The 72,089-nt window shown below is 40.6% G+C and overlaps 1 protein-coding gene across 1 annotated transcript; it reads left to right on the top strand.

Annotated features, from left to right (window-relative positions):
• The first annotated feature begins 23,237 nt into the window (after positions 1-23,237).
• lim2.1 (lens intrinsic membrane protein 2.1) lies at positions 23,238-71,002 on the top strand. The gene is made up of 5 exons (XM_034177468.1): positions 23,238-23,310; positions 35,727-35,908; positions 38,262-38,411; positions 39,694-39,828; positions 70,781-71,002. Exons 2-5 carry the CDS (start codon positions 35,734-35,736, stop codon positions 70,840-70,842), a joined length of 522 nt encoding a protein of 173 aa, XP_034033359.1. The 5' UTR covers positions 23,238-23,310; positions 35,727-35,733; the 3' UTR covers positions 70,843-71,002.
• Positions 71,003-72,089: the final 1,087 nt, after the last annotated feature.

The raw sequence follows: 72,089 nt of genomic DNA, 5'->3' as shown, positions 1-72,089 counted from the left end.
GTGTCGATTACAACCCTTTTATGATGTCAATTGATTCTTTTCAACTTGCTTCTGCACAGGAGCTTGATCTAAAAGTGTTTGATTCTGAACATAAATCTCATAGCATTGATTACAATATAGATCCTGATTGTTTTTTTCTTAAAAATACTCACCACTGCAATTACTTTACGAGGAACAACTTAAGGACTGTTCCATGATAAACGGTTCTTTCTCCATTATACATTTTAATAGTAGAAGTCTTCCTATGAATTTGCCCAAAATTCAGGATTGTTTAAAAAGTGTCAATAATCCCTTTTCTGTCATTGCGGTTACAGAGACATGGTTGAGGGATGAGCACATGGACACAGTCCGGCTCGATGGTTATGATCTTTTTTTATAAATAGGATGAATAAAAGGGGCGGTGGCGTGGCACTTTATGTCAGTTCTAGTTATCAGTGTGAAATTGTCAATAATATGTTTTTCTTTTGATAATGTTATGGAATGTGTCTCGGTGGAAATTAAATGTGAAAAATCAAAAACATAATCATAAGTTGTATTTACAGAGCTCCTGGATCAAACACAAATATTTTTGTGGAATTGACAGATATGTATAACACCTATAAAAATAATAAGCTTTTGTTTATCTGTGGAGACTTCAATATGGATTTCCTCAATCCTCATTGTCAATCACACATAGATGAATTTATTAATTCCGTATTTAGTATGGGATTGTATCCAGTAATTACTCATCAACTAGGATAACTAGGAATTCATCAACACTTTTCAAATATTGACAAACATTACTATGGAAACATAATGGGAGGACTTCTCATTAGTGATATCAGTGACCATCTGCCTGTTTTGTTGTTTTCAATTCATTAGTTGATAAAATTGACCATATTAATATTACAAACTTCACTAGGAAAATAACAAAGGAAACTATGGAAAAGCTTAGGACGGATTTAAGACAGCAAAATTGGAGTGATATTTACTTTGAGGATGTTGATCAATCTTACAAATTATTCATTTCTATTATTTCCAATTTATATGATAGACATTGCCCTTGTGTGTTAAAAAATGGAAAAAAGCTAACCAAAGATAAACCTTGGATCACTAAGGGACTTCAGAATGCATGCAAAAAGAAAACTTTTTTGTATAAGCAGTTTTTAAAATCTAGAACAATTGAAGCTGAGATAAGATATAAGTCATATAAAACAAACATACATTATGCGATCGTGTAAAAGACAGTATTATAGTGATTTATTGGAAAAAATAAAACGAATATAAAGGGTACTTGGAGGTTCTTAAATGAAATCATAAATAAGAAAAAAGATGTCAAAGAATATCCTTCCTATTTTTATACAAATACTGACACAATTGTTAAAGAAAACAAAGCTATTGCAGATCATTTTAATGGTTATTTTGTTAATGTGGGTAAAAACTTAGCAAATTCAATTGTTCCTTCCAAAACATGCTCCTTGAATCACAGCAAAACAATAGAAACAGTTCGTGATTCAATGTTTATTAGAGGAACGGATGAAAAAGAAATTATTGATATAGTTCACAAACTTAAAGGGAAAAAATCAACTGATTGTGACTGTTTTGATATGTTTTTGGAAAAATATTATTGATTGTATTGTTAAGCCTTTAACATATATCTGTAATTTGTCGTTAATGACTGGGAAATTTCCTTTCAAAATGAAAATAGCTAAAGTGATCCCATTGTTCAAATCTGGTGACAAGCATGTCTTTTGCAATTTTATATATATATATATATATATATATATATATTTATATATATGTATGTGTGTATATATATATGTGTAGGTGTGTATGTATATGTATGTATGTGTATATGTATATATACATTCTTTATTTTTAATGGTATAAGGGGAGGGTGCTTATAAGCTTTGCTTCTGCCTTCACCCTTTCGGCCACACAGGTTTTTCGTACATTGTTTCTTTTATGTTTTGTTATTGCCTTTGTTGTTGCTCAGCTGTGTGCCGGATAAATAAATAGATAATTTAAAAATGCCAGTTTGTGATGGCATTACGAACACTGATTTAATCTATTAGTTTGTGATACCATCACGAAATGTGTTATGTTTTTGTGAAGATATCATGAAACCATTTTGTGACAGTTTCACAAAATTTGGGGTGAGGTAGCGAAGGAGGAGGATGTTGGGGTTATGGTGAGATTTATGCTTATGGTTAGTGTTCTAAAAATGGGTTGGGGTTAAAAATAGTGAACTAAACTTGACCGCTTCATGAAAATGTGACACATTTCGTCACGGAATCACAAAAAAAGTGTGAGACTGTGTGTGACGGTATTAATGGTTTCTGCATATTAGACACAAACTCACATTTAGAGTGAATACTGCATTTCCATTTGCTTTGCGTCAAAGGTTTAGATGGATGTGAAAGTGTTTTGATTTATGTTGAGACAGCTGCTGGAGCCACAGAGGATGCTCATGTCAAAATATGATCCAGCAAAAACACTCTCCAATGAATCCGCAGAGCTCTTCAACAAGCTTCCTGTTCCCGCTGAGAATAACAAAATAGATCCATCTATTATCTATCACCCCCTCCCCCCAAAATATATTGACAGCTCTTCACGAGGAGGGGTGGCTGCAGCATATTGCATCCAGGTGGAAAAATGAACAATAGATGTATCAAATATCAAAGCATCAGGTGTGTGTGTGTGTGTGTGTTGTGGTGTGTGGGTGTGTGTGTGTGGTGTGTGTGTGTGTGTGTGTGGTGTGTGTTGTGTGTGTGTGTGGGTGTGTGTGTGGTGTGTGTGTGTGTGTGTGTGTTTTGGTTGGTGCGCACATGTAAAGCCCATCTTCAAGGACTAAGAACAAAGTGGGCAGTACACGCACAGCCAACCCCACAGCTCAATCCTGTGGAAATAATGTGTTCATTACAACGCAATTACTGACACTTAGACCCTCTCTCCCTGAAGTGTGCGGGGCAAAGGGGAGCTGGCGGGGGGGGGGGGGGGGGGGTGCCTTATGTTCATATGTTCTTATGTTCTTATGTTATGTTATGGTCACTTATGTTCCCCAGGAACATAAGTGACCTTATGTTCCTGTGTGCATGTGCAGGTGCAGGATGTACAGCTTTATGGGCGGAGGGCTGTTCTGTGCCAGCGTGGGGAACATCCACCTGATCGTTTCCACAGCAACTGACTACTGGATGCAGTATCGACAGACCAGCAACTACATGCACCAGGGTCTGTGGCGCTACTGCACGCAGGGGAAATGTTTCCCTCACAATGACAGTATCGGTAAGTGTCAACACAGCTGAGCAACTATGATCCAGAATGCGGATTTTGGGCCAGATCTGCCTCCGAACTGTTGTATTCCTGACACAAGCTGGACACAAACTGTGTGTCCTCAGGACATGCCGGTGTCACCCGGTTTTTGCTATCAATCAACTGAAATATGGGCCACAATAGTATCATCTAGAGACTCTACGTCTGAGTCATTTTCTGCAAGACAATCGTGGTAGCCAACCAGAACACATGTTGCTGCTGAGTATGCATTTTTGGAGTGCTGTTGCTTGCAAGAGTATACCGAAGATTTGATGGAACCGCCATCACAGCATGTAAAATACAACGTGTGAGCTGCAAGAACAGCACGTGGAGAGTATACATATTACAAAGTGAGCAAAAAAGAGAGGCTGCAGCGGGTGAAACCTCACAGAAAAGTGTGACTTTCATCAACTTCAACAAAACTGTCAATAAGTCAAACAAACATTCTTTTGTGATTGTTTCACAGTGCTAAAAACAAGTAATTACGGACATGTGGCAGCAAAAGATTATTTTTTTGTCTTTCAGTGATTGCGGGTCTGCCCAGTGTGGGGTCCCACATTCCTTTGTTTTGGTCCACTTTGGCAGTTGAGAAGTTCTCTAGAATTAAAGTCCTGTTAAGCAAATAAAAGAGAAGTACTTTTATTATCCTGAAACTTCACAATAGATGTAAAATGTTAATTTTCTATATAATATAATGCATTCATTCATCTATTCATTAATTTTCTATACCCACTTATTCCAATTAAGGGTCCAATTACGGGGCTGGAGTCTATCCCAGCGGTAACTGGGCATGAGGCAGTGTACAGCCTGGACAGGATGCCAGTCTGTTGCAGAAACATCCATCTTCTGCAAACTGCAGTTAAGGGTGCCAGTTAATAGGGTTGCGGGGAGCTGACAGTCAAAAGAACAAAATTCACATACTATTCAGATCTCAGAAACCACTGAGGCTCCATTAAAATGTCATGAACCAATTCAATATTTTTCTTTAAAATAATCAGAAAAGTCTGTTTTGATCTTTGACTCCAATAATTTACACTTTGCTGCATCTTAGTAACCACCCATGCAGGAAAACCAATTTTGGCTTTAAATTACTCTGAGACACTGACTTTGTATTTGCTCAAATTGAACATTTTTCAGAGTGGAAATCCCTATTTTGACCTTTGACCCCGATTAAATGTTTTGTTTCCAGACAGCATACGTCTTCTATTAGCAAGATAAAATTAATGGGGGGATTCAGTTGAAAACATACTTTTAAAAGCTATACTGTGTAGGGCTTTCTGCCATCTAGTGGTTTCAGACTGCATTATGCCATTTCCAGTCATGAGTTTCCCCCTCACATTTTTGTTTCTTTTGCAATGGGGATTCATGCACACTCAACTACTCTTGTGGTAAGCAATATCTGTGATCCTCCATTTCACAAAAAATAGAGTTCTCAAACTTGTTAGCTTGTACTAACAGCCACTGTTTCCTCTTTTTTTTCTTCAGTTTTCTGTACACACTACAAAATGCTAAAGAAGGAGTAAGTATGTCATTTTTGGGTGACTGTTAAGAACTGTCTTGACTTGACCCCAAAATGCAGACAGTCGCACACTGATAAGGGAAAAAAGTGAACTGTCCAAAAGAAGGAGCAGTCAAACAGTCAGAGGCATGGGAAGAGAATCCGTGGAGGAATGTGGAGTAGGGGAGAAGATGAGGAAATATACAAGAACACAGGACATTGAAATGAACAGCAGAACACATGAGATAACCACATTAATACAGCAAGCAACTGGAGAACAATGATTAACTTAAATAGTGATACATGACGAGGAGACAAGTGACAGGTGCTGTGATTGTGATGTAGAACAGCTGTGAGGAACACAGAGTAATGAGGCCACACAAATCAAATCAAATTCAAATGTATTAATTTATATAGCGCCAAATCACAACTAGTCACCTCAAGGCGCTTCACAAACATCATTAAAAAGCAACATAAAATGAATTAAGATCAAAACACAATAAAAAAATTAAAACATAAATAAATAAAAGTAATAAAATAAATAAATAAGAAATAAAAGAAGCACCTACACAGACTGATAAAGTGAATCATCAAACTACAAGGAACCCAAAGTGAGTGCCACTCACTTACAACATACTCAAAGACCAGTGCATAAAACTAAACCAAAACCAAAAAAATGTCAATTAAACAAGGAACAGTGACCACAAAACCCCAATCATCAGCAAACAGGACACAAGGCAGGCACAAGTGAAATATTGTAAGTTACTGTACCAGCATGGCACCGCAACAGGGCAAACTCCATAAGGAGTATTGCTTTCATGCAGATATGAAGGGCTTATTCTAAGGTTCTGAAAACACATTGATTAATTGTTGCAAGTAATTATCCCCTAAAGAACCAGTTCTTATGAATACTATTCTATTTCTGCAAAAAATAAATAAATAATAATAAAAACGAGCGAAGCATCGTACAGTGGCACAAAGCTCGCTCATGGTACAGGGAGTCTCAAACAGGAAGTGCCAAATTTTGAGTCCAAGAAGACCCCATAGTTCAGTAACACTTTGACAAAGTACATCTGAGATGCAAACCTAGAGTTGATATTTTGGTGAGAGAAACTTTTGTGTTTCTTCATAATTGATGTCCACATATTCAGTGACTTGGAAATGTTCATGTTTCCATCCCCTGACTTGTCTGAAGAAATGTGGCAATAAAACCGATTATTATTTACAGGTATTATCAAGTTTTAGAGATTTGAAAAGCACTCATAACGCTGTCCTCAAAAACAGTCACAGTTCAACACAGGCTTAACACCGGTTGCTTCAGGGGTCCAGAAATACTAGGTCTGTTAGAAAAGTATTTGACTTTTGGCCGGGGAAAAAAACTGGCATACCTGGAACACTGGAAACCTAATCACCCTCAAAGTAGTCTCCTTGGGACTACTAAATTTGTGCTTTCTACCTTTAAGGTGGCTTAAAGGTACAACAGATTTATCAGTTAACATGTCTTTGTTCACAGGAGGATTTTTATTTATTTTTTGGTAGTGGGGGGGGGTTAAGGCCAACCAAAACTTTGCAATGTGGGCCAACTTCTATGGACTTTTAAGCACCCTGCTGTCAGTCATGATTAGCCGTAATGATGGGGCCATTTTGACACTTCAGAATCAAGTCTCGGCAAATAGCCCCAGGAAGAGGAGCCGCATGCTACGAGATGGCTTTTCCCTGATATTTTGTGACTGCAAATTACAAAGCATAGACAGAAATAATGTATAAAGTCAAGTTTGGTGAGGGAGAAAATGGAAAAATTTAGGACTGTGTGCCTCTCTAATGGATATCCTTGTGGCTGAGAGAAAATGGGGCTCAATAATGTGTCCTTAATGTCTGCCAGCGCTGGTTCAGGAAATGTATCAAGAAATGTCCCCTGCCATTTCTGCAAGCAATCACTTAATGGGACGGACAAATCTCAACAAAATGGATGTACTGATCTTTTTCTAGGCTTGACAGATGGAATGAACCTGTGGCTAGGTAGGTAGAAGGTGAAGAAAAGAGCAGGCTACAAACAAGGAAAAGATAAAAACAAGCCTTTCACAATTCATTCGCCCCCTGCAGCACGGCTGCGATGTTTGTGTGCGGCTTAAGTGCAGACCCTGACAGGAATTTCAATTATTTAATTAGGGAGGGAAAATGAAAAGACTTAAGTGTCGTGATTTCTGCAGTCTTTTATAGATCAATCTAATGTGCGCTCACACTGGAAATCAACCGAGATGGAAGAGGGGCAAGTGAAGTAGCGTCTTCCTAAATCAAGCAATTAAAATGGCAAATTAGTTTCTTGATATATTCATTTAAGTGGTTAAGTGGAAAGGTTTCTCTCCCCCGTCCACACGGCTGTCTGGCGGGCGTTTGTACGCAGACAGCACTATCCACATGCTCTTATGATTAGAGCTGCCGTTCATTTGCCGAGAAAATGCTGAAAGCACTTGCTGCACAAATTAGCCATTTGAAGGCTTGAAAATTCAATTCTGAGCAGCTGATTTAAGCATTTAGGCGAAGCGCGGCTGGAACGTAAAGATTCAGAAGCATTCTGCCGTTAATGTCAATAACTTTCAGGAACGATTATAGGTTTTTGTGGCCTTGTGCATGCCTGGAAAAGGCCAAAATGTTGCACTTTTTTGGTGCATTTTGACCACCTCTGCACATACGATATTAAATATGCATCAGCTTTTAGTTAGTATGATATTCTTATGATTGGAATGTTTAGTCCGAAAATGTAGTTCCAGTAAAGTAAATAGAGACTGAAGCTGCAAATTGGAAACCTATCTCTTGAAACATTACAGAAGTGCATGTAAAGACATACAAAGTACTGAAAAAATAAATGGATAGGCAATGTAAATCTAAAGGACTGCCCATATTCAATAATTTAGCATACTTCATTATTTAATATGTGGTTATAATGCAAACGTAGCTCAAGGAATATGGGGTTGGGCTACCAATTAGTGATGCACAGGTCAGGGTTTTTTAACACCTGCACGACTGGACCCATCATGAGAGCCAATCCGCACCTCCCAACCTGTAAAAATGCACTGTTTAAATACCCAAATTAGTCTCAACCCATAATTTCAAAAAACTAAAAGAGACAAAGAACAAAACAAAATGGCTCTATGTTGCAATGGAATCTATACCATTGAGGTAGGATCCTTTCTCTTATTTATTCCACATTTTAAAAAGAATAACACTGGTACAAATAACAAGGACTTGCACCATGACTGTAGGTTACACTACTTATGCTGTGTTCACATGTTGGCTGTAAGCAGCAGATCCTAAACCGGGTGTTGTTTTATCTTTAATGAGAAGGAACGAATTGAACTGTCTTTAACTGCAGTCACCCAGGTTATTGAGGTAAACAGGAATTCTGCTATGACAACTGGTATGACAGTTTTTCAAGAGCCAATGTCAATGCAGCATGAATGCAAACAATCAAGATGCACAGCGTGCACCCTCTAGTGTGTTTGTGTGAGAGGAAGAGGAAAAGTAATGACATCTTATTACTTGGTGCGAACTCTGCTTTGTCACTTTTTAACCCAACCTGCCTGCACCCACTATATTTTATGACCAAGCTTATCTACACCTACCCAACTTATAGGTCAACCTGCAGATCTCTGAAGGTTACGGACTGAAGAAGGTTACCATGCATCACGACGGCCAATATGTAGACCCGGCAGCCTTTGTAAGTGAGGAAAGGTTCACTGACTTTGAGTTTGTGGATGATGCTCTTGTCTTTGTAGAATCAACAGATGCCTTGATTGTGGCACTCAGAAAGTTGAGTGAGTTGCCAGACATTCTGGGTTTGCAGTCGCCCTGGATCAAGACTAAGATCCAGGTCTTCAATGACATCTTGAACTCAGCTGTCAGACGTGTATCTATTTGTAATGAAAGTGTTGAACATTTTGACAGCTTCAAGTAGCTCATTATTGACACTCATATTTGTGGAAACTTCAGCCTTTTAGATTAATGCCCCGTTTACGCCAGACTGAGACCTGTATAAGCCCAACAAGATCATGACATTTTGTCAACTCTCACAAGTCTTGGCTGGTCTCCGCTGCAAATCTGTTATTTGTTTTTAACCAAGCTTGCATTGCGACTGAATTGTGCGATGAAAAATATGTTCATATCCACGACCATTGATGCAACCCCATGCAGAGTCAATTGAGAGTCTACTACAACAAATAGGATCAAGTTGAGAGTAAGTTGAGACATGTGGGAGTTTATCAAGACCAATTATGAGAACATGTATCTGTTAACTCGTCCACACAACTTGTACGAGTGTTTTAAACAGTTCAATATACTCGCACACCTGTTGGAAACCAATGGAGAGTGATGGCGACCAAAAGGGATCTTTTTTTCCGACCACGGAGACTCCAGTGTGACCAGCCTGCAACCCCAGTGGAAGTCAGCGAGAGTGACGGCAAACAGAGTCCATTTTTTGATTGCAACTCGGTCGTGAACCTGGTGAAACAGGGTGTAAGAGACATCTGGAAAAAAGCATATGAGTCATGAGGTCATTAGTGTTTGGTGATGCTGATGTCTTTAATGATACAGAGGTTCCAGTGTGTTAGGGTCCTGGGTCTTCCTGTCTTACTGTATGGTTGTGAGACCTGGTTGCTTACCAGTGGTCTAAGTTGATAACTGGATGTCTTTGGAGCTCAGGATCTTCGGATGATCCATGGGTACAGTTGTAAAGGATTTGTGCCAAATGAACAGTTACTTAGGACAGACAGAAATTAGGGAAACTCCTCACATTATGAAGAAATATCAGCAATGACACTGAGCAAGCATTCAGCATAGAGATTCTACAATGTTGAGGGCCCAAGCAGCTAAAAATGGCCAAGGGGAAGCCTACATATCACCTGACCATGGCAGATAGATGGCTACTTGCACATGTGGGGGTTGAACAGATGTTTGCCTGGTGTGGTGCCAATCAGGTCTTTGGATGGTTCTGTAATGGGGTGTAATGCATGCTCCCAGGCCTGGCCTGTCTAGTCAAAAATGTTCAAATGCGGCCTGAGTGGTTGTGGCTCATCAACTGGCCTGACAGGCCAGCTCATTTGCAGTATGTGTGGTAGGCCTTGCAAGTCTAATTTCAGTGATTTCACACTTTAAATAAAACCAGGCCTGGCTGTGACAGATCACTTGTAATTACTCTGTGGTTGCATTACCTCACTGACTACTGCAAGAGCTCCTTCTCCACTACTGCATAAATGCAAACTTTCCATAACAAAATTAATCTCTCAAAAGCAGGATGGATTAAAGAAAACATGGATTTGCTCTTCTGTCACAGAGGCATATTGTCCACTTTGATGGCACATGAGAGGATATCAAATGCCCTCCTGGCAGTCACACTCCAGATGGAAGAAAATAGGCTATGGTCTATAAAAATGAAGTTAGACGTAAGTACAGCACTCAAATCTCTGGGAGGAAAAAAATGCTTTTTCTGGGGCATTTTTGGTGTTGTGAATTGGTCTGAGCAACTTGCCATAATGCAGGTAATGGAGCTACTATTCTCCTTTCATCTTCAGGGTTTGTGCGTGTCAAAGCACAGGGAGGCCCGGCTGGATGTGGCAAAGAGCCACAACAAGAGCAAATACAGCCAGATGATGGTCAGAATGATGAAACATCAAGTTAGAGCAGACCGACGGGGCTTGTTCCAGTGTGAGCTGCTTCTTCAATCACCGACTGGCTCCATTTACCTTCAGTAACCACCATTCAAAAACGACATCTCCCCACTTGCAAAACAATGCACTTTCTTTGTCTATTTGTAGACTTGATTATATTTGGATGAGATAAAGTAAACACAGTATTGATACAGACAAACTCAATGCTGATTTATCCTTAAGAAGACGGAAAAGCGACGAGAAGACACTCATTTTTTTAATCAAGTAACATACCTGCATTTAAAATTAAGCTGTATACCATATATCACCTCATTATCCACCGTTTCTATGTTGTAGATGGTAAAAGATTTCAAACATATGCTGATTTTTCTGCTATCAACATGTTAATACATCAGGAATTGCATAATGCACTCCAAACTCAGCCAAGCTCACCGGTGTTTCAGAAAGAACGTGTATAATTTTCCTTAATAATTACAAACTGCTGGTAAGTGAAGGGGAGGTTTTATCCTTCATCTCTGTGCACTATTTCTGCAACCCAGAACTGCACAAACATTTTATATTTTCGCCACTAAAAATTTTGTAAACATGAAACAAAACAGAAAACTGCCAGCTTTACAGTAAGCACTCTTGCTTTATGAAAATTCAGGAAGGTAATTCTTCTATTATACATTCCAAATCTAAGATGGAACTCAACTAGTGTATACTAAGGTACTCTTAAATAGTTTAAAAGATGAGAGAGAGAGAGAGATAGAGGAGAGAGAGAGAGATGACGAGAGGAGAGAGACGAGAGCGGAGAGAGGAGAGATGAGAGAGAGAGAGAGAATGAAGAAGGGACAGAGTCACCTAGGTGCTGGTCTGGAGAACCAGGGATGGTAGGTTTAAAGTTTTTTTTTATCCCATGGGAAGTACCCACCCCAAGTGGCTCAAAAATATGGACAGCACATACATAAGTGACACTGACACAAACAGAGCAGTAAACAACATATACAAGAAATATAATAACTCCATAATATTATAGGAGTTAGTACCTGAAACCTATATGTTCCTACGAAAAAGATTAAAATAAACTACCTACCTACTCTACCTAGTCTGTAGACTTGTTGTAAAACAAAGTTATGGCTAGTAGGCTAAGATATAAATCTGGTTATGTTATTATAGAAACAAAAACTATGACATAATATGATTATTAGGATCCTACCGAAAGTTCACCCTGCTAGTTAAGTTATGGATAGTTACTATCGAAAGACAAATATCTATCAGTCCATATTCTACATGCTTTCTAATGGAAACCCCAAAGTTAGATACTGTCTATTGATATCTTTTAAAGAACCGTTTTTTTTAAACTAAAGAACCATTAAAAATCTACATCATGTAAAGAGTATAAATCCCGAAAGGGGTTTAAACTCTTGGGATGGGAAAATTGTGGGAAAACCCCAGAAGCCTCTGGCCCACATTTACACTGACAGGATGAGGAGGAAAGCTCAGAGAGTCCTGGCAGACAGCTCTCATCCTCTGTCCTGTCAGTTTGAGCTCTTGAAGTCTGGGAGGCGCATTAGAGCTCCTCTGGCCAAAGGTCTTTGTAAAAAAATATTTTATACCAAATGCCGTAGCCATTATGAACTCAACAAAGTGAGCAATCCACAGATAAACCTGAACTGCTTTACTTCTATTTTATTTATTTTACTAGATCTTATTTTACATTTTTATTTATCTTAGTGGGTCTTATTCTACTTTTTCCTCTATCCTATGATTTTATTACATTTTATCTTTGTTTTATTGTGTTTATTATATGTTTTTATGTATGACAATATTTTATTTTAGTGTTGTCTTTTTTATATTTACTACATGTATTTTATTCTGCCAATCAATGCATTAATGGATGTATTTCGGTTTATTTAAGCCACAGGGTTCAAAGTGTGTGAAAAAAGCGGCATCATTTAGTTCATAAATGACGGTCTATCTAATTACCGAGACAAAACTTTTACTTTTGGGGGTTTTTTTATTCATTCATTTTTCATGCATTCTTGTGTGTTGTGATCCTTGGATTTACCCAGCAGCCCCTTGCGGTGCTTAAAGTGAAACTGTTTATCATATGCCGTCAGTGTAATCTGATGTGGCTGTGTCCAAATCAATACTAATAGTTATCGATCAGTTATCTGTAATAAAGATAATTTTTTAGCAGTTATTGTCATAAAAGATATCTTTTTTTACTAGTGTGTTTGTGTGTGCACACGTGTGAACTTGTCCATCATCTTGTCATTTTAGCTTATCCAACGTTAAAATGAAAGAAAACATTGCCAGACTGTTAATTGTTTATCACTGTGTATTTTAGTAAATTATTCATGATAGTTGTTAATGTTATTGATAATTTGAGGACCAGTTTATTAATTTACCAGAATGAATGGTGTTTTTCATATGTGATAAGGGTAATATCTATCAGTCCATATCTTATATATAAGATATCTTTAATATAATTTTTTTTTTTGTATGTAAGAGGTCTGTGAGAAAAGTATCGTACCTTTTTATTTTTTTCAAAAACTATATGGATTTGATTCATATGTTTTTACGTCAGCAAGCTTTCAACCTTCGTGCGCATGCATGAGTTTTTCCACGCCTGTCGGTTGCGTCATTCGCCTATGAGCACGCCTTGTGGGAGGAGTGGTCCACCCCTCTCATCGTTGTTTCATTGCGAGGAAATGGGGAATGATTTGGGCTTTTTTTTCCATCAGAATTTTTCAGAAACTGTTAGAGACAAGCAGCTGGAAACCCAATTCAAAAAATTTATCGGGCTTGCGGTTGAAAATTTTATGGGCTTCACGAGAATAAGGAATGTTACTACAGCTTTTAAGGACGCCCCACAATGGCGCACGGCGCGCCGTGCTGCTCCGAGCCGCCATCGAGAGGCAGAAAACAACACATCATTTCTAAACGGATGGCTGTGTGGAGCCGGGACCGTCGTGTCTGGTTATCACAAGAGTGGGACATCAGCCCATTTTCTGGCAGATTTCACTTTTAACAAGAGATTTTTTCATGGAAAAGCCGCGCGGAGGTTTCGCGCACTCACGACCGATTCGCTGATCGAGCAAGGACAAAGGAACACCTCCGTTTGGAGTGCCAGGGGACAAGTTGGGGACCTGCCCAGCTCCTCCACCAATTTCTCTTATACCTCACTGGGTGGTAAGCATGAAAGCGAGATAGGCATGTCCCAACTTGTCTTTAACACTCGGAACGGTAGGGTTCCTTTTGTCTCGCTCGATCAGCGAATCGGTCGTGACGCTGCGAAGCCTCCGCGCGGCTTTCCATGACAAATCTCTTGTTAAAGTGAAATCTGCCGGGAAAATGGCTGATGTCCAGCTCTTGTGATAACAGAGGAAATTGCACTCGACGGTCCCCGGCTCCACACAGCCATCCGTTTAGAAATTATATGGTGTTTTCTGCCTCTTGATGGCGGCTTGGACCGCGGCGCGCCGTGCGCCATTGTGGGGCATCCTTAAAGCTGTGTAACAGTCATTATTCTCTGTGAAGCCTGTAAAATTTTCACCGAAAGCCAGATAATTTTTTGAATGGTTTCCAGCTGCTTGTCTCTAACAGTTTCTGAAAAAATTCTGATGGAAAAAAAGCCCAAATCATTCTGCCATTTCCTCGCAATGAAACAACGACGAGAGGGGTGGACCACAACTCCCACAAGGCATGCTCACAGGCGAATGACGCAACTGACAGGCGTGGAAAAACTCACGCATGTGCACGAAGGTTCAAGCTTGGCTGACATAAAATATATGAATCAAATCCATATAGTTTTTGAAAAAATAAAAAGGTACGATACTTTTCTCACAGACCTCGTATGTAGCTAAAATAGTTTCTCCACTGGTGCATATGCTGGTATTATGTGCATCCCTGGCAAACATCTTGATGGACGTGTGTGGTGGTTGTATTGCCACAGTCACCAGATAGCCGGTGTCGCAGACCGAACTAAAAATTGGTCCACTGCCTCCACTACGCATGCATCATTTCGGAGCTCAGCAGCTTGTCTGACACAGAGTTTCTTCACCCAAAGCGATCAAATAGATTAATAGGATTATTAACCATCAGATGACAAGGCTCTTAAATCATTCTAAAGTCAGTTTTAAGCAGAAACAAGGCCATTTTAAGCATAAATGAGGCGATACTCCATGACGCTTTGAAATGACTGACGCAATGTAGCTGCGGCGCTCTGATCGCTTGCTCTGTCTTTTATGATGAAATAATGCTGAATTTATGTGGAAATGATTGTTGTACAAAGCTTCAGATCTGTCGCTGAGACAGATGATGACTGGAGTGCAGTTTTAACAGAAACAACGTGATAATCGGGTGAACCTGGCTAATGACGTATGCGCAGAGAAGGCAGGGTGGACTGATTTCTAGGGGGTACCGTTCAGTATGATTGGGCAAGTACTGAGTTGTGGACCTCTGTGTTACTGTCAGCACAGCGATAGAACACAAACATGTGGCAATCCCTCTCCCGAAATGGCAGGCAAAAATATTGTGGAAAGGAGCTTGATGTCCCCTCTAGTGTTTATTCATCTCTGGTTCCCATTGTATTCTATTCACTACATGTTCAATCAATCAATCAATCAATTTTTTTTATATAGCACCAAATCACAACAAACAGTTGCCCCAAGGCACTTTATATTGCAAGGCAAGGCCATACAATAATTATGTAAAACCCCAACGGTCAAACGACCCCCTGTGAGCAAGCACGTGGCTACAGTGGGCAGGAAAAACGCCCTTTTAACAGGAAGAAACCTCCAGCAGAACCAGGCTCAGGGAGGGCAGTCTTCTGCTGGGACTGGTTGGGGCTGAGGGAGAGAACCAGGAAAAAAGACATGCTGTGGAGGGGAGCAGAGATCGGTCACTAATGATTAATGCAGAGTGGTGCATACAGAGCAAAAAGAGAAAGAAACAGTGCATCATGGGAACCCCCAGCAGTCTACGTCTATAGCAGCATAACTAAGGGATGGTTCAGGGTCACCTGATCCAGCCCTAACTATAAGCTTTAGCAAAAAGGAAGTTTTTAAGCCTAATCTTAAAGAGTAGAGAGGGTTGTCTGGTCTCCCTGATCTGAATTGGGAGCTGGTTCCACAGGAGAGGAGCCTGAAAGCTGAAGGCTCTGCCTCACATTCTACTCTTACAAACCCTAGGAACACAAGTAAGCCTGCAGTCTGAGAGCGAAGCACTCTATTGGGTGTATGGTACTCGAGGTCCCTAAGATAAGATGGGAACTGATTATTCAAAACCTATAAGTAAGAAGACGAATTTTAAATTCTATTCTAGAATTAACAGGAAGCCAATGAAGAGAGGCCAATATGGGTGAGATATGCTCTCTCCTTCTAGTCCCCGTCAGTACTCTAGCTGCAGCATTTTGAATTAACTGAAGGCTTTTTAGGGAACTTTTAGGACAACCTGATAATAATGAATTACAATAGTCCAGCCTAGAGGAAATAAATGCATGAATAGTTTTTCAGCATCACTCTGAGTACAAGACCTTTCTGATTTTAGAGATATTGCGTAAATGCAAAAAAGCAGTTCCTACATATTTGTTTAATATGCGCTTTTGAATGACATATCCTGATCAAAAATGACTCCAAGATTTCTCACAGAATATGATTCAAACCACCGAGCAGCCGCAGTGCCTTTAATACCTATGGCATGCTCTAATCTCTGTAATAAAATTTTATGGTCAACTGTATCAAAAGCAGCACTGAGGTCTAACAGAACAAGCACAGAGATGAGTCCACTGTCCGAGGCCATAAGAAGATCATTTGTAACCTTCACTAATGCTGTTTCTGTACTATGATGAATTCTAAAACCTGACTGAAACTCTTCAAATAGACCATTCCTCTGCAGATGATCAGTTAGCTGTTTTACACTACCCTTTCAAGAATTTTTGAGAGACAAGGAAGGTTGGAGATTGGCCTATAATTAGCTAGATAGCTGGGTCAAGTGATGGCTTTTTAAGTAATGGTTTAATTACTGCCACCTTAAAAGCCTGTGGTACATAGCCAACTAACAAAGATAGATTGATCATATTTAAGATCGAAGCATTAAATAATGGTAGGGCTTCCTTGAGCAGCCTGGTAGGAATGGGGTCTAATAAACATGTTGATGGTTTGGATGAAGTAACTAATGAAAATAACTCAGACAGAACAATCGGAGAGAAAGAGTCTAACCAAATACCACCATCACTGAAAGCAGCCAAGATAACGATACGTCTTTGGGATGGTTAATGAGTAATTTTTTCTCTAATAGTTAAAATTTTGTTAGCAAAGAAAGTCATGAAGTCATTACTAGTTAAAGTTAATGGAATACTCAGCTCAATAGAGCTCTGACTCTTGTCAGCCTGGCTACAGTGCTGAAAAGAAACCTGGGGTGTTCTTATTTTCTTCAATTAGTGATGAGTAGAAGATGTCCTAGCTTTACGGAGCGCCTTTTTTATAGAGCAATAGACTCTTTTTTCCTGGCTAAGTGAAGATCTTCTAAATTAGTGAGACGCCATTTCCTCTCCAACTTACTGGTTATCTGCTTTAAGCTACGAGTTTGTGAGTTATACCACGGAGTCAGGCACTTCTGATTTAAAGCTCTCTTTTTTAGAGGAACTACAGCATCCAAAGTTGTCTTCAATGAGGATGTAAAACTACTGACGAGATACTCTATCTCACTTACAGAGTTTAGGTAGCTACTCTGCACTGTGTTGGTATATGGCATTAGAGAACATAAAGAAGGAATCATATCCTTAAACCTAGTTACAGCGCTTTCTGAAAGACTTCTAGTGTAATGAAACTTATTCCCCACTGCTGGGTAGTCCATCAGAGTAAATGTAAATGTTATTAAGAAATGATCAGACAGAAGGGAGTTTTCAGGGAATACTGTTAAGTCTTCTATTTCCATACCATAAGTCAGAACAAGATCTAAGATATGATTAAAGTGGTGGGTGGACTCATTACTTTTTGAGCAAAGCCAATAGAGTCTAATAATAGATTAAATGCAGGGTTGAGGCTGTCATTCTCAGCATCTGTGTGGATGTTAAAATCGCCCACTATAATTATCTTATCTGAGCTAAGCACTAAGTCAGACAAAAGGTCTGAAAATTCACAGAGAAACTCACAGTAACGACCAGGTGGACGATAGATAATAACAATAAAACTGGTTTTTGGGACTTCCAATTTGGATGGACAAGACTAAGAGTCAAGCTTTCAAATGAATTAAAGCTCTGTCTGGGTTTTTGATTAATTAATAAGCTGGAATGGAAGATTGCTGCTAATCCTCCGCCCCGGCCCGTGCTACGAGCATTCTGACAGTTAGTGTGACTCGGGGGTGTTGACTCATTTAAACTAACATATTCATCCTGCTGTAACCAGGTTTCTGTAAGGCAGAATAAATCAATATGTTGATCAATTATTATATCATTTACCAACAGAGACTTAGAAGAGAGAGACCTAATGTTTAATAGACCACATTTAACTGTTTTAGTCTGTGGTGCAGTTGAAGGTGCTATATTATTTTTTCTTTTTGAATTTTTATGCTTAAATAGATTTTTGCTGGTTATTGGTAGTCTGGGAGCAGGCACCGTCTCTACGGGGATGGGGTAATGAGGGGATGGCAGGGGGAGAGAAGCTGCAGAGAGGTGTGTAAGACTACAACTCTGCTTCCTGGTCCCAACCCTGGATAGTCACGGTTTGGAGGATTTAAGAAAATTGGCCAGATTTCTAGAAATGAGAGCTGCTCCATCCAAGTGGGATGGATGCCGTCTCTCCTAACAAGACCAGGTTTTCCCCAGAAGCTTTGCCAATTATCTATGAAGCCCACCTCATTTTTTGGACACCACTCAGACAGCCAGCAATTCAAGGAGAACATGCGGCTAAACATGTCACTCGCGGTCTGATTGGGGAGGGGCCCAGAGAAAACTACAGAGTCCGACATTGTTTTTGCAAAGTTACACACCGATTTAATGTTAATTTTAGTGACCTCCGATTGGCGTAACCGGGTGTCATTACTGCCGATGTGAATTACAATCTTACCAAATTTACGCTTAGCCTTAGCCAGCAGTTTCAAATTTCCTTCAATGTCGCCTGCTCTGGCCCCCGGAAGACAATTGACTATGGTTGCTGGTGTCGCTAACTTCACATTTCGCAAAACAGAGTCGCCAATAACCAGAGTTTGATCCTCGGCGGGTGTGTCGTCGAGTGGGGAAAACGGTTAGAGATGTGAACGGGTTGGCGGTGTACACGGGGCTTCTGTTTAGGGCTACGCTTCCTCCTCACAGTCACCCAGTCGGCCTGCTTTCCCGGCTGCTCGGGATCTGCCAGGGGGTAACTAACGGCGGCTAAGCTACCTTGGTCCGCACCGACTACAGGGGCCTGGCTAGCTGTAGAATTTTCCGCGGTGCGGAGCCGAGTCTCCAATTCGCCCAGCCTGGCCTCCAAAGCTACGAATAAGCTACACTTATTACAAGTACCGTTACTGCTAAAGGAGGCCGAGGAATAACTAAACATTTCACACCCAGAGCAGAAAAGTGCGGGAGAGACAGGAGAAGCCGCCATGCTAAATCGGCTAAGAGCTAGTAGCTATGCTAAGCTAGCGGATTCCTAAAAACACGCAAAGTGAATAATGTGTAAATAATTTAGAGGTGATTCAGCAGAAGGAGTGCTTTAGTTAAGGCACGTAAAGATTACACTGGGAAACAAATCGTAATCTAGATAACTAGATCAATCTAACTGCGCAGATTAAACAGCTAACAGATACAGAAAAACACCGCTGTGCTCCGGAACAGGAAGTGATACAATACCGCAGTGAGAGCCAACCACCATCATTTAGGTTTATGTCCTGTTGGCTTTATATTCAGGTAGTTTCATGTTCACTGTTGGCTTTTTTTTAGTTTGTATACAAGTACATCACTTCCAGTGAAGTTGCAAATGCAAAGGCGAGAATTCGTACTTCTGCAACTGGCCGCCCGATGAAAACAAGCTCGGGCTGTATTGCTTTCTATTGAAATCAGCTAGTTTTGCTGGGTAAAATATACTCTTCCAGAATAACATTTGGTCCCACTATAAATCGAGAGTGAAGAGGTAGAGTGAAATCAGCTCTACCGTCTTGCCAAGTCAAGTGTTTCTACTCCAATAAGAGTTGATTTTACACTGTGATAGAGATGATTTAGCACTGTGATAGAGTATATTTAACTCTGCTTGGACTGGGACCAAGTGTTATCCCAGCAGAGTAAATGTTACTCTGAATGAACATTAAATTGATTCTATTGATGAGTCTGACCGATTTGAAAAGTGAGCAAATTACATGTATTTGTACTGAGCTTGGCGATGTTCTCATCGGCCAAAAATGGGCACCAGAGGGCACTCGTGTAAAGTCTGCGCCAACCCATATCTTCAGTTAGCTTTACATTCTGGCACCTTTAGGTAGTTCAGTTAGTTTTATGTTCAACTAGCTTTATTATTTAGATAGTTTTATGTTTACTTGGCTTTATCTTCATTATGTTTTTAAATCTGCATTCAGTAATCTTTATATTCGATGAGTTGTGTGTTCAGTTAGCATTATTCTCAGCCAGTGGTGGGCACAGTTCAGCTAATCCGCTAGCAGATAATTATCAAAGCTAATGTTGTGTTTTTTTTTGCTATCAGATTAGCTTTTCAGATAAATTTTATAGCCATCATCAGACCAATTACCTTCCAATAAATTTAGTTCCGATAACTTTCAGTCCGATATTTTTTTGCTGGTAAAGTTTAACAGATAAAAACGTTGGTAAACCCTAAAATCAAACATTTTACTGAGCAGATTGGCTGCCTGTCACTTGCTGATGACATCATCATTAAGTGTAAAACGTGATTGGCCAGTTGATGCAGGGGGCATTGTGGGTAGTGTAGTTCAGGTTCACTTTGGACGTTACAGTCTATATTTCCATGGTTACAGTGACTTGTCCACTCGACATAAAAATAAAACAGACTAATTTTAACATTATTTTATTTTATTTCTTTGTGGATGTAATTTAATCGCCAAAACTCAGTGGGGGAGAGGCGCTCTCATGGTGCAGCTCGGTCTACAGAGGGAGGGACTATTCTTCACGTTTAGACATTGTTTTGCATTTTAAAAAGCATGCTTTATGTGGAATATTTATTCAGGTGAATCCCACTAAAACTAACAGGTAAGAATTTATATTTACTACATGTATTTTACTCTGCCAATCAATGCATTGATGGACGTATTTCGGTTGTTTAAGCTACAGGGTTCAAAGCGTGTGGAAAAAAGCGGCAGCTTTTTAGTTCGTAAATGATGGTGTATCTAATACCGAGATAAACTGTGACTTCTAATACTGTGTTTTACTGATTTTGAAAGATGATGACAGCGTTTGGGGTTTTATTATTATTTTTGTTTATTCATTCATTTTTCGTGTGTTCTTTGTGTTTGTGATCCTTGAATTTACCCAGCAGTCCCTGCCACGCTTAAAGTGAAACTGGTTTATCTGAAGCAGTCAATGTAATCTGATTGTGGCCGCGTCCACATCAGTACTAATGGTTATGGATTATCTGTAATAAAGATAACTTTTTTAGCAGTTTATCGGTTTATCGTTATAAAAGATAACTTTTCAGTTATCTGATTAATGGTTATCGAAGCTAAATTTTGGTTAGCTGTGCCCACCACTTTTCTCAGCTAGCTATGGTTAGCACTTTTTTGCCTTGTAGCAGGGAGGTCATGGGTTTGCTTTCCCCAAAGCCCAGTGACCTTTTTGTGTGGAATTTGCATGATGTCATTGTGTGTGCTTTGTAGGTGTAGCTGGTTTCTTCCCACCATCAAGACATGCCTTTACGTTCATGTGACCAAACCCATGACCTTCTTGGTGTGAGGGTGAAATGCTAACCACTGTGTCACTGCACTGCCCACCAAATGAATATAAAGCTGAGAGAAAACTTAAAGGAAACTGTTAATTTTACCCGGTTCTTATTGTAATACTGTCCCTTACAAAGTACAGAGTTAGACTATTTCTCAACTTAAATTTATTCAAAGTCACAATGAAAAACAGGCCTGGATTCTGAAGAACTTCTCTCTCGCAGCAGATCCATCCATTCAGAACCTCGAACAGAGGACTAAAATGGGACTAAAACAACATGGACGTGATGAAGGCGGATCCTATTTCACATATTATATTATTATATTGGCATTTATATAATGGCTGAGTGAATCCTTGTCATTTGATTGGTGCTTTATGTGTCATGTGACATGGATTATTCATCCCATTTGTGTTGCATTGCATTTAGATTGCAATCAATTTGATTCCATTTTGAGTGCAAATTTGGTTCCATACGTTTGGTACATCGTCACTGCAAACCCCGCCCACTGGTGCGGGCAGTGTTTAGCTAAACATACAGAGATTGTTTTGCTGACGTATGATGATTTGAAGGAGCTAACTGACAGTGCTAATTCTTCTAACACCCACACACACACACAAAACAAATCCACTGCACTGTAAGCCTTCTGGAGGCATGAAGAGCTGTTAGGAGGAAGTTAGAATGAAAAGCTGGACTCATTTATGATTTTTTTCGCTGCACTGAGGAAGTACACAGTCGTTTTGTTGTTTTAAGTACACAAAGTCCATCCGGTCTGCGACACCAGTTCTGCCCAGTTCTAAAAAACACAATTAGGGAAATAACAGACTAAAAATATATCAAACTAAGAATATAACCATTAAAGTAAAGTAATTACCAAAACAAATGACAAAGAATACAAAATAATAAAATGATATATAAACACAAATATATCTAACAAAACTAACTGAATCCAAAGCTACTTCCTCCTGAGCACACCGTATAAGGGTGATTCTTTAACTACGGGCACTATTGGCCTTGTAAATGTAATTTCCACCACACCATTGCCTTACAATATAAGCGCCTTGGGGCAACTGTTTGTTGTGATTTGGTGCTATATACATGTGCTCTGATGTTACTGTTTATCTCCATAGAAACTACCCAAACAATCTTTCATACAAACTTTTTAAAGGGACATTATTGTTGTGGGGGAAATTACGGCAATAGTGTGGGACAACTACATTTCGTTTAAAAAAAATCACAACAGTTGTATGACATTGAATACCCCAATTATGTTTTGATTATTTTACTGATATTTTATAACATTAGAAAAAACATTTGTTGACTATTCATTTTTATCATTGAAGATCATAAGTCTGAGTGTGGGACAAGCACAAAACGGCAATATTTGCATATAATGATGCTGAAAAAAGGTGAAAAAGTCATCATAGACTACTAGGACAAATTTCTTAAAACACTTTCATTGTAAAGATAACTATAAAAGTGTGAAATTTCCACTTTTTTCTTTTTTTTTCATAAAATATGATCAAGGGACATAACAGTGACCGTAGTCTAAGAATCACTCATAATTATAATTTGAACAATAGTGACATTTAATCCCAAACCTTTCACTCTTGTAGTGTTTTTGTTTGTTTTTTTAGTGACAACAAAAATCTGAAGCTGTGGTGCTAACAGTTCCGTTCCTAGTTTGCCCTCCAGTAACGCTAGTTCAACCGTCTACTTTGAATCAAAACCATGCAGTCATCACTGTCACTTTGGTCCTTTCTGTTTTTTCAGCAGATTCCCAAATGACAAAAGTGGTGGGCACTGATTGACCAGTGCTGATCCGTCCTTTTGTCCCAGTGCTGTGTTTGTTTTAGACCCAGTTTCTCCCTATTTACCGTGGCAAACGCTAGTGCTATTAGCCTGCTGGAAATCTGCCTGTGTGGGCATTATCAGATTTTGGCAGGCAAGCCTGTCTTCATAAACATCTTCATAAAAGGTGTTCACTGAGGTAAGGTCGTTCTTCTTTTCTTTTTTTTTTCTCATTGTTTTTTATGACAGTGGGGGTTGTGCTTGCATTAGTTATGTTGTTTTTATTTATTTTTTTAATAAATATTCTTAATTTTTTTCCCCACAATTCTGACTCCAGCTCCAAAATGCAACATATGGGCCACAGTTTTATTGTTCTATTTATTGGTAAACCGCACATTTTTTGTTACTTTATATCTTTTTACAATGCGACTTTCAGGAATGCCATGTAAAGCCAAATTACATTTTATGGGCAAACAATGCTTCTAAAGATAATGACATAATTCAAACTATAGGCTCTGCAGAACACAAATTTTCCTTCTGTAGCCAAACAGATACAGACTTATTGTAATAAATGGAATGAATTCAAAATTTTAATTCTAGAGGCTGATGTCAAAATTTCTGCATTGTACAAAATGTAACTGAAAAACAGCAGATGAAATATAGGCCAGATTTAAGCTGATACATGAGAAAAAGCATCAAAACCAATTATTAAATGATAACACTGAATATACATATTGGTCATTTTCAGTTTGACTCGGACATTTTATAGCAATATCGGGAATCTAATGTTTGAGAGTTGAGAATGAATTTTTTGGAAAATGTTGAAGGATTCAATTTTATATTCAAGAGGAAAATAACAGTAACAAGGAGAGTAACTACCACAAACCAAACTACAGACCGTGTCCAACTACATGTACAACAAATCTGATTTGACTGTTATTTTTTTCTTTTTGTTCTAGCAAACTGAGCAAAATTAAAAATAAATAAGTAAAATACATTTTTTAAAAGAGTTGTAGAGTTTTCTCAAGAACAGAAACATTTTGGAACATTACATTTGAAGTATATCCACATGGGCAGCACAGTGGATTAGTGGTTGGCACTGTTGCCTCACAGCAAGAAGATTATGGATCGATTCCCACTTGTGGCCTTTCTGTGTGGAGTTTGCATGTTCTCCCCGTGTTTGCCTGGGTTCCCTCTGAATGCTGTGGCTTCCTCCCACATCCAAAGACACACAGGTTGGAAACTTTAAATTGTCCGTAGGTGTTTGTGGGGGTGTGAATGTGTTTGTTTGTCTATATGTGGCCCTGTAACAGACTGGCGTCCTATCCAGGAAGTACCCCGCCTCATGCCCTAATGACTGCTGGGATAGGCTCCAGCCCCCCGTGACCCTTAATTGGAGTAAGTGGTTGAAGATGAGTGAGTGTATACAGTGGGGAAAATAAGTATTTGACCCCCTGTCAGTTTTGCAGCTTTTCCCACTTACAAAGAATGGAGAGGTTTGTAATTTTTATCGTAGGTACACTTCAACTTTGAGAGACAGAATCTAAAAAAAAAAATCCAGTAAATCACATTGTATGATTTTTAAATAATTAATTTGCATTTTATTGCATAAAATAAGTATTTGACCCCCTAGAAAAACAGAGTTTAACAACTGGTACACAAACATTTGTCTGCCATTACAGAGGTCAGACGTTTCCTGTAGTTCTTGACCAAGTTTTCACACACTGCAACAGGAATTTTGGTCCACTCCTCCATACAGATCTTCTCCAAATCTTTCAGGTTTGGAGTTTCAGCTCCCTCCAAAGATTTTCTATTGAGTTCAGGTCTGGAGACTGGCCAGGCCACTCCAGGACCTTGAAATGCTTCTTATGGAGCCCCTCCTTAGTTTCCCCGGCTGTGTGTTTGGGGTCATTGTCATGCTGGAAGACCCAGCCATGACCCATCTTTAATGCTCTTACTGAGGGAAGTAAGTAAGTAAGTAAGTAAAATTTATTTCTAAAGCACATTTAAACACAGTTTACACTGACCAAAGTGCTGTACATAGTTAAAAATAAATAAATAAATAAGCAAGAAATATTCAAAGAAACAAAACAACTGATTACAACATCAGAAGCAAGATACAAACACAAACGTAATGGAAGGAGGCTGTTTGCCAAAATCTTGCAATACATGACCCCATCCATCCTCCCTTCAATACGGTGCAGTCGTCCTGTCCCCTTTGCAGAAGAGCACCCCCAGAGTATGATGTTTCCACCCCCATGCTTCACAGTTGGGATGGTTTTCTTGGGGCTGTTCTCATCCTCTAAACATGGTAAGTGGAGTTGATTCCAAAAAGCTCTATTTTGGTCTCATCTGACCACATGACCTTCTCCCATGCCTCCTCTGGATCATCCAGATGGTCACTGGTGAACTTCAAATGGGTCTGGACATGTGCTGGCTTGAGCAGGGGGACCTTGCTGCCCTGCAGGATTTTAAACCATGACATCATCATGTGTTACTAATATAATCTTTGTGACTGTGGTCCCAGCTCTCTTCAGGTCATTGACCAGGTCCTCCTGTGTAGTTCTGAGCTTTCTCAGAATCATCCTTACCCCACAAAGTGAGATCTTGCATGGAATCCCAGACCGAGGGAGATTGACAGTCATCTTGTATTTCTTCCACTTTCTAATAAATAATCATAACAGTTGTTGTCTTCTACCAAGCTGCTTGCCTGTGTCCTGTAGTCCATCCCAGCCTTGTGCAGGTCTACAGTTTTGTCCCTGGTGTCCTTAGACAGCTCTTTGGTCTTGGCTATGGTGGACAGGTTGGAGTGTGATTGATTGAGTGTGTGAACAGGTGTCTTTTATACAGGTAACAAGTTCAAACAGGTGCAATTAATACAGGTAAAGAGGGCTTCTTAAAGAAAAATTAACAGGTCTGTGAGATCCAGAATTCTTGCTGGTTGGTAGGGGGTCAAATACTTATTTTATGCAATAAAATGCAAATTAATTATTTAAAAATCATACAATGTGATTTTCTGGATTTTTGTTTTTTTTTTTTTGTTTTTTTTTTTTTTTTAGATTCTGTCTCTCACAGTTGAAGTGTACCTACGATAAAAATTACAGACCTCTCCATTCTTTGTAGGTGGGAAAACCTGCAAAACTGACAGGGGGTCAAATACTTATTTTCCCCACTGTATATCCAAATCAAAAGGCATAGTCAGTATTCTTATTACTTCTGCCAAGGACGTAATAAAATCATCGGTGTTTAATTTACTTATTTGTCTGTCTTTTAGCAGGTTTGCAGCAAAACAGTCTTGACTTTGAAGAAATTTACACCACAGATAGATAATAGGCCATGGACGACTCCATTAAACTTTGAAGGTTATCCAGATCCAGATTCTGGATCAAGATTACACTTTATATAGGCTTCAGGATTACGTCAAAACTACTTCACGGATTCTCGCCAAATTTGCACCCCACAGATAGATATTAGGGCATGGAAGACTTCACTGAATTTTAGAGGTGATCCAGAATTGATCCAGAATTCAGATCCCGATCCGAATCCCCGATCAAATTTTCACTTTATATAGCCTTTGATGGATTACGTCAAAACTACAGGAAGCATTCTTCAAACACAGACCTTGGACAAGTTCAAAGATGAGTAACCTTGACCTATTTTAAGTGGTCATAAGGTCACATTTTTTCTACACACTCTTTCACTGATTACATGCTCATATGGACCAGGGTACTTTAGCATTGCGTTCTCTGTTTTTTTAAAGTCCCTGCAGCAAATAGTAAAAGTTGAAAATATTTGCCTTTTCATTTCATTTCATTTATTTATTTCATTTAAAAGAAAAAAACAGGAAAGCAGAAATAAAGCATCTCCATTACCAGAATGAAAAGGAGCAGAGAGAAGAACAAGTCTTATATTTTCTGCCCCTTTTTACAATACAATCTTTCAATATCCAGCGTCATTTTTCAACATTATTTAACAGATTGTATTTCTTTAACTTGTCACATACCACTGACTTATTTCATAATTATGACCATTATTAAATAGATTACATCTCTGACAGGTTACATTTTTAAACTTAAAACATTTTATACATTATTAACAAATTACATTTTTTTTTTTTACTTCCTTTACTTTAGCCCACTAACTTATTTTATAGTTTCATACTTACTTAATACATCTAGTTTAATACGTTTTTTAAATAATTTAAGTGACCTTAATTCTTTAATTTCTTTGTTGAGATTGTTCCATAATTTTACACCATTTACTGCAATACTCCATTCTTTTACTTTGGTTCTGTATCTTGGTTTTCTAAAGACTTCTATTCCTTTCAGTTTATAACTACTTACTCTTTTCTCAAACATATTTTGAATGTTTGTTGGTAAAGCATTTTTATTAGCTTGGTACATTGTTTGTAATATTTTCAAATCGACCAAATCACGAAATGTAAGTACCCTGTACTTAATGAACAATGGATTAGATGGATCTCTAAAACCACTGTTGCTAATCACCCTTAAAGCCCTTTTCTGCAGAATAAACAAAGGTTGTATATAAGTTGTGTATGTTGATCCCCAGATTTCTACACAATAAGTTAAATATAGGAAAATCAATGAATTCTACAGTGTTAATAAACCATAACTATTTAATGAATATTTTACTTTATGCAAAACAGCAATGGCTTTCGCTATTTTTCCTTTTATGTAATTTATGTGTGACTTCCATGTAAGATCTTCATCAATTATGACTCCTAAAAATTTCATTTCTTTTACCCTTTGTATATCCATTCCATCTATTTGTAATGACACGTTATTTTTTTTTTTTTGCTCTGTCATTAAACAATATGAAATTTGTCTTATTAATATTTAGTGACAGTCTGTTTATATCAAACCAATGCTTAACCTTTTCCAATTCTGTTTTTATCACTTGTGCTACTTCCTGTATATCTGATCCAGAGTAAAACAGCGTTGTATCATCAGCAAATAAAATGCTACCAAGCACATTAGATACATTCACAAAATCATTGATATACAAAATAAACAGTTTGGGTCCAAGTACTGATCCTTGTGGTACTCCATAAGCAATATTACACAATTCTGATTTGATATTATTTATCTGAACAAACTGTTTTCTGTTTTCTAAGTAGCTTTTTACCCACTGATGTGCAGTACCTCTTATTCCATATTGTTGTAACTTGTGAAGCAATCTTGAGTGGTCAATAACATCAAAAGCTTTTTTCAAGTCAATAAAAATACTTACAAAATAATCCTTATTTTCTATTGTTGTTGATATTTCTCTATTAATTCCATAATTGCCATAGCTGTCGAATGTTTTGTTCTGAATCCATACTGAGCATTATTTAAAATATGATGTTTCTCAGTGAATTTATCCAACCTTGTCACAAAAACTTTTTCCATAATTTTAGAAAACTGTGGAAGCAATGATACTGGCCTGTAATTAGAGAAGTTATGTTTGTCTCCATTTTTATATAATGGGACTACCTTGGCAATTTTCATTTCATCTGGAAAAATCCCTGTTGACAGAGACAGATTGCAAATATAAGTAAATGGTTCAATAACAGTTTCTATTATACTTTTTACAGTCATCATGTCTAAATCTTCATGGTCAGTTGATCTTTTGCTTACACAGTTTTTTACAATATTTCTTATTTCATCTTTTTCCACATTGTCCAGGAAAATACTATTGACCGTATTTACAAGTGTATGTAATGTATCTTCTACTATTGGTTTATTTCCCACCAGACTTGATCCTACATTTGAAAAATAATCATTAAACCCATTTGCCACTTCTTTTATGTCATATATCTCTTTATTTTCTTTGACAAAGTAATTTGGAAAAGTTGCTTTCGCTCCATCACTTTCAATCACACTTTTTATAATTCCCCATGTTGCCCTCATATTATCTTTACTCTTATTTAATTGTTCACTATAATAATCTTTTTTTGTTTCCTAATTATTGTCAATTGTTTATTTTTATATTTTTTGTATCTGTGTTCTGTTTCCTTTGTTTGCATTTTTAAAAAGCACCTGTATAAATAGTTTTTCTTTGCACAAGCATTTTTTATTCCCTTTGTCAGCCATGGTTTATTTACTCTTTTCTTACTAATTTCTATTAATTTACAGTTTTTATTATATGATTTCATCAATATTTTCATAAATGAGTTATATGCTACATTAACATCACTGACATAAACTTCTTCCCAATTTTGATTTTTAAGATCATATTTTAATGCCTCTAAGGCTTTTACTGACTTGTCTCTTTTAAAGTTTATAACAGTTTTTTTTCTTGTACCTATTTTTATATTTAAATATTGAAAAGACTGGTAAATGATCACTAACATCTGTCATCAAGATCCCATTCCTGATAATTTCATCTGTTCTATTTGTAAATATATTGTCGATTACCGTTGCACTTTGCGATGTGATTCTGGTTGGTTTTGTTATCAAGTGGAATAACCCCAAACTATACATTGAATTCACAAAATCACTTATTCTTTGGCAACTGGAGCTCTCTATGTTAATGTTAAAGTCTCCACATATAAAAAGCGTTTTGTTTTTAATTTGATGGAATAACGCTATTATTCTATCTGTAAATTTCACAACACAAGTGTCTGGTGCTCTGTATACACAACTGATTAAAATATTTTTAGATGTTTCATGTACAAGTTCCACTGTTACAATTTCTATGATGTCATCCACAGTTGTCATTTCTTCTACAATTGTACATATCAGATCTGCCTTTATGTACAGAGCAACACCACCGCCCCTTTTATCTCTTCTGTTCACAAAATACAGCTCATATCCCTCTATTTGAACATCAGCCATGAGATCATCATTAAGCCAAGATTCAGTGATTGCAACAATACTAAATCTATTTTTAAACTGATTTAAATAATCTTTTATTTGCGACATTTTACAATACAAGCGTCGACTGTTTATATGTAAGAGTGACAGGGTATCTTCTGCAATTTTTTCACTCTTCAGCTGTTCTACCGTATAATACTCACAACCAATCGTTTTTAAGTCAAATATACTTTCATCAATATTAGTGTCTATATCATATATTTTATCATCTATTTCCATGTTTGATCAGATTTTTTTTTTTGTTGGTCCAATTACCAACAGACGTCATATTTGATTGTCTATTCAGGTCTGTATTTTGTAAGGTCCTCCATGTTTTTGATTTGTATACCGTTTGTTCCTTCTTTTACTCTAATCCACACTCTACATTTCCAGACCCATGTAGCAACAATGTGCTTCTGTTTTTTTAATAGTCTTGCTTCCCTAGCAATATCTGCATTTTTTTTTTGTTAGATGCTCATTTATATAGACACTTGTTCCTTTCAAATTCTTTGCCTGTCTTAATACTTCATTTTTATATTTTCTGCTTGTAAATCGTATAACAATGTTAGACAGTTTATTTTTTCTATCTTTAGTTGGAACAGTATAGCAGTCTGATATTGTGTCTTGATGGATGTCAACACCATTTTGATATAAAAAGTTTGTAACTTGCTGTTCCAATGATTGTTGTTCTTCAGGTGGTGCATTCTCCCCACTGGTTCCACCAGAATCCACCACCCTTGCATATGTCCGATGCCTTGTTTCTAGTCCAGATATTATAGCATCATCTTTTCTAGTGAATTGTTCAAGTTCATCTACACGTTGTTCAAGTTTCTTGATGATCTTGTCCTTCTCTTTAACCAGTTTTTGGAGTTCTTTAATCTCCACCGTCAGCTTGTCTAAATTAGACATGTCTTTTAATATCTGGTTTATTGAGGTCTTTATCTCCTCTATATTTTCCTCAAGTTTCTCCGTTTTCTTGGGTGGTGCCATGTTAACTATCGTGGCTTAGTATGGCCACTGTTAATTGCAAAAAACAATTTTCACCCGTAACCTCCACCACCACAGGTCCGGTCACCGCACACCAACCCTCCCCTTCCCTTTTTACGTCACATGTTGTTAAAAATACTATGCAACCAGTGCAGGTTTTAATCTGAATGTGTGAATTTAATGAGAACTTCATGATCCTGCAGACCCAGGTCTTGAGAGTAAAAGGTATATGAAGGCTCATAGTAGGAAAACACAAATAGTGATCATATATCCAAATGATGTACAGAATCATTTCATTAAATTTTCTCTGTTCAAAAATAACAACAAGCCAATGTCAGACACATGCACATATGAAAGCCAATCAGTGTCAAGTATGGGGAGATGTAGCCTACATAGATGATGGCGTCAGGATGTATTGCATGTTGTGAAAATAATTTGGAATAGAGTAAAGGTCAAAGAAAAATTGAAAATGTACAAAAGAAAATGCTAATAGAAGGCACATTAAGCAGTATAACCGAAGAACTAAATCGCTGGGTTACACACCATTACCAAACACTACAATTTACGCATGTATTTAAAGATAACTTAAATAAGCATTAAAAAGCACATAAATGTAGGATATTGTGATATGTATCAAGTATCAGAGGTACAATGCAACCCGATCTCATGTGGAGAGTTTTCTAGCAGCAGCAGCCACGGAGTGGACAGGCCTCGAAGGCGGGCTGACGAGTGCTTACGGCCGGTTTTCCGGACGGGCCTCGGAGGCGGACTGAGCCCCCCGCGGTCAGTCGGTGTAGTTACTGTCCATAAGGTACAACTTTTTTTTTTTTTCCTAACTGTACAAAATGCTCAAAAAAAGCCTTAAGTAGTGAAGATCTGGATGAGATCAAACGCTCCCTGAATTTCATGTCAGATGAACTCAGTGGAGTGGTTAAAAAGCAAACTGGACTGCTTGGTTATTGAAGGAGGTTCGTGATCTCAAAAAAATCTTGCAAGAGAAAGACAATAAAATTAGATCATTGGAAAATTGTGTCGATGACCTTGAGCAACAAATGAGTATGAAGGAAGTAATTGTTTCAGGACTGAATATTAAGCATCGGACATACACTCAGGCCACTGCTGTGGTCAGCGGTGCTGATGATGCAGATGACACGCGAGAAGAAACTCACTCCCTGGAGCAACAGGTTGTTCCGTTTTTTCTTCCAAAGAGACAAAAAGGCGAAACCGGTGATCATCATCCGGTTTGTAAACAGAAAGTTTAAGAATGAATTGTTAAGGCAAACAAAAAAGTTGAAAGGAACCGAGGTGCATGTGAACGAGCACTTGACAAAGAAAACTGCGGAGATTGCAAGACAAGCCAGAGTCCTTCGCAAGCAGAAAAAAATTCAAGCGACATGGACCAGGAACTTTAAAGTGTGGATCAAACTAAATGGAACTCCGGAGGAAGCGAAGGTCATAATGATAAGAGAGCTTGTGGATTTGGATAAATTTAAATGATTGCTCCTTTTGGATGAACATGTTCCTTATTGTTTCGATATTGTTTATTTGAAGGGATTTTGGTATGTTTTTGTTTCGTTTTCCTCTTTTGTTATGAGACAATTCTTGACTAAATCCATATCACATACTGGTTTACATGAAATAGTTATATCATATTTAGCCACATTTTTGGGTGGTCGATTACAACCCTTTTATGATGTCAATTGATTCTTTTCAACTTGCTTCTGCACAGGAGCTTGATCTAAAAGTGTTTGGTTATTCTGAACATAAATCTCATAGCATTGATTACAATATAGATCCTGATTGTTTTTTTTTTCTTAAAAATACTACTCACCACTGCAATTACTTTACAGAGGAACAACTTAAGGACTGTTCCATGATAAACGGTTCTTTCTCTATTATACATTTTAATAGTAGAAGTCTTCCTATGAATTTGCCCAAAATTCAGGATTGTTTAAAAAGTGTCAATAATCCCTTTTCTGTCATTGCGGTTACAGAGACATGGTTGAGGGATGAGCACATGGACACAGTCCGGCTCGATGGTTATAATCTTTTTTTATAAATAGGATGAATAAAAGGGGCGGTGGCGTGGCACTTTATGTCAGTTCTAGTTATCAGTGTGAAATTGTCAATAATATGTTTTTTCTTTTGATAATGTTATGGAATGTGTCTCGGTGGAAATTAAATGTGAAAAATCAAAAAACATAATCATAAGTTGTATTTACAGAGCTCCTGGATCAAACACAAATATTTTTGTGGAATTGACAGATATGTATAACACCTATAAAAATAATAAGCTTTTGTTTATCTGTGGAGACTTCAATATGGATTTCCTCAATCCTCATTGTCAATCACACATAGATGAATTTATTAATTCCGTATTTAGTATGGGATTGTATCCAGTAATTACTCATTCAACTAGGATAACTAGGAATTCATCAACACTTATTTTCAATATATTGACAAACATTACTATGAGAAACATAATGGGAGGACTTCTCATTAGTGATATCAGTGACCATCTGCCTGTTTTTGTTGTTTTCAATTCATTAGTTGATAAAATTGACCATATTAATATTACAAACTTCACTAGGAAAATAACAAAGGAAACTATGGAAAAGCTTAGGACGGATTTAAGACAGCAAAATTGGAGTGATATTTACTTTGAGGATGTTGATCAATCTTACAAATTATTCATTTCTATTATTTCCAATTTATATGATAGACATTGCCCTTGTGTGTTAAAAAATGGAAAAAAGCTAACCAAAGATAAACCTTGGATCACTAAGGGACTTCAGAATGCATGCAAAAAGAAAACTTTTTTGTATAAGCAGTTTTTAAAATCTAGAACAATTGAAGCTGAGATAAGATATAAGTCATATAAAAACAAACATACATTATGCGATCGTGTAAAAGACAGTATTATAGTGATTTATTGGAAAAAATAAAACGAATATAAAGGGTACTTGGAGGTTCTTAAATGAAATCATAAATAAGAAAAAAGATGTCAAAGAATATCCTTCCTATTTTTATACAAATACTGACACAATTGTTAAAGAAAACAAAGCTATTGCAGATCATTTTAATGGTTATTTTGTTAATGTGGGTAAAAACTTAGCAAATTCAATTGTTCCTTCCAAAACATGCTCCTTGAATCACAGCAAAACAATAGAAACAGTTCGTGATTCAATGTTTATTAGAGGAACGGATGAAAAAGAAATTATTGATATAGTTCACAAACTTAAAGGGAAAAAATCAACTGATTGTGACTGTTTTGATATGTTTTTGGTTAAAAATATTATTGATTGTATTGTTAAGCCTTTAACATATATCTGTAATTTGTCGTTAATGACTGGGAAATTTCCTTTCAAAATGAAAATAGCTAAAGTGATCCCATTGTTCAAATCTGGTGACAAGCATGTCTTTTGCAATTTTATATATATATATATATGTATGTGTGTATATATATATGTGTAGGTGTGTATGTATATGTATGTATGTGTATATGTATATATACATTCTTTATTTTTAATGGTATAAGGGGAGGGTGCTTATAAGCTTTGCTTCTGCCTTCACCCTTTCGGCCACACAGGTTTTTCGTACATTGTTTCTTTTATGTTTTGTTATTGCCTTTGTTGTTGCTCAGCTGTGTGCCGGATAAATAAATAGATAATTTAAAAAATGCCAGTTTGTGATGGCATTACGAACACTGATTTAATCTATTAGTTTGTGATACCATCACGAAATGTGTTATGTTTTTGTGAAGATATCATGAAACCATTTTGTGACAGTTTCACAAAATTTGGGGTGAGGTAGCGAAGGAGGAGGATGTTGGGGTTATGGTGAGATTTATGCTTATGGTTAGTGTTCTAAAAATGGGTTGGGGTTAAAAATAGTGAACTAAACTTGACCGCTTCATGAAAATGTGACACATTTCGTCACGGAATCACAAAAAAAAGTGTGAGACTGTGTGACGGTATTAATGGTTTCTGCATATTAGACACAAACTCACATTTAGAGTGAATACTGCATTTCCATTTGCTTTGCGTCAAAGGTTTAGATGGATGTGAAAGTGTTTTGATTTATGTTGAGACAGCTGCTGGAGCCACAGAGGATGCTCATGTCAAAATATGATCCAGCAAAAACACTCTCCAATGAATCCGCAGAGCTCTTCAACAAGCTTCCTGTTCCCGCTGAGAAATAACAAAATAGATCCATCTATTATCTATCACCCCCTCCCCCCAAAATATATATGACAGCTCTTCACGAGGAGGGGTGGCTGCAGCATATTGCATCCAGGTGGAAAAATGAACAATAGATGTATCAAATATCAAAGCATCATCAGGTGTGTGTGTGTGTGTGTGTGTGTGTGTGTGTGTGTGTGTGTGTGTGTGTGTGTGTGTGTGTGTGTGTGTGTGTGTGTGTGTGTGTGTGTGTGTGTGTGTGTGTGTGTGTGTGTGTGTGTGTGTTTTGGTTGGTGCGCACATGTAAAGCCCATCTTCAAGGACTAAGAACAAAGTGGGCAGTACACGCACAGCCAACCCCACAGCTCAATCCTGTGGAAATAATGTGTTCATTACAACGCAATTACTGACACTTAGACCCTCTCTCCCTGAAGTGTGCGGGGCAAAGGGGAGCTGGCGTGGGGCGTGGGGGGGGGGGGGGGGGGGGGGGGGGGTGCCTTATGTTCATATGTTCTTATGTTCTTATGTTATGTTATGGTCACTTATGTTCCCCAGGAACATAAGTGACCTTATGTTCCTGTGTGCATGTGCAGGTGCAGGATGTACAGCTTTATGGGCGGAGGGCTGTTCTGTGCCAGCGTGGGGAACATCCACCTGATCGTTTCCACAGCAACTGACTACTGGATGCAGTATCGACAGACCAGCAACTACATGCACCAGGGTCTGTGGCGCTACTGCACGCAGGGGAAATGTTTCCCTCACAATGACAGTATCGGTAAGTGTCAACACAGCTGAGCAACTATGATCCAGAATGCGGATTTTGGGCCAGATCTGCCTCCGAACTGTTGTATTCCTGACACAAGCTGGACACAAACTGTGTGTCCTCAGGACATGCCGGTGTCACCCGGTTTTTGCTATCAATCAACTGAAATATGGGCCACAATAGTATCATCTAGAGACTCTACGTCTGAGTCATTTTCTGCAAGACAATCGTGGTAGCCAACCAGAACACATGTTGCTGCTGAGTATGCATTTTTGGAGTGCTGTTGCTTGCAAGAGTATACCGAAGATTTGATGGAACCGCCATCACAGCATGTAAAATACAACGTGTGAGCTGCAAGAACAGCACGTGGAGAGTATACATATTACAAAGTGAGCAAAAAAGAGAGGCTGCAGCGGTGAAACCTCACAGAAAAGTGTGACTTTCATCAACTTCAACAAAACTGTCAATAAGTCAAACAAAACATTCTTTTGTGATTGTTTCACAGTGCTAAAAACAAGTAATTACGGACATGTGGCAGCAAAAGATTATTTTTTTGTCTTTCAGTGATTGCGGGTCTGCCCAGTGTGGGGTCCCACATTCCTTTGTTTTGGTCCACTTTGGCAGTTGAGAAGTTCTCTAGAATTAAAGTCCTGTTAAGCAAATAAAAGAGAAGTACTTTTATTATCCTGAAACTTCACAATAGATGTAAAATGTTAATTTTCTATATAATATAATGCATTCATTCATCTATTCATTAATTTTCTATACCCACTTATTCCAATTAAGGGTCCAATTACGGGGCTGGAGTCTATCCCAGCGGTAACTGGGCATGAGGCAGTGTACAGCCTGGACAGGATGCCAGTCTGTTGCAGAAACATCTCATCTTCTGCAACTGCTTAGTCCAGTTAAGGGTTGCGGGGAGCTGGAGCCTATCCCAGCAGTCATACGGCGTGAGGCAGGGTACAGCCAGGACAGGATGCCAGTCTGTCGCAGGGCCACAAACAGACAAACAAACACAGACACACCCACAGACACCTACAGACAATTTAAAGATTTCAATCCATCTGGATATGGGAGGAAACCGGAGCACCCGGAGGAAACCCACGCAAACACGGGGAGAACATGCAAACTCCACACAGAAAGGCCACAGGAATTGAACCCATGACCTTCTCGCTGTGAGGCAACAGTGGTAACCACTAAGCCACCATGCTGCTCTATTGCAGAAATATGATGCATTTAATTGAAACTGCATGTAAGTCATTCAAGATAAGTATTTTTGTCCTGTGGCCTCCATCCAGATTAATTTATAGTCAAAGGTAAGAATTTGGTCACTTCTTTTTTAAGGGGAAAAAAATGACAGATAGTAAAATAGCATCCTCTTTTCTTTTTTTCAAAAATTTCCAGGCGAGGAGGACCCTACCGCACTCGATCATATCCATTTTTCGTGTTACAGATAACACCCTGCGAGCCAGAGATGAGCTGAATTACTGCAAAGAATTCCTGATCTGACCCAGTTGTGACGATAACTGGAGACAACTCAGGACTGGATGAGAATTTAGATTTTTTTTTTTTTTTTTTTTTTGGTTGTTGCAGTAGTTAACATGCAGTGCAAAGCAAACAAAGATGCAGACAGCAAAAACAACAACAAACAAACAAAAATAAAAAACAGTCTAAAGTGACCCATAGCATCGATAAATTCTCACCTGAGGTCTCAACCACTCATCTTATCTACATTATGCCAATAGGAACTGGTTGTGAGAACAGGTCCACCTACTGTAAGAGGGAGAAGACTCCCACTGTAAAACATCATTGTACCATTGTTTGGGGTTCCATCTGAATGAGTTCCTGCATGAGCTATGTTCATTAAGAACCCAGATCTGTCTGACTTCACATGAAATTTCAGTAAATTTTGTTTCTCTGTATTTCCTGAGTTTTTAATAAGGACAGCACCACTTAAGAGATGGGTCTTTACAAACAGGATACCAATGCGTCCCTTTGTATAATAATGTTTTTGATGTGCAGCTGAGTTTCTGTTTACAGATGCATAATTCTGTAAATCTTAAAATGTTAAACATAAAAGGTCAAACTTATTTAATTGTAAATGTAGATTATAAATGATTTTGCATAATATGACTCGTTTGCCAGAACCCTGTTTTTTTTTTATAAATTAATTAGTATCTTCGTTTACTGGTATGATGTTTGATACACTGAATATGTTCACCTGAGAAGTGCTTATTTGACCTGTTTTTTCTGTTTGCTGTTCTTTGTCATACTGTTAACAGGATCACCAGTCTAATCATTACACCACTGTTTACTTACATTGACCTTGCTGGTGATGTTTATTGCCCTTTGACCTTGTCCACAGCCCACTTAGAAGCCACCCGTGTCCTCATGATCCTGTCACTATTGGCCTGCTTCATTGGTATCACTATTGGCATTATGGCCTTCATCCACTACTCCTCCTTTGACAGATTTGACAAAACCTTCCCTGCAGGCATTTTGTTTTTCATCTCATGTAAGTTGGACTTTTTTGTTATTGTTTTGAGCAATAAACCTGTATTTGATTTGAAGGCAGGTGATAATAATGAAAAGGCTAAAATCAGTTTTTTTTATCCTTACTCCATTCATATAAAATAATGGCTTGTTAATAACTCCAACAAAACTAGCAAATTTTATACTTTATAAATACTAAATATGTTTTTAAAAAATTGTAAATATAAGGAAGGAGAAAAGGACTTGTAACGAGCTGGAAAGTATGTGCAGCAGGTTAGGGTGACAGTGGATCCAGACAGTAATGTGCTGACAAATGAGGAGACTATGTCGAGAAAGTGGAGGGAGTATTTTGAGGAGCTCTCGAATTAAGAAAATGAGAGAAAGAAGGCTGGATGATGTGGACAGAGTAAATCAGGAAATGAACCAGATTTGTAAGGATAAAGTGAGGACAATTGGAAAGAGGCAGCTGGTCCAAATGGCATACCGGTGGGTGTATGAAAAATTTAGGAGCGATGGCCATGGACTTTTTAACCAGATTGTTTAATAAAATCTTAAAAAGTGAGAGGATGCCTGAGGAGTGGAAAAGAAGTGGTCAATGTTTTCAAGAACAAGGGTGACATTCGGAGTTACAATAACTACAGAGGCATAAAGTTGATCAGCCACAGCATGAATTTATGGGAAAGAGTACTAGAACCTGGGCTTAGAATACAGGTAAAGAGCAACAATATAGTCTCATGCCGATTGCCAAAAAAGAGCACTACAGTTGGTGCTCAGAGTGCTGATTTAGATGTGGAGTTACTACTGCTGCCAATGTGCTTGCTCAGGGGGTGAGTGATGTTAGATCTTACTCTTGTGAAGCACTTTGGGGCAACTTGTGTTGTGTATTTGCACTGCACAAATAAACTGAAATTGAAATTGCATTATGCATTTGTGAATTCATAGGAAACTTACAACATGGTGCCAAGAGATGATGTTGATTCTATGCTGACCACATTCTAGGTCAGAGGTATTTTTAGCCCCTGAACATGTTTTTGTAGGAATTTCTGGAATTTTGCTGGTGAATAAATGTAACAGCTATGCTATGAGTAATTTGTACTGCGATAAGCAGGTGAAACACTTTCACAGACTCACATGCACTATTGTCGGTTGGCTGCTTTATTAATTTCTAAAATTCCATTTAGAGGACTTGCAAAATACAAGAAACTAATATATTGCCTACAGCAACATTTTAAGAGATGAAGAAAGTACACTGTATACCCACTTTACATCTCTGGTTTAGACATATTTATTTTATTTCTGTTCAGGCTTTTTAGTGTTTCTAGCAATGGCGGTTTACACGGGTGTAACGATTCATTACTACGGGAAACGCTATGGAAACTGGAGGTTCTCCTGGTCCTACATCATTGGCTGGGTGTCTATGGTGCTCACCTTCTTCTCAGGTAAATACAACCACAACAGAACTCACTAGAGTGCATCAAGTGCCACTACTCCCCCAAATCTACACAAACGTCCTGATCCATACTTTGTTATATTTGTGAATAGTTGTTCGTGTAACTTTCATGCTTTAATCAAGCTCATGTTGGAAATTAGTTTGACTCATTGAGAGAAAGTCATCAAAACATTCTGTACTGGAAGATAGATCCTATATACAACCCCTGGCAAAAATTATGGAATCACCGGCCTCGGAGGATGTTCATTCAGTTGTTTAATTTTGTAGAAAAAAAGCAGATCACAGACATGACACAAAACTAAAGTAATTTCAAATGGCAACTTTCTGGCTTTACGAAACACTATAAGAAATCAAGAAAAAAAAGATTGTGGCAGTCAGTAATGGTTACTTTTTTAGACCAAGCAGAGGAAAAAATATGGAATCACTCAATTCTGAGGAAAAAATTATGGAATCACCCTGTAAATTTTCATCCCCAAAACTAACACCTGCATCATATCAGATCTGCTCGTTAGTCTGCATCTAAAAAGGAGTGATCACACCTTGGAGAGCTGTTGCACCAAGTGGACTGACATGAATCATGGCTCCAACACGAGAGATGTCAATTGAAACAAAGGAGAGGATTATCAAACTCTTAAAAGAGAGTAAATCATCACACAATGTTGCAAAAGATGTTGGTTGTTCACAGTCAGCTGTGTCTAAACTCTGGACCAAATACAAACAACATGGGAAGGTTGTTAAAGGCAAACATACTGGTAGACCAAGGAAGACATCAAAGCGTCAAGACAGAAAACTTAAAGCAATATGTCTCAAAAATCGAAAATGTGCAACAAAACAAATGAGGAATGAATGGGAGGAAACTGGAGTCAACGTCTGTGACTGAACTGTAAGAAACTGCCTAAAGGAAATGGGATTTACATACAGAAAAACTAAACGAAAGCCATCATTAACACCTAAACAGAAAAAAACAAGGTTACAATGGGCTAAGGAAAAGCAATCATGGACTGTGGATGACTGGATGAAAGTCATATTCAGTGATGAATCTCGAATCTGCATTGGGCAAGGTGATGATGCTGGAACTTTTGTTTGGTGCCGTTCCAATGAGATTTATAAAGATGACTGCCTGAAGAGAACATGTAAATTTCCACAGTCATTGATGATATGGGGCTGCATGTCAGGTAAAGGCACTGGGGAGATGGCTGTCATTACATCATCAATAAATGCACAAGTTTATGTTGATATTTTGGACAATTGAAAGGATGTTTGGGGATGATGAAATCATTTTTCAAGATGATAATGCATCTTGCAATAGAGCAAAAAGTGGAAAAACATTCCTTGCAAAAAGACACATAGGGTCAATGTCATGGCATAGGGTCAATGTCAATGAGCAGATCTGATTTGATGCAGGTGTTAATTTGGGGGATGAAAATTTACAGGGTGATTCCATAATTTTTTCCTCAGAATTGAGTGATTCCATATTTTTTTCCTCTGTTTGGTCTAAAAAAGTAACCGTTACTGACTGCCACAATCTTTTTTTCTTGATTTCTTATAGTGTTTCTTAAAGCCAGAAAGTTGCCATTTGAAATGACTTTAGTTTTGTGTCATGTCTGTGATCTGCTTTTTTTCTACAAAATTAAACAACTGAATGAACATCCTCTGAGGCCGGTGATTCCATAATTTTTGCCAGGGGTTGTATTTGGCAATCCTTTTCCTTTCAGCTGTTTCCGTTAGGGGTCGCCACAGCAGATTAATCATTTCCATCTCACCCTGTCATCTGTAAGTTCCTCTGTCACACCAACCCAGGGGCGTAGGTTTGCATATGGACCATAGGGACAAGTCACAACCAATATTTTGGGATGGCAAAATAGTCCCTACCAATATTTAGCATTTTTGTTTATATAACAAAATCATTCACTATTTTTTTGCAAACTCGATACTATAATTTTAGTCGTCACGTTTTGTGTTTTCGACGTGCCAGAATGACAGGGTTACCCATGTTGCAATTTCATTGGCTCACGTTCTTCTCACATGGACGTAAACAAAGCGCATCTCGTGGCAGGCAGTGCTTCATTTGTAAAGTGGGAGGTCCCGGAGCGCAGAGGATGGGTGGCTCCGGTGCAGTGTTGCCAGATGTACGATAATTATCGTATTTGTACGATAGTTTTGCCATCTGTACGATGTACGATCTATAATGGGAAAAAAACCCAATATGTACGATAATTTCAGTTGGTTGCCCAAACACGCATCTCTCTCTGACACCCAAGAATCATTTTGCAGGCGTTGCACTCAGGCGGCATCAAAGACACACCACACACAGGGCTGCTGCTGGCTTTGGGCTGCCGGGACAGTCATTTGAAAGCCCGCCCCCTCTCCATACAAAGTAATGAGTTCCCATCCAATCTCTGCAGGACAGGACAGGAAGATTCCCCAACCAACATCTTTTTTTTTTTCGAAACTGTATTTCAACAAATGCAATAACAAACAAACAAAACACAAGAGCAAAGAGATATACAAGAAAAATAAAAAAAAAAGTTCAAGTTCCTTATGGAGGTGTCAACATTTTTTCTGTGTTCAACAAAATCTGCACAAGTGGCCATGGCATCGGATGACGACAGCGACCTCGAGGTTGAATTCGACTCTTTCTAGTCTGGTAATTAACACATGTTTGTGTTACTTCACAGTCTTGCTTGTGCATTTGCGTTCTTTTTGTGCCATAGTTTCCCCATTACTATAATTACTGTTTAAAAATGTGACATAAAATTCTTTGTAAATTAAAAAAACGCTAAAATAGCTACGTTGTATGCGTTTTGTTTGTGTACGATAATGTCTCCCAAAATACGATAATTTTGAGGTTTTGGTACGATAGTTTCATATTTCATATCTGGCAACACTGCTCCGGTGCAGAAAAACAAGGAGGGCGGGGGGGAGAGGTTGCGAACAATGCTGTGCGCCACACTTAAAATAAACTGCACACACCTTCACAAATGACACTAATACCCTGCCTTTTCCTCAAAAAATACTACATTTATGTTTGCTGTCTGTCTATGTACTTTTCTGTCACTTTTGCGCTCTTTTTCATACTTTTCCCTCGTTTCAAAAGTCACCGAACGCACTTTACTGTAATATATGCAACATATAGCACACTGTTGGAAAGCACGGGTTCTTGGCTTGCTGTCAGTGTTGAAATTTTTCAGAGTGAGGGCTTACATGAGAACTTACGGTAATGAGAATCAGCGGCGCACTAGTGTGAAACTTCCGTGTTTTTCCTCTGCGTTATGACATCACAGGCTTACGTTTACCGTAATACACCATATATATCATTGGAAATCCCTTTTTTTTTTTTTTTTGGCAAATTAGGTTGCCAGATACGTACAACTGCATTATTGATGAAGAGAATAGATTATACATCTTGTTTGCAAAAACTTTTTTTTTTTTTTTGTTAGCTCCACAAGTATTTTTTTGTTGTTGTTGTCTTGTTCTCTCAGGTGTAGGCCTATAGAATAGATTCGTGATTTTGGGTGCAATTTTGTTATTTAAGCTATTTGTTTGTTTGCCTACACACTTAATATTGTAAATAAAGTGTTCAATTATTCAGCATTATGTCGTCATATGTTATGTATTATGCTGTACTTGTGCGTCTAATGGTATGAGTGGGTTAGGGGGTGATGGTGGTGAGCAGGGGGGCCGGGGGTGTGTGGTATTGTCCCTACCAAAGCTGAGACCAAACCTACGCCCTTGCACCAACCACATGCATTTCCTCCCTCACCACATCCACAAACCTCCTCTTTGGCCTCCTTCTTCTCCTCCTGCCTGGTGGCTCCATCCTCAGCATCCTTCTCCTTATATACACTGGGTCTCTCCTCTCCACATGTCAAAACCATCTCAATCTCGCATCTCTGACTTTGTCTCCAAACTGTCCCTCTGATATGTTCATTCCTAATCCTGTCCATTCTCGTGACTCCCAAAGAGAATCGCAACATCTTCAGCTCTGTCACCTCCAGCTCTGCCTCCTGTCTTTTTGTTAGCGCCACGGTCTCTAAGCTGTACAACATAGCTGGTTTCACTACTGTCTTGTAATCTTTCCCCTTCACTCTTGATATTCTTCTATCACAAATCACTCATACCACCTATATCCACCCACTCGACCCTGCCTGCACTCTCTATCACACTCTCCATTACTTTGGACAGTTAACCCCAAGTATTTAAACACTTTCACCACTTCTACTCCTTGTAACTGCACTATTTCACTGGGCACCCTCTAATTCATACAACTGTACTCAGTGTTGCTCCTACTGACTTTCATTTCCCTTCTCTCCAGAGCATATCTCCACCTTTCCAGGCTAGACTCAACCTGTTATCTACTCTCACTACAGATCACAATGTCATCTGCAAACATCATAGTCCGTGGAGACTCCTGTCAACCTGTCCATCATTACTGCAAACAGCAAAGGACTCAGAGCAGATCCATGGTGTAATCCCACCTCCACTTTGAATGAGCCTGTCATTCCTACTGTGCATCTCACCACTGTCACACTATCCTTGTACATGTCCTGTACCACCCTCATATAGTTCTCTTTCAGTCTAGGCTTCCTCATGCAATTCCACAGCTTTTCTTTTGGCACCCTATTATAAGCTTTCTCTAAATCCACAAACACACAATGTAACTCCTTCTGGCCTTCTCTATACTTCTCCGTCAGTATTCTCAGAGCAAACATTGCTTCTGTAGTGCTCTTTCTCAGCATGAAACCATATTGCTGCTCACGGCTACTACTCTTTCCCATACCTTCATGCTGTGGCTTATCAACTTTATGTCTCTGTAATTACTGCAGCTCTGCACATCACCCTTGTTCTTAAAAATAGGAGCCAGCCCACTTCATCTCCACTCTTCAGGCATCCTCTCACTTTCCAAAATTTTATTAAACAAACTGGTTAGAAACTCCACTGCCATCTCTCCAAGACATTTCCATGCCTCCACTGGAATATCTGGACCAACTGCCTTTCCACTGCCCTCACTTGATTCTTACTTATCCATTGTACTTCCTGATTTACCCTCAACATCATCCAGCCTTTTCTCTCTGTCATTTTCTTCAATCATAAACTGTTCCAAAATATTCCATCCACCTTCTTAACACACTTTCCCTGCTTGTCAGCACATTACCTTCTGGATCTTTTACTACCCTATCCTGCTGCATGCACGCACAGCGCTTCAATCAGCTGTTATTCCAGCTGGACTAAAAGGCGCAGGAGGGGCACAGGAGGCCATAAGATTGCCGGAGGCCTTTTCCCACTTCGAATGAAGCTCGACAGTGGTGTGTATGTGCACTACATTTGAGCTGGCTGTGCAGTTGTGCCCAACAGTGCGGCATGCACTCGAGAATTCGGTGAGCCGTGAGGTTACAGATTGCAACCACTTGTCAGCCTTCCCTTTCCAAGCATGTGTGCTCTTGTCACATGACCAAGGATTGTTGCTTTGCTCAAACACAACGTACTGAAGATGACAACCAGCGGAAATCACACACAAAACAAAATTACAATTGAAACATAGATATTGTAGTAAGAAATAAACACTTCTAAATCTAAAAATACTGTTTTTGTAACCAGTTAATAGTACTTCTGAAGTGATTTACAAGACATTTTACGGTGATGGCAGTATACTAACTACTGACACAGGAATGTTAACGACAAAAGGCGTTGGACTGAAACAAATCAAGGAAACTTTGGTTCCATTAAGCAATTAACCATGGAGGGAAAACTCAAAATGACAGTGTCAGTTTTCCAGTCCTTTACAGGCTATCATTAAATACTGTGCACGTTAAGGCCAAGTAACCACGAGCTGGCCACACCCCGGGAACGCTCAAGCGACAAACGCCAACTGCTTGTCGCCCTCATCTGTAGTTAATGTGACTGTAGAAGACGGGGCTCATTTTTAAGTGAATGCAGCCTATCCACATTAGGATCTTACATATATCCACTTTAAATACAATAGGTATATTTCCCTGCAATAAGCAGAGCAAGCATAAGGTTAATGGCAGTGGTGTGCGATGCTGCAAGATTCGGTATTGATCTGATACCAAGTAAATACAGGGCCAATATCACCAATACTGATATTTTTTAATAATTAAGGTGGCTGCATCATCAAATTGCCCAGTCTTTTTTTGGGGGGGGGAGGGGGGGATTATTACTTGATTAAAACCTAGGCAGGGGTGGTGGCCAAGTGGTTAGTGCACTTAGTTTCAGTGCATAAGGTTCCCGGTTCAAATCCCACCCCTGCCACATTTCATGAGGCAGGGTACACCCTGGACAGGACACCAGTCTGTCACACGGCCACATATCAACAAAAAAAAAACACACACACACATTCACACCCGCAAACTTTCAAATTCACCTAATATGCATGTCTTTGGATGTGGGAGGAAACTGGAGAGAACATGCAAACTCGGAGAGAATATGCAAACTCCACACACAAAGGGCACCGGTGGGAATAGATTCCAAGTCCTTCCTGTGAAGCAGCAGTGCTAATCACTAAGCCACCGTGCTGCCCAGGTTTAGAAACTATTCAATACACATTAGTGGAAATACCCTGGATTTGGTTCTCGCATGTGGTATTACTGTCACAGATATTGACATCATGCCTCTTGCATCAGTGGTCTCTGATCACTCATTTATTAGGTTTACAGTTTTGCTGCCATGTTTAGTTGAACAACAACCTTATTTATCATTGCAGCAATACATCAATTCCTCAACTACAACTACCGTGCATCATCATATTCGACTCGATAGGCTGGAGAATCATTTTAGAATTACTGGGAATGCCCTTGCATCATACCTGACCAGTCGTTCTCACTGCATTTTGTACAATAACACTACCTCTAACCTTACTGACATGAAATTTGGGGTTCCACAGGGGTCCGTCTTAGGCCCCCTTCTTTTCTCCCTTTATATAGTACCCACTGGGCACATATTGCAGTGTTTTTGGATTACCTTTCATTGCTATGCTAATGATACTCAGTTATACATGCCGATGACTGCTGGTAATCTCATCTACATAGAAAATACATAGAAAATTGCCTTGCATCAGTGAACAGCTGGATGTCTAGCAATTTCCTACTTTTAAACTCTGACAAGACTGAAATGATGGTTCTTGGTCCAGTGAGACATTGGCATCAATTTGACCAGCTAATGCTTAGCCTAGGCTCGTGTGTCATACATCACACTGACAAAGTGAGGAACCTTGGGGTAATTTTTGATCCCATGTTGTCCTTTGACCTCCACATTAGAGATATTACGAGGACTGCTATCCTACACCTTTCTTACACCTATGTACTGGACCGGGCTCTGCCTTCTCAGTGTGCAGGACTACTTTGTGAGCCCCCCCAGGACCTGAAAGACAAAAAAAATATTAAAAGGTGGGGGATCTGGGGGAGCGGACCTCCCCCACCAAGACCCCCCGAATTACAGCCTTCTTAACCCCCTGCCACTTTAAGCGATATTTTTTCTTCTTCTTCTTCTTTTGCGTCTCACATGCCTGGAAAGTCTTCATCATCTCATTTCAGTCCTTCAGACTTTTTGAGTAAATGCTTCTGTGGAGCATTAGCATGGTTAAAAACCTTAAGCTTCTGGGGGGCTTTGCTCCCACACACCCCAACTATGGCCCTCGTTGACACCCTCCATTTTAAGCATTTTTCTTTGTTTGCATCTCACGTGCCTGGAAAGTCCTCACCATCTCATTTAGTTCCTTCACACTTTATTTTCATTAAATGCTGAGGAGCATTTTTATGAATAAAAACCTTCACCTTCACATCAGATCTAGGCTTGCATCTCAGATGTACTTTCTGGTAAATTGTAGCTGAACTTTCAGGTCTTCTTTTTAAGAAAATCCTCCTCTATACCACTTCATCAGGAAGCTGTATTTTATATTTTTAATTTCATCAAGTTGTAGACATTTGCCTTCAGTTTGAGTTCAAGGAAAATAACTTTAGATTTATTTATTTATTTATTTATTTGTATTTTAAATGGCATAAACAAATTAAAACATGTGAAATACCAAGCGTTAACAATACTTTTGAGAACAGTTGAGAAACACTCATGTGGCATGTGTATTTTTTTTTAAGTGAAATGCATCATCCTGGTGTCATTAAAAGAGCAAAATTAAGAGGTTATTTAAAAATAAGTCCTTCAGAGAGCAAAATTAAGAGGTTATGCAGGTTTTATACAGAACAGAGGAGGAGTAAATTACCTGTATTTCTTTCAGCCTGAGCATCTTTGCGTTATATCTCATATAAGCCAACAGAGCATTAATCAGCTGCTGTCTGTTCGTATCATTCAATAAATCACATATATATAAGAAACACATATTGTAATACCCCTAGCTGCAGAGAAGTCAGCCGAAGACCGTGGTTCTCTTCCAGAACTTTTATTTAACACTCAAAAAAGAAAAGAGTTGCTGTTGCAGCCACAACTCACGCTGAAGACGCCTCATAACACCGAGCTGCTTCCTCTCACTCCTCTTTTCCTCTCTCTCTCACTCCCCCTCCCAACTCATGAACAGTTAACCCTTGCGTGACAACATGAACATTAGAACTATGATCATTACACTGCCCCCCCCCCCCTTTATGAAGCCCCTCGCCCTCGAGGGGTCAACAAATAATCCTCAAACCGTGGAGGTCTCTGTCTCTGTTTCTGTGGCCTGCGTGGGTCTGGCCCACACTCATTCCCAGATGGCAGCAGAGGCTTAGTGCATGTCACTGGAGATGAGACTGGGGAATCTGGTCCTGCGAGCCCCTCCCCTATAGGGTGCCAATCTATCCTGGTGGAGGGCTACTTTCCTGCCCTTCAGGGGCACTTGGACCCTATAAACCACCTCCCTGACACACTCTAGCACCCTGCATGGGCCATTCCAGTGACTGTCCAGTTTTGGACAACGCGCTTTCTTTCGTTTGGGCGTATAGACCCAAACCAGTTCACCGGCCCTGAAGCTTCTGCCTTCGCTCCTCAAATCGTAGTTCCTTTTGTCTCATGCCAGCCTTCTCCAGCTGGTCTCTGGCAAATGTGTGAGCTATCTCGAGACGATCCTGCAGCTTCCTTGCATACTCTGGTCCTGGTGGGTCCCGTGTTGTGTCTGGTGGCCACCCAAAAACCAGCTCAGCTGGGGTCCGGATTTCCCTAGCCAGCATCAGCATGGCAGGGGTGCAGTTTGTAGAGCTCTGAACAGCAGAGCGGTAGGCCATCAAGACCAGGGGAATGTGTCTGTCCCAGTCACGCTGTTGAGTGGCAGTAAGGATTGCTAACTGCTGCTGCATCGTGCGGTTAAAACACTCCACTAAGCCATCACTCTGTGGATGTAACGGTGTGGTGCATGTTTTCTGCACATTCAACCGGTCACACAGAGCTGTGAAAACCTTGGACTCGAAGTTCCAGCCCTTGTCACTGTGGATTATGTCAGGTGTTCCGAACCGGCTGAACATGCCCTCCAACAGGGCGTCTGCCACTGTTTCTGCTTCTTGATCTGGCAGAGCATAAGCTTCTGGCCATTTTATGAAGTAGTCCATCACGCAGAGCACATACTTATTTCCTTGGTCAGACACTGGAACGGGGCCCATGATGTCCACCGCTACCCTCTCCATGGGTTCCCCAACTGCTTGTTGCTGTAGAGGGGCCCGGGACTGATCAAGGGGTCCTTTACACAGTCCAAAGCTGAGAACCTTGAACTGCCAATGTCCCCTGGTGATGCTGAATGCTGTCTTTGGCCTGGATTCCTGGGTGATGGGCACCTGCCAATACCCACTGCGCAGGTCCAGTGATGAGAACCATGAGGAACCAGACACCAAATCCAGGGTCTCATTGACTCGGCAAAGGAGGTAAAAGTCTTTTTTTGTCACCTTATTTAGGGGCCTATAATCCACGCAAAACCTCCACCTTGAGCTAAAGTGACACTTCTCCGGGTGCAACTTCAATCCAGCAGCAGCAATCCTTCCCAGAACCAGCCTCAGGGAGTCCAGCGCAGCCTCGAAGGACCTCCCATGGACGAGGACATCGTCCAAGTACACCAAGCACTCATGTCGAGGAACCTTGGCCAGAACATTGTCCATAAGCCTCTCGAAGGTCCCAGGCGCATTACACAGTCCAAAGCTGAGAACCTTGAACTGCCAATGTCCCCTAGTGGTGCTGAATGCTGTCTTTGGCCTGGATTCCTGGGTAATGGGCACCTGCCAATACCCGCTGTGCAGGTCCAGTGATGAGAACCATGAGGAACCAGACACCAAACCCAGGGTTTCATCGACTCGGCAAAGGAGGTAACAGTCTTTTTTTTGTCACCTTATTTAGGGGCCTATAATTCATGCAAAACCTCCACCTTGAGCTATTCTTTTTAGGGACCATGACCACAGCCGAAGACTATGGGCTGTCTGAGGGCTCGATTATGCCCGCCTCCAGCATGGCTTGAACCTCACGATCAGCAGCCTCCTGTCGAATCATAGGCAAGCGACGGGGTCGCACTTTGATGGGTTGTGCATCCCCAGTGTCAGTGTAGTGCTCCGCCAGGTGTGTGAGGCCCACTTCATTTTCACTGAGTGCAAAAATGTCCTTAAATTCCCACAGAACCTGCCACAGTTCCACTTGCTGCCGTTCATCCAGACCAACGCAGCTTCCTTGCCAGATACCCCGGATAGCCTCCATCCGATCTAGTGGGGCATCCAGCGGGGCTAAAACATCTGCAGACAGCACAGCTGGGGTGAGTGGCGTGGGCGGGCTGGGCTGGATCTCATCCAGATGAGGACTGACTATCTCTGAAAGTGCAGCAGTGCATGAGATGGGCGCCACCGGGAGAACTTGACTGCAGTGCGGGATCAGTTGGATAGTCTGCCCTCCTGGCAAAATGAGCACACCTGCCCCGAGGTCCACTACACACCGTGTGCTTCTGAGAAAGTCCAGGCCCAAGACACATGGGTCTTTCACCTCAGCCACCCATGCTGAAAAAGTCACTGTCAAACCCCCTACCGTTTAAAACAAAAGTTCATCTGCCTTTCATTTCAGCCGTCTGACCAGTCACTGTCCGCAGCCTCACTGACGTCGGCTCTAAAACGGTCCCTTCTGGGACGACATCAGGTCTCATCAATGTGGCAGTAGATCCCGTATCCACGAGGGCTGGGCAGGAAACCTTTCCAACCAGCACAGGACATGGCAGCGGTCACCCACCTCTGTCCAGCCCACAGTCTCTACCGCATCAGCATGCGGATCCTGGTGAATGGTTGATGGGGTCCATGTCATCCGGGCTACACGGACCCTTTCCCGTTTTCCTGCTGACCTTTAGCTTCTGGACAGCGACGGAGCGTGTGTCCTGGCTGGCCACACCCCCAGCAGACAGCAGGCAGGTTGCACTGCACGCCGCTCACACTAGGTCCCACTGACAGATTTTTCACAGCTCGTACCAGCTCCTCTGCCCACACCGGTCTCTGTTCTGGCAGCTCTTTCACAGTGGTAGCCATCACTGGTGTAGGTGTTGACGGCTTTATGGCACAGGTGGCAATCTCCCTCTCCAGGGCCACTTCAAGCGCCTCACCCAGTGTCACAGGGTGGGCGAGCTGTACGTGTAAGCGCAGCTCCACAGGTGTTAGTGCATGGATGAACTGGTCACAGACTAGCTCATTCAGGATTGTGCTTGGCATTCCACCATATGCACGTCTGCCCATTTTCCAAGTGAATTTTAATATTTTTGGCCAAAACAAAAAGTCTGAGGAATGGAAAGAGGAGGAGAGCAAACAAGAAGAACAGCAAAAGCAACGGCATAAAGATTTAACATCAGACGAACTGGACAAGAATGAAGACGGGAAAGAAGAAGAGAACGGTTCTATCCTTGCGGGCTCCGCATCAAAACAGCGAGCGTAGTTTCTGGACCTGTTCCCAGGCCGCAGCTTGACACAGCAGAGAGGGGGGCGGTGTGAGTCGCCCGCTGCGGCTCGAGCCCGCAGACTCGGTAAGCACATCGGAGACAAAATATCGAGACTAGTATAAAATAGTCCCAAATACTCACACATTTTTATCAAGTTCTGTTAACTTAAATAAATATTTGTGTGTTAGCTCACTGTGTGGGACCATGGTATAAGCGGATTAAACAACGAGAAGCCGCGCATTATATGGTTTGAATGCACGACGCGGAGTGTAAAACACCACGACATTTCTGGCATAAAATATGGTCGTTTACTCACTGATATAACTCTGGAGTCCATGGTTCAGATGATGCATTCAGATTCAAATCTTAAAACATAAACAGTTGACAAAACCTCTGGGGGAGCTCCACCTCCCCAGAGTCCCCCCCTCCCCTAATTAGAGCCCTCTTAACCCCCTGCCACTTTAAGCATTTTTTCCCCCGTCTGCATATATAGTAATGGTAAGTGCCATACTGGCAGAACCATTTATGAACATTAATACCCATATATGCAATTTATTCTTGCAAGACAGAAGGTATGTGGTGCGTGAGTGAATGTGATGTGTGTGTGCCCTTCCCGATCCGCCCTTCCCGATCAGCCTACAACATCCTACTCAAAGCCAACCGACAACTTCTATCAGGAAGGTCAGACCACCAAAACAACACAAAGACAGAGAAGAACTAGAGACAAGTGGTGAAAACAATAACTGTGACGTGAAACACCGAGGAGACGGGGCCCCAACCATACAACCTACCATGTCAAACAACCACACATGAACAAACAGTGACAGCAACAGTCTGTTGTGTAATTAGTGAGCATCCATACCCTAATCTAGAACACCATAGTGTTAATCCCCTTAAGAGCACCCAAAAACCGAACTGTGGTGATGGCTACAAACACGCAACCATCCACACACAGAGACCCAGATCACAGCTAAATATCCGATCACTACTGTGGCTGGTGTGTTGGGCCAAGACAAGAGTACAGAACCTTACCTTATGACATGGACCACTCCGGCATCTCCGGATGCTCTTCTGCACTCCGGCAGAAGGGCACAGGGGTCAGGAAAGGCAGCCCCCAGAGCCACCGGGCAGCACAGCAAACCAACAGGGGAGTGCCCCGACAGCGCCGGAACACCCCCCTGACACCACCCCTCTCCACGGAGACACAGGGAGCAACCCTATACCCAAGGGAAATGCGCAGGACGCCAGCATAGGCCCACCAATAGGGGGAGCCCCACAACCACACCACCAGGGCCACAGCCCCCTAGGGCAGGAGCGAGTGGTGGCAAGGATGGGGGGCAAAGGAGCCACCACAACCAAATCCAAAGCACAAGGTAGGGCCCACCGAACCACATGAGGGCGGGGCACGGCTCCCAGACAAGAGGCAAGGCCCAACCCCGGGGCCAGGAAGGACACAAGGCCCCCCGACAGCCAGGCCCCCCAGCTCAGCCAGCAGGGCCCCCCCAGACCCCCCCAACCCACCCCCCACCCCGGATCCCACCGCAAACACCAAAGCCCATGACCAGGAGACCACCCGAGCGAGAGCGGGACCCATCCCACAGAGACCACAGCCACCATCCCCCCAGCAGCCGCCAACCCCCCAGTGCCAAAACCCGCACACCACCACCACCACCCACCCCCACAACAGGCCACAGGACCCCAGGCCCCACAGGCACAGATCAGGGCCACGGAACCATGGCAGAACCAGCGAGGCAGACCCCCCCACCCCAGAGCCCCAGACATCCACAGCCACCCGGGGCCACACTCACCCTACCTACCAACCCCGCCATAGTTGTTACAATTAATCTCCCTTGCTGTGTACGACCTCCTAAGTGTGCAAAGATAAAGTGTTGCATTAAAAGCAGGGCAAGAGACGGCAGGTGGCAGACTGCCATGGGTGGCCATGGCACACTGCTGTGCCACAGCCTGCCCTGCAAACCCACCACTGCCTAGTGACCCCGACTCTAAATTGATGAAGGTGTTTACTAAATGTGTAGAAGTAAGGTGTGTGCATTAAAATTGCAAGACAGGAGTGGCGGATGGAGATCGCAGTGGAAGGCTGCAGCACGGGCTGCGCCACAGACTGCCCTGCAAACCCATCCCCAACACCCTACTGCAAATCTTTTTGAACCCTACAATGTGCTACTTACAACCTAATATGATGTGCGTGCAGGTGCTAACCTGGTGAAGTGCATTAAAAGGGTGTGACATGTGAGGCCCAACCCCAAGCAGCAGGCGGAAGGAGAGGCACGGCAAGGGGAGGAGGCCACATACACCGGCCCCCAGCCCAACCCCAGATCTGGTGGAGGTGCCAGGTAAACCATGGGACGCGGGCAGGCGGGCAGGCGGGCAGCCCCAAAGGAGCACCGAAGGCCAGGGAGGAGCAAACCAACAGGAGGGACAGAGGGCCAGAGAGCCGCAGATGGACAGGCCAACCTGCCCAGAGGTCCACGAACCAGGGAAGGTGCAGGATGGGACCCTGGAGTGGCAGGGGCAGCCAAGGAGCCGAGGGGAGACAGGCGGGCCCCACAAACCCAGAGGGAGAGGCCGGGGCACGGGGGGCCACGTACACCCAAGCACCGAGGAGAGGCACCACCCCTGCCCAGGCACCGGACCCCAACCCACCAACGGCAGAGGAGATAGACCCAACTGAAAAGGAACGATGGCCACCAAACTCCCCCCCGCCACCGCCACCAATACCCCCACCGCCAATGGGACCAGAAGCCCCGCAGCGCGGCACCTGGGCCCCCATCGGCGGGCGGCCAGCCACCCAGCCCTCCCCCCAGGCACAGAGGTGCACCCACCCCCGCAAGGGAGGAGCCAAAGGGAACGCGGGCCAGCACCCGACCCAACCCCCCAGAAGCCCGCGGCAAATTCAAAATGAATGAATTGATAAATAAGGACCATGTTTCATTAAATTTTGGTAATTGTTTTTTTTTTCCATCAATATATATTCGATAAGGAGGTTTGACCGGTGGTTAATTTTGATTGATTGTTTATTTTTCCAATTCAGCAAAATTGTTTTTTGGCAATAGTCAGTGCTACAAGTACAGTTACCTCCGCCAAGGAGGTTATGTTTTCGGTCGAGTTTGTTTATTTGTTTGTCTGTCTGTTTGTCAGCAGGATAACTCAAAAAGTTTTGAACGGATTTTGATGAAATTTTGTGGAGTGGTTGGAAATGACAAGAGGAACAAGTGATTAAATTTTATTGGTGATCCGGATCATGATCCGGATCCAGGAATTTTTTAAAGGATTCTTCACCATTGCGGGATAGGGGGAATTTTGACATTCTAGTTTCTAACTCCACAAAAACAAGGCAGAAAGGCTTGAAAAAAATTAGGGTTTAACATAGGCAAATGTTCTATCAAACAACAAAGTTTGGTGATGATCAGATCCGGATTCCGGATCTGGTGATCCAGAATATGCAAAAATATAGGGAAAATAGAAAATGTGTCAGTGTGAGGTGACAAATGAAGCTAGAGATGCACAACTAACACCAAATTGTAGCTGAATCTGTACTGATTCAGTAAAGTGTCATCAGATTTGATGTAGCTTCAAATGTTATGGAGCCAGAGCCAGAAGAAAACCGCCATTACTGAAGAATCATTTTTATACAATAACTTTTGAACTAATAAAGACATAAAAGTGATTCCAAGTTCTAGTGGTATGTTTTCATGGATGTCAAGGATGTCAAATATAAAGGACAGAAAAGTGTATGTATCATAGTTTTGGTTGTAACACTGAATTGTTGAATAGATTACTGTGCCAAGGAGGGAATCTCTTTAGGGTCAGTGACCCTATGGCCTTGTGTAGCACATGTAACACTTAAAAAATAATTCTATTTCAGAATTTACTGTTATTTATTTACAGAAGTGCTTCATAAATGTTAACAAATTCATATATTTGCAGTTTAGTTGAATAATAAATTTAATTTTGTCTCTTATTTGTTTTTGTCTATAAGCACATGCAATGTCAATATCAGTGTTTAGATGACAGTAGCTTCTGGGAAAGGTGCAAGTTGCAATAAACTGTGATGCCAAGCGCTAAGGATACATGCTATCCAGTCACAGCAGATGAAACTTTTTTACAAATGAAGCAAACATCATTGTTACACTTTTTTAGGTTCAATGATTCCACGGCGTGTAGATGTTATGGCGTCAGTGACCCCATGGCCTTGGCGGAGGTTTGCACTCTCCGAGTGCTTCTAGTTTTAGATTGTTTAGTTGGCAGTTCAATAACTGTCAGGTCTCCAAGTAAACATAAATTAGGAGATAAGGGAATTCCATATCGCAAGATAGAGTACAATTTTTCAGTGACTTTTGACCAAAAACACAAGAGGTGAGCAGAACCAAAGGGCATGATAATAGGTATCAGTGGTGTTTAGCTCACACTGTGAACAAATATCAGAGTCTGAGAAGCCCAGTTTATACATCTTATGTTGTGTGATGTGTGTTCTATGAAGAACTTTGTGTTGGATGAGTTGTAAGTTGGTGTTTTTGTCATTGAAAATGTGTTTTGACAAATCTGTGTCCAGTGGTCAGGGTAAGAGGTGAGGAGGAAGTCCACCCCCCATTTTAAGATGGGTAAATGTAAGACGGTGTCTACGCCTGATATTAACTTATATATCTTAGACAAGGTTTTCTTTATTGGGAGGAAGTTCTTGATGTCTGTCACTGATGTGGGTGGTTCTGGGGGGCACTGATGCGTCTGAATTTTTTACATCACTGCATGCTTTACTTGATGGTAATGAATAAAATTTCCTCCTATAATTCCAAACCTCTGCATCAAGTTGTTAAATGGTATAAACCTTTTATTTTGAAAGAGGTGATGAAGGTGTGTGATTCCTTTCTGTTCCCATGTGCTGACATAAAGAGTTGCTTTATTGATCTTAAAGTCTGGGTTGTGCCAAATAGGAGCATCTGTACATCTGTTCCATGAATCCTCGGTTAAAGGAAGTATCATCGATTCTGACCAGTTAATAGAGTAATCTGATAGTTGTGAGAAAGTAGTGATCAGTTTAAATACTTCTAGTAATGATTTTGAGGGTTCTTGGAGATATAGTATGATATCATCAGCATATAAATTGATTTTGCATTTAAGCATTTTTAAATCTGGATGTAAATTAATATTCAAAGTTTTCAGCTAGTTGACAGTCGGGCTGCACAGTGTGGCCAGATTATTGGATCTCAATATTGTCATGTCAATATGACATACAATATGACTATGACTTCACACAAAGTACAGCAACAGTGAAAATTAAAGATTCTTAAACAAAACAGTAATAATATCACACTCATTTTGCACTCATCATAAGGTTAATATACAGTGGACTCCAAAAGTATTGAAACACTTGGTATTTCACACATTTTAATTTGTTTATGCCATTTCAAATACAAGAAATACAAAAAATATAAAGAATAAACATTTCTAAAATTATCTTCCTCAAAATCAAACTGAAAGCACATGATAATACCTGTAAATAATCAGTTTTATTGTCAGTTTTCTTCAGACAAGTAAGGGGATGGAACCTTGAACATGTCCAAGTCACTGAATATGCCTTGGACTTTATTTACATCAATTATGAAGAAATACAAAAGTTTCTTTCACCAAAACATCAAATCTAGACTTGCGTCTCATATGTACTTTCTGGCAAATTGTAGCTGAAAAGGTCTACGTTTTAAGAAAATCCTCCTCTACACCACTTCATCAGTAAGATGGATTTTATATTTTTAATTAATTTAATCCAAGTTGTAGACATGTGCTTTCAGTTTGAGTTTAAGGAAGATAATTTTAGATTTATTTATCTAAAGTTGTGTCACTGGTGTGTCACTCACATAGCAAAATTATGGGGTTATTTAAAAATAAGTCCTTCAGAGAGCAAAATTAAGAGGTAAGGGCCCTGTCCCACTGGCGTTTAGGAGGATTTGCGTATGGATTGCGCACAAAATTGGCCCATATTCACCAAACATCTGCAGTATCCGTGTAACATGCCAGTATCACGGCCGTCATCCGAACACGCCCGTGATCATCCGCAGAGGCACGCATGTCCGCAGCCAGGATTTTTGAGCTGTTCAAAAATCTGAATCAATCAATCAACTTTTTTTTTATATAGCGCCAAATCACAACAAACAGTTGCCCCAAGGCGCTTTATATTGTAAGGCAAGGCCATACAATAATTATGAAAAACCCCAACGGTCAAAACGACCCCCTATGAGCAAGCACCTGGCTACAGTGGGAAGGAAAAACTCCCTTTTAACAGGAAGAAACCTCCAGCAGAACCAGGCACAGGGAGGGGCAGTCTTCTGCTGAGACTGGTTGGGGCTGAGGGAAAGAACCAGGAAAAAGACATGCTGTGGAGGGGGGCAGAGATCGATCACTAATGATTAAATGCAGAGTGATGCATACGGAGCAAAAAGAGAAAGAAACAGTGCATCATGGGAACCCCCCCACAGTCTACGTCTAAAGCAGCATAACCAAGGGATGGTCCAGGGTCACCTGATCCAGCCCTAACTATAAGCCTTAGCGAAAAGGAAAGTTTTAAGCCTAATCTTAAAAGTAGAGAGGGTATCTGTCTCCCTGATCTGAATTGGGAGCTGGTTCCACAGGAGAGGAGCCTGAAAGCTGAAGGCTCTGCCTCCCATTCTACTCTTACAAACCCTAGGAACTACAAGTAAGCCTGCAGTCTGAGAGCGAAGCGCTCTAATGGGGTAATATGGTACTACGAGGTCCCTAAGATAAGATGAGACCTGATTATTCAAAACCTTATAAGTAAGAAGAAGAATTTTAAATTCTATTCTAGAATTAACAGGAAGCCAATAAAGAGAGGCCAACACGGGTGAGATATGCTCTCTCCTGCTAGTCCCCGTCAGTACTCTAGCTGCAGCATTCTGAACCAACTGAAGGCTTTTTAGGGAACTTTTAGGACAACCTGATAATAATGAATTACAATAGTCCAGCCTAGAGGAAATAAATGCATGAATTAGTTTTTCAGCATCACTCTGAGACAAGACCTTTCTGATTTTAGAGATATTGCGTAAATGCAAAAAGGCAGTCCTACATATTTGTTTAATATGCGCTTTGAATGACATATCCTGATCAAAAATGACTCCAAGATTTCTCACAGTATTACTAGAGGTCAGGGAAATGCCATCCAGAGTAAAGATCTGGTTAGACACCATGCTTCTAAGATTTGTGGGGCCAAGTACAATAACTTCAGTTTTATCTGAGTTTAAAAGCAGGAAATTAGAGGTCATCCATGTCTTTATGTCTGTAAGACAATCCTGCAGTTTAGCTAATTGGTGTGTATCCTCTGGCTTCATGGATAGATAAAGCTGGGTATCATCTGCGTAACAATGAAAATTTAAGCAATACCGTCTAATAATACTGCCTAAGGGAAGCATGTATAAAGTGAATAAAATTGGTCCTAGCACAGAACCTTGTGGAACTCCATAATTAACTTTAGTCTGTGAAGAAGATTCCCCATTTACATGAACAAACTGTAATCTATTAGACAAATATGATTCAAACCACCGCAGCGCAGTGCCTTTAATACCTATGACATGCTCTAATCTCTGTAATAAAATTTTATGGTCAACAGTATCAAAAGCAGCACTGAGGTCCAACAGAACAAGCACAGAGATAAGTCCACTGTCCGAAGCCATAAGAAGATCATTTGTAACCTTCACTAATGCTGTTTCTGTGCTATGATGAATTCTAAAACCTGACTGAAACTCTTCAAATAGACCATTCCTCTGCAGGTGATCAGTTAGCTGTTTTACAACTACCCTCTCAAGAATCTTTGAGAGAAAAGGAAGGTTGGAGATTGGCCTATAATTAGCTAAGATAGCTGGGTCAAGTGATGGCTTTTTAAGTAATGGTTTAATTACTGCCACCTTAAAAGCCTGTGGTACATAACCAACTAACAAAGATAGATTGATCATATTTAAGATTGAAGCATTAAATAATGGTAGGAATTCCTTGAGCAGCCTGGCAGGAATGGGGTCTAATAAACATGTTGATGGTTTGGATGAAGTAACTAATGAAAATAACTCAGACAGAACAATCGGAGAGAAAGAGTCTAACCAATGTGGATGACATCCGCCTTACATACTCCATACATACTCAATTCATACACAATACGTACTCACTCTGTGCGCTGTATATCTGCCGTTAACCGCTGATATCCGCAACTGGCGGGGATTTGCGGCTTGGCAGCGGACCGGGACAGTGTGTAAAACAGATATATTGCACGCCCATCATGTCCACATCACAAACTAAAATATGTTGTAGCGAATGCAAACAAATTGACCACGAATAAAGCGTTTTTATTACATCTGCTTTGCAGCTGATTTGCGTACAATCTGTAATGCATAACAAACACGTCACGTAAACCCAAAGTATTATATGTGGCAGAAAGCGACATACCTGCCAGTCAGTGCTGGTCCGGCTGTGTAGATCCACAAAGGACTTTTATTTAACACCAACAAAAGGAAGAGTTGCTGTGTACCCACAACTCACGCTGACGTCTGTTTTCTGTGACACTCTCAAAAAAACAAAAAAAACCACCGTCTCACACCCGGAGTGGCTTCCCCCCTCCCGCTCCCCAAACTCATGAACAGTTAACCCTCGCATGCCAACACTCTGTGATCAACTTGTCCAAGTCCAGCAAATGCTCCAGAGGCTGCATTGTTGGTGTGAATAGTGATGCCGAAAGGCCCGAGTGCGCTTATTTTATGACCACAATGCAGATGCCATGCACGCACAACACATGCGTGATGCATTCATAATACACCCGTAATACTGCCGTGATAATCTCAATGTGTCGGATCAGTTTCCTCACTACGTGTTATATAACCGTGATTGTTCATCATATATTCACTATATATTATTAATATATCTGTAATTCATACTGGGACATTTGTCATTTTTGGCCATTTTTGTTGCGGACGACAATGAACACCCGCAATTTGTATACTCAATTCATGCGCAATTAATCCTCTCCCCAGTGGGACAGGGCCCTAACACAGGTTTTATACAGAACAGTGAAGGAGTAAATTACCTGTATTTCTTTCAGCCTGAGCGTCACGTTATATTTCATGAATCAACAGTTGCAGACTCATTTAAAATCACTGGAGAAACACGTATACATACAGTAGTGTTCAAAATAATAGTAGTGCTATGTGACTAAAAACATTAATCCAGGTTTTGAGTATATTTCTTATTGTTACATGGGAAACAAGGTACCAGTAGATTCAGTAGATTCTCACAAATCCAACAAGACCAAGCATTCATGATATGCACACTCTTAAGGCTATGAAATTGGGCTATTAGTAAAAAAAAAAAAAAAAAAAAAGTAGAAAAGGGGGTGTTCAAAATAATAGTAGAGTGGCATTCAGTCAGTGAGTTTGTCAATTTTGTGGAACAAATAGGTGTGAATCAGGTGTCCCCTATTTAAGGATGAAGCCAGCATGAAGCATCAAGCCAGCTTGAACATGCTTTTCTCTTTGAAAGCCTGAGGAAAATGGGACGTTCAAGACATTGTTCAGAAGAACAGCGTAGTTTGATTAAAAAGTTGATTGGAGAGGGGAAAACTTATGCGCAGGTGCAAAAAATTATAGGCTGTTCATCTACAATGATCTCCAATGCTTTAAAATGGACAAAAAAACAGAGACGCATGGAAGAAAACGGAAAACAACCATCAAAATGGATAGAATAACCAGAATGGCAAAGGCTCACCCATTGATCAGCTCCAGGATGATCAAAGACAGTCTGGAGTTACCTGTAAGTGCTGTGACAGTTAGAAGACACCTGTGTGAAGCTAATTTATTTGCAAGAATCCCCCACAAAGTCCCTCTGTTAAATAAAAGACGTGCAGAAGAGGTTACAATTTGCCAAAGAACACATCAACTGGCCTAAAGAGAAATGGAGGAATATTTTGTGGACTGATGAGAGTAAAATTGTTCTTTTTGGGTGCAAGGGCCGCAGACAGTTTGTGAGACGACCCCCAAACTGAATTCAAGCCACAGTTCACAGTGAAGACAGTGAAGCATGGTGGTGTAAGCATCATGATATGGGTATGTTTCTCCTATGGTGTTGGGCCCATATATCGCATACCAGGTATCATGGATCAGTTTGGATATGTCAAAATACTTGAAGAGGTCATGTTGCCTTATGCTGAAGAGGACATGCCCTTGAAATGGGTGTTTCAACAAGACAATGACCCCAAGCACACTAGTAAATGGGCAAAATCTTGGTTCCAAACCAACAAAATTAATGCCTCGCAGATGTGAAGAAATCATGAAAAACTGTGGTTATACAACTAAATACTAGTTTAGTGATTCACAGGATTGCTAGAAAAGCAGTTTGAACATAATAGTTTTGAGTTTGCAGCGTCAACAGCAGATGCTACTATTATTGTGAACACCCCCTTTTCTACTTTTTTTTTTACCAATAGCCCAATTTCATAGCCTTAAGAGTGTGCATATCATGACTGCTTGGTCTTGTTGGATTTGTGGCTTGCCTCTACTGGTGGTTGGCTCTCACTGCGGTATTGTATCACTTCCTGTTCCAGAGCACAGCGGTGTTTTGCTGTATCTGTTAGCTGTTTAATCTGTGCAGTTAGATTGATCTAGTTATCTAGATAACGATTTGTTTCCGAGTGTAATCTTCACGTGCCTTAACTAAAGCACTCCCTCTGCTGAATCACCTCTAAATTATTCACACATTATTCACTTTGCGTGTTTTTAGGAATCCGCTAGCTTAGCGCAGCTACTAGCTCTTAGCCGATTTAGCATGGCGGCTTCTCCTGTCTCTCCCGCACTTTTCTGCTCTGGGTGTGAAATGTTTAGTTATTCCTCAGCCTCCTTTAGCAGTAATGGTACTTGTAATAAGTGTAGCTTATTCATAGCTTTGGAGGCCAGGCTGGGCGAATTGGAGACTCGGCTCCGCACCGTGGAAAATTCTACAGCTAGCCAGGCCCCTGTAGTCGGTGCGGACCAAGGTAGCTTAGCCGCCGTTAGTTCCCCTCTGGCAGATCCCGAGCGGCCGGAAAGCAGGCCGACTGGGTGACTGTGAGGAGGAAGCGTAGTTCTAAACAGAAGCCCCGTGTACACCGCCAACCCGTTCACATTTCTAACCGTTTTTCCCCACTCGGCGACACACCCGCCGAGGATCAAACTCTGGTTATTGGCGACTCTGTTTTGAGAAATGTGAAGTCAGCGACACCAGCAACCATAGTCAATTGTCTTCCGGGGGCCAGAGCAGGCGACATTGAAGGAAATTTGAAACTGCTGGCTAAGGCTAAGCGTAAATTTGGTAAGATTGTAATTCACGTCGGCAGTAATGACACCCGGTTACGCCAATCGGAGGTCACTAAAATTAACATTGAATCGGTGTGTAACTTTGCAAAAACAATGTCGGACTCTGTAGTTTTCTCTGGGCCCCTCCCCAATCGGACCGGGAGTGACATGTTTAGCCACATGTTCTCCTTGAATTGCTGGCTGTCTGAGAGGTGTCCAAAAAATGAGGTAGGCTTCATAGATAATTGGCAAAGCTTCTGGGGAAAACCTGGTCTTGTTAGGAGAGACGGCATCCATCCCACTTTGGATGGAGCAGCTCTCATTTCTAGAAATCTGGCCAATTTTCTTAAATCCTCCAAACCGTGACTATCCAGGGTTGGGACCAGGAAGCAGAGTTGTAGTCTTACACACCTCTCTGCAGCTTCTCTCCCCCTGCCATCCCCTCATTACCCCATCCCCGTAGAGACGGTGCCTGCTCCCAGACCACCAATAACCAGTAAAAAACCTATTTAAGCATAAAAATTCAAAAAGAAAAAATAATATAGCACCTTCAACTGCACCACAGACTAAAACAGTTAAATGTGGTCTATTAAACATTAGGTCTCTCTCTTCTAAGTCCCTGTTGGTAAATGATATAATAATTGATCAACATATTGATTTGTTCTGCCTTACAGAAACCTGGTTACAGCAGGATGAATATGTAAGTTTAAATGAGTCAACACCCCCGAGTCACACTAACTGTCAGAATGCTCGTAGCACGGGCCGAGGTGGAGGATTAGCAGCAATCTTCCATTCCAGCTTATTAATTAATCAAAAACCCAGACAGAGCTTTAATTCATTTGAAAGCTTGACTCTTAGTCTTGTCCATCCAAATTGGAAGTCCCAAAAACCAGTTTTATTTGTTATTATCTATCGTCCACCTGGTCGTTACTGTGAGTTTCTCTGTGAATTTTCAGACCTTTTGTCTGACTTAGTGCTTAGCTCAGATAAGATAATTATAGTGGGCGATTTTAACATCTACACAGATGCTGAGAATGACAGCCTCAACACTGCATTTAATCTATTATTAGACTCTATTGGCTTTGCTCAAAATGTAAATGAGTCCACCCACCACTTTAATCATATCTTAGATCTTGTTCTGACTTATGGTATGGAAATAGAAGACTTAACAGTATTCCCTGAAAACTCCCTTCTGTCTGATCATTTCTTAATAACATTTACATTTACTCTGATGGACTACCCAGCAGTGGGGAATAAGTTTCATTACACTAGAAGTCTTTCAGAAAGCGCTGTAACTAGGTTTAAGGATATGATTCCTTCTTTATGTTCTCTAATGCCATATACCAACACAGTGCAGAGTAGCTACCTAAACTCTGTAAGGGAGATAGAGTATCTCGTCAAGTTTTACATCCTCATTGAAGACAACTTTGGATGCTGTAGCTCCTCTGAAAAAGAGAGCTTTAAATCAGAAGTGCCTGACTCCGTGGTATAACTTACAAACTCGTAGCTTAAAGCAGATAACCCGTAAGCTGAAGAGGAAATGGCGTCTCACTAATTTAGAAGATCTTCACTTAGCCTGGAAAAAGAGTCTGTTGCTCTATAAAAAGCCCTCTGTAAAGCTAGGACATCTTTCTACTCATCACTAATTGAAGAAAATAAGAACAACCCCAGGTTTCTTTTCAGCACTGTAGCCAGGCTGACAAAGAGTCAGAGCTCTATTGAGCTGAGTATTCCATTAACTTTAACTAGTAATGACTTCATGACTTTCTTTGCTAACAAAATTTTAACTATTAGAGAAAAAATTACTCATAACCATCCCAAAGACGTATCGTTATCTTTGGCTGCTTTCAGTGATGCCGGTATTTGGTTAGACTTTCTCTCAGATTGTTCTGTCTGAGTTATTTTCATTAGTTACTTCATCCAAACCATCAACATGTCTATTAGACCCCGTTCTTACCAGGCTGCTCAAGGAAGCCCTACCATTATTTAATGCTTCGATCTTAAATATGATCAATCTATCTTTGTTAGTTGGCTATGTACCACAGGCTTTTAAGGTGGCAGTAATTAAACCATTACTTAAAAAGCCATCACTTGACCCAGCTATCTTAGCTAATTATAGGCCAATCTCCAACCTTCCTTTTCTCTCAAAAATTCTTGAAAGGGTAGTTGTAAAACAGCTAACTGATCATCTGCAGAGGAATGGTCTATTTGAAGAGTTTCAGTCAGGTTTTAGAATTCATCATAGTACAGAAACAGCATTAGTGAAGGTTACAAATGATCTTCTTATGGCCTCGGACAGTGGACTCATCTCTGTGCTTGTTCTGTTAGACCTCAGTGCTGCTTTTGATACTGTTGACCATAAAATTTTATTACAGAGATTAGAGCATGCCATAGGTATTAAAGGCACTGCGCTGCGGTGGTTTGAATCATATTTGTCTAATAGATTACAATTTGTTCATGTAAATGGGGAATCTTCTTCACAGACTAAACTTAATTATGGAGTTCCACAAGGTTCTGTGCTAGGACCAATTTTATTCACTTTATACATGCTTCCCTTAGGCAGTATTATTAGACGGTATTGCTTAAATTTTCATTGTTACGCAGATGATACCCAGCTTTATCTATCCATGAAGCCAGACAACACACACCAATTAGCTAAACTGCAGGATTGTCTTACAGACATAAAGACATGGATGACCTCTAATTTCCTGCTTTTAAACTCAGATAAAACTGAAGTTATTGTACTTGGCCCCACAAATCTTAGAAACATGGTGTCTAACCAGATCCTTACTCTGGATGGCATTACCCTGACCTCTAGTAATACTGTGAGAAATCTTGGAGTCATTTTTGATCAGGATATGTCATTCAAAGCGCATATTAAACAAATATGTAGGACTACTTTTTTGCATTTACGCAATATCTCTAAAATTAGAAAGGTCTTGTCTCAGAGTGATGCTGAAAAACTAATTCATGCATTTATTTCCTCTAGGCTGGACTATTGTAATTCATTATTATCAGGTTGTCCTAAAAGTTCCCTAAAAAGCCTTCAGTTAATTCAAAATGCTGCAGCTAGAGTACCAACGGGGACTAGAAAGAGAGAGCATATCTCACCCATATTGGCCTCTCTTTATTGGCTTCCTGTTAATTCTAGAATAGAATTTAAAATTCTTCTTCTTACTTATAAGGTTTTGAATAATCAGGTCCCATCTTATCTTAGGGACCTCGAAGTACCATATCACCCCAATAGAGCGCTTCGCTCTCAGACTGCAGGCTTACTTGTAGTTCCTAGGGTTTATAAGAGTAGAATGGGAGGCAGAGCCTTCAGCTTTCAGGCTCCTCTCCTGTGGAACCAGCTCCCAATTCAGATCAGGGAGACAGACACCCTCTCTACTTTTAAGATTAGGCTTAAAACTTTCCTTTTTGCTAAAGCTTATAGTTAGGGCTGGATCGGGTGACCCTGAACCATCCCTTAGTTATGCTACTATAGACGTAGACTGCTGGGGGGTTCCCATGATGCACTGTTTCTTTCTCTTTTTGCTCTGTATGCACCACTCTGCATTTAATCATTAGTGATCGATCTTTGCTCCCCTCCACAGCATGTCTTTTTCCTGGTTCTCTCCCTCAGCCCCAACCAGTCCCAGCAGAAGACTGCCCCTCCCTGAGCCTGGTTCTGCTGGAGGTTTCTTCCTGTTAAAAGGGAGTTTTTCCTTCCCACTGTAGCCAAGTGCTTGCTCACAGGGGGTCGTTTTGACCGTTGGGGTTTTACATAATTATTGTATGGCCTTGCCTTACAATATGCGAGGGCTGTCAATAAAGTAACGGTCCTTTTTATTTTTTTCAAAAACTATATGGATTTCATTCATGTTTTTACGTCAGACATGCTTGAACCCTCGTGCGCATGCGTGAGTTTTTCCACGCCTGTCGGTGACATCATTCGCCTGTGAGCACTCCTTGTGGGAGGAGTCATCCAGCCCCTCGTCGGAATTCCTTTGTCTGAGAAGTTGCTGAGAGACTGGCGCGTTGTTTGATCAAAATTTTTTTCTAAACCTGTCGAAGTGGACACAGTTCGAAAAATTAAGCTGGTTTTCAGTGAAAATTTTAATGGCTGATGAGAGATTTTGAGGTGATTCTGTCGCTTTAAGGACTTTTCACGGTGCGAGACGTCGCGCAGCGCTCTCAGGCGGCGTCATCAGCCTGTTCAAGCTGAAAACCTCCACATTTCAGGCTCTATTGATCCAGGACGTTGTGAGAGAACAGAGAAGTTTCAGAAGTCGGTTTCAGCATTTTATCCGGATATTCCACTGTTAAAGGAGATTTTTTTAATGAAAGACGTGCGGACGGATCCGCGCGTCGGGACGCAGCCGACGCGGTGCGGCAGCACAGGAAAAACACCTCCGTGTTGATAACCATTTGTAAAATCCAGGCGGCTTTTGATGGCTTTCAGTGGAGTGAGTATATGAGAAATTGTTTAACAGGCAGGACATGTTCCAACTTGTCCTTAAGGCTTTCAACAGAGGTGTTTTTCCTGTGGCGGAGCGTCACGGCAGCTGCGTCCCGACGCGCGGACCCGTCCGCACGTCTTTCATTAAAAAAAATCTCCTTTAACAGTGGAATATCCAGATAAAATGCTGAAATCGACTTCTGAAACTTCTCTGTTCTCTCACGACGTCCTGGATCAATAGAGCCTGAAATGTGGAGGTTTTCAGCTTGAACAGGCTGATGACGCCGCCTGAGAGCGCTGTGCGACGTCTCGCACCGTGAAAAGTCCTTAAAGCGACAGTCTCACCTCAAAATCTCTCATCAGCCGTTAAAATTTTCACTGAAAACCAGCTTAATTTTTCGAACCGTGTCCACTTCGATGTGTCTCACAGGTTTAGAAAAAAATTTTGATCAAACAACGCGCCAGTCTCTCAGCAACTTCTCAAAGGAATTCCGACGAGGGGCTGGACGACTCCTCCCAAAAGGAGTGCTCACAGGCGAATGACGTCACCGACAGGCGTGGAAAAACTCACGCATGCGCACGAGGGTTCAAGCATGTCTGACGTAAAAACAATGAATGAAATCCATATAGTTTTTGAAAAAAATAAAAAGGACCGTTACTTTATTGACAGCCCTCGTACAGCGCCTTGGGGCAACTGTTTGTTGTGATTTGGCGATATATAAAAAAAAATTGATTGATTGTGAGAATCTACTGAATCTACTGGTACCTTGTTTCCCATGTAACAATAAGAAATATACTCAAAACCTGGATTAATCTTTTTAGTCACATACCAGGCCCGGATCCAGACCGGTTTGGACCGATGCAGCTGCATCGGCCAAATTTTTTTACGCATCGTTCGTCATCGGTAAAAAAAAAATCTTGAATAATTCTGAATAGTGCCGAACGTGTCCCCGCGGTGAACACAGCTTTTCGGTGGTTTTCATGTCAACCTATATTCTGTAAATTATACGGATTTTTCCGAGTTTCAGAGTCATACGACATACAAATAAAGTCGGATATTCAGGGTTTGGTCTGCAATCAACCATTTCTGCAGCGCGGCTCCACTTTGAAACCATGAACCATTGAAGCAATGCTTCGATTCAGTAGCTCGTTGGTTCTTTAATTCACTGCTCTTCAGAAATGACAAGTCCGCTTCTTAACCCCTCTCAAAGCCATTAAAATATCATCAGTCACTTTTGTGTGGATTAAAGTCACTAACTGGGACTCTTGTCTTGCTGCTGTCAAGAAACAAGAATCGTCCTCCGTTCCGTTCACACAGCTCGAAACGCTGCGCGGCCGAGACAGAGTCTGATCGGAATTAATAACTTCAAAATGAATCGCCACTTTAAATAAAATGACACCTCTTTCCAAGCGTTGTAATACAGACAAGAAACTACAGTAGACTAAAACGTTTTTTTTTTCTCCCAAAATGAAACGTGCTGTATTTTTTCAGTATTACATCCTGAAGTGAAGCACAGCAGCTGTATAAAGGGTTTTCATGTGACGTATCGGTCACGTCATTTTGTGTCCCGCGGCCATTCTGGATTACGACGCGGTGGCCGCTGTGATACACTACGTGCATTTGGCGAACAATTGCAGAAGCTTCAACGTCGGTGTGAAGAAGCCTCACAGCACCGTGGCGCTGAGAGAGATCTGCCGCTAACAGAAATCCACTGTTACCAGAATTTTATCTTATTTTATTCTGCAATAAAATTATTTAAGAATACATAAAAATACCGCTGAGGATAACACAAGAATGTGTCCAGTACAGATGCTTATTTACATTGTGGTCCTCGAGCACCGAGCTGCTGATCCACAAGCTGCCCTTCTAGCACCTGGTGAGAGAAATCACTCAGGACTTCAAGACGACCTCCGCTTTCAGAGCTCTGCTGTGATGCTCTGCAGGAGGCCGGCGAGGCTGACCTGGTCAGCAGCGTCCTAGTTTACAATATATTTAAACATGTCTTCAAAATTGTTAAATATATGCTGATGCATATACAATCTATAATCCAGCAAAGCAGCTATGTAATGTGTGAGCGTCTTTTATAGTGATATAAGTCCTTTAGAAACTATTATAAATACAACTGTCATAACTTCTGTTCAAACATGAAACCAGTTGTTTATATACACAAATTATAGAAATAATTCATGGAAAAATAAATGTATAAGCTTCAACAAGTAATATTTGTCATCCACTTGATACTGGGGCTTAATAAATCACTTTCAAGACTGATTCACTGGGCCCTGGGTGCAAGTGACACACGAGTCATGTTATCAAATAGCTGTTAGTCTGGAGAATACATAACACATGCTCATCAGTTGGACAGGGTAGTCTTCTAACTAGTAACAATTTTTGGGGGAAATAAATACAAAGACACTGACATCTACAAAATTTAATTTTGATAGGAAAAAAACTGACTTCACTTGCCACTTAGTTTTACCCTTAATGTATCCATAAACAAAACACTAATTTATAAGGGATGTCTTTCTGCATAAAAATATGGCATAACTGCTGCAAAAATATATGTAGTTTTGCAGATATAACCCTGGTTTCCCCTACACTTTACAGCACACAACAGCAAACAGGGGTTATTTTCAACATTGCACCTTCTACAATCAATTACATGCCTAACAATTAGGCAACATTCTCTGTCACTCAGGTGGATCAAATCGCATGCAGCATTCAGGACTGAATATTTGTCCAGATATTTTTAACACAAACATGCATTTCCAGATTTTTTTAAAAACCTGTTGTGAAGTTTCGAAGCGGGGAGCTTGTCTAATCACAGTCACAGAGAGATGCAGGTGATGAAGACCTAGAGTGAGTTTAGTGAAGAGCCACGTTTGGGAGGAAACAGTCTAACCATACATGGGTTAAACCAAGCGGCTGAATCAATGATGTGACATTATCATAAAGTGACCCTTTTAGTTGGCGCTCATCTCTGAATCCTGTTGCACGCTGTGTATTTCCTGCTGATCAGCAGGCTTTTCACCCCACTGAATATGAAAATAGTTCTATATGCTGAAAATGCCAAAATGATAAAGTGCTTCAAAGGAAAGTATTCCACCTCAACATGAGCTAAAGCAGCCCAGAAAATAAAGCAGTCAAACTAGGGAGCCCACACATCCAGTATGGCGGACCGATACTACAGTTTTCCTTTGATTGAACATGTAATTTTGTTTAATCATAAAATTTATTTCTTGACTGATGGCAAACATTGACCCTCTCTTTTCTCTTCAGGAGTATTCTATTTGTGCGCCTATCGGATGCACGAGTGCCCCAGGAACACATCCTCTCATTAAAGACTGAAAAATCATCACTGATGTAAGATATGAACTGCGATCATGAGAGCTGCACTAAAGACGACTGCCGAGTCTCACCTTCGACAGGGACCCAACATTTTCCTCTGTAATGTTAAAAACCAGAGTTTAAGTGATTTGAATAAAAAGAAAATGAAAATCATGTCTTCATTTTCAATCACATATTTTCTGTTTGGGAACTAGTGATTCAACTCATTTTATTTATGCAGTGCCAAATCACAACATAAGTCACCCCAAAGCACTGTACACAAGCAAGGTTTAAGCTGCAACCTCTTCATGAGCAGATTAGTGACTGTGGGAAAGAAAAAAAAAATCTTGTGTTTTGTGGCGATTGGAAGAAACCTCAAGCAGACCAGACTCAGTGGGGTGACAATCTACTTTCACCATACCACCAAATAAAAAAAAACAAAAAAAAAAAACAGAATTGTCACAACATGTGAAAAAAATGTTGCTGTCATGATGTGACCACAAATACAAGATTAGGACCCAAAAGCAGGGAGCCAAGGTGAGGCACTGGCAGAAGGCGACACCGACTGGACCAGAATGCAGGATGGCCAAGTTCCCAAACCAGATGACGGAAGTCCACAGAAACAGGACCAGGCAGCTGTGTCGGAGCTGATTGGTGGTAGGAATGCTGATGACAAGAGAAAATGGTTAGAAAAATCCAAGGAAGAACCAAGTCAAAATTTACACAGAGTGAAACACAAGGAACACTGAGGCCAGGTACTATGCAGGTAGAACTGAGTTTGTGGCGATTGTAGAGACGCATGTCCGGGGTTTAAAGGCAGGTAGTGGTGACTGATGACAGTGTGCTGAATCAGCTGCATGATGCAGCACAACGGCACCCCCCACCCCCAATGGGAGCCCCCAGGTGACCTACCAGGCTTTCCTGGGTGGACCCGATAGAAGTTCCAGAAAAGGGAGGGGTCCAAGATGAGGCCCCGCAAGACCCAGGAGCTCTCCTCCAGCCCATAACCCCCCCCAGTGCACCAGATACTGGAAACTCCAGGATCCGGTGCACTGTCCATGCCAGATGGCCATCCATGAGCCGGGGTGGAGGAGAGGAATTGGCTGGAGGGCATAGAGTGCTGGCGTGGACAGGCTTCAGCTGAGAGACATGAAACACTGGATGGATGTGAAGTGAACGCGGCAGTTGCAGCTTAACAGTCACAGGGCTGATGACCCGAAAGGGACCCAGGAAATGTGGGGCTAGTTTCTGAGTCTCTGCA

Source organism: Thalassophryne amazonica, chromosome 9 (assembly GCF_902500255.1).
Source record: "Thalassophryne amazonica chromosome 9, fThaAma1.1, whole genome shotgun sequence".
Lineage (NCBI taxonomy): Eukaryota > Metazoa > Chordata > Actinopteri > Batrachoidiformes > Batrachoididae > Thalassophryne > Thalassophryne amazonica.
The sequence above is the reverse complement of the archived record's forward strand: the minus strand, read 5'-3'. Positions and strand labels throughout refer to the sequence as shown.

What these genes read in the sequence shown, in the direction of transcription:
- lim2.1 (XM_034177468.1), top strand. Translation starts at nt 35,734, where the DNA reads ATGTACAGCTTTATGGGCGGAGGGCTGTTCTGTGCCAGCGTGGGGAAC. An exon ending in CCCTCACAATGACAGTATCG is followed by an intron (nt 35,909 to 38,261) that starts GTAAGTGTCAAC and finishes CCTTGTCCACAG; the next exon opens with CCCACTTAGAAGCCACCCGT. An exon ending in CATTTTGTTTTTCATCTCAT is followed by an intron (nt 38,412 to 39,693) that starts GTAAGTTGGACT and finishes ATTTCTGTTCAG; the next exon opens with GCTTTTTAGTGTTTCTAGCA.